General features: G+C 36.1%; 2 protein-coding genes across 2 annotated transcripts; both read left to right on the top strand.

Moving 5' to 3' along the window:
• The first annotated feature begins 2,958 nt into the window (after positions 1-2,958).
• Positions 2,959-5,098, top strand: LOC131154360 (pentatricopeptide repeat-containing protein At1g09820). The gene has a single exon (XM_058107074.1). It carries the CDS (start codon positions 3,016-3,018, stop codon positions 4,789-4,791), a length of 1,776 nt encoding a protein of 591 aa, XP_057963057.1. The 5' UTR covers positions 2,959-3,015; the 3' UTR covers positions 4,792-5,098.
• A 26,539-nt stretch (positions 5,099-31,637) lies between these two features.
• On the top strand, positions 31,638-39,287 carry LOC131153976 (kinesin-like protein KIN-14I). The gene is made up of 19 exons (XM_058106420.1): positions 31,638-31,782; positions 32,325-32,491; positions 32,629-32,772; positions 32,983-33,243; positions 33,408-33,479; positions 33,883-33,951; positions 34,125-34,202; positions 34,353-34,484; positions 34,569-34,650; positions 34,736-34,831; positions 34,940-35,116; positions 35,197-35,303; positions 35,431-35,599; positions 35,720-35,876; positions 36,047-36,300; positions 36,384-36,547; positions 36,765-36,956; positions 38,079-38,581; positions 38,893-39,287. Exons 1-19 carry the CDS (start codon positions 31,653-31,655, stop codon positions 39,020-39,022), a joined length of 3,084 nt encoding a protein of 1,027 aa, XP_057962403.1. The 5' UTR covers positions 31,638-31,652; the 3' UTR covers positions 39,023-39,287.
• Positions 39,288-72,089: the final 32,802 nt, after the last annotated feature.

Raw genomic sequence — 72,089 nt, 5'->3', positions numbered from 1 at the left:
TGGGTCAAAGTAGACAATACCTCACCAAAAGTTGAGCCCCAGACCGTTATATTTGGTATTAAAGTCACTCTTAGGATATTATCATTTAGGGGACAACACTTCGGTGAGGGTGTTAAAAGATTTGACAGGAGCATTAGATTTAGAGGTTGGACATGAGAGCATGTCATGGTTTGACATCAAATATGTAGTAGGGAGATCTTGGGCTTATAAGGATGGGTTGTGATCTGATTATGTGAGACATATTTTATAGAACAAAACCGTGAGGCTAATAAGCCAAATCGGATTACCTCATTAGAATTGAGCCCGATACCCCTATAGAATACATACTTTGTAATAAAAATGTGCCATATATGTAAAATATAATAGTATTTTAGTAAATTGTTATTATCACTTCACATCATTAAAAAGCAAATGGTTATTAACCTTGGGAAATAGGCTCCCAATGCTATGTTTCCTATGCCTCTATTTTTAAAACCAATTTGATTGTTGGAGGGGTATTCTTAAAGGTTAAAAATTGAGACTCATGTTAAAGGTATGAGTTTGAATCTTGGGAGGAGTGACGAGAAAAAATTATAAAGGACTAGTCTACACAAGACACATGGCAGCAAGTCTATAACTCATTTCAAGGTTGGTAGCTAATAAGAGTGGGACTCGCCTACCATGCATCTCATATTTAGGTAATTTGAGTAGGAACACATGGAGAGGCTGGTCCTATATAACCTATTAGTTGGAAAAGACCATGTGAAGGGCTGCCTGCAAAGCCCAAAATCACATAGACCTTTTCCCTTCTATCTTTTTACTTTTAATGTCCATGAGCTAGCAAGAGTTTTCCAGCCATATGCCCAATCTTCTCCCATTAGCTTCACTAATCAAGCTTGGTGGGAGTCCATATACATGGATCTAGAGAGGTGCTTCATCAAAATTCAATTACTTCAGCACCCAGTGGAGAAACCATTTGGATCATACGAGCAGATGGTCATAGCAGTCCATGGTCCATTTGCTAGCAATTTTGCCCATCTCACCTTTAAAATTTGACGGCACCAAGTTTACACCTAGGTTAGAGAAGGTGCCTCCATACCTATAATTAATCAAGGCTCTCTCCTTAGAATGCTTCAATTTTTTTTTTTTTTTTTGCTTTGATTCCTTGTTGGTTTAAGAGAAGTGTTTTGAGAATCATGTTTTACGGGCACCTTGCATTCTTGCAAAATTCAATCTCGAGATGCTTGTAATGTAGAATATTTCATGGTTCTCAATCAAATGACATCATTTCACGGGCAACATTTCATGGAATCTTTCAACATAATGGAGGCAACTTTAATTGATCGATGCATACCCACATAATGTTTGTTATACGGTGATGGTGAAAATTCTAGCAAATAAAATGAAACCCTTACGTGAATATAATAGATAGTTCCATTCTTATGTCAGACATATTCCATATTATAAGGGAGGTTTTCCATGTTATAAAGGAAAAAAAGGGGAAAGGAGGACTCATGCCTTTGAAGGTTGATATGGCTAAGGCCTATTACCAAGTGGAATGAAGTTTTGTGTTCAACATCCTTAGATGCTTTAGGTTCAATGAGATATTCGCAAAGGCTTTGTGGTATCTTTGGGAATTTTGGGAGAAGCTCGTGGCAGAGTTAGAATGAGTGAATGTTATGGTGATATATCAATATAGGGACGTCAATAGTGAGGCTGATTTTCTTGTTAAAGAAAAAGAAATGAGAAAAAATGTAATCTATAAAGAACAACACATTCTACCACGTTATCTGAAAGGTATCCTTCGGATGGATAGGTGGGGTCTTGTTTCCGTTCGTCGTTAGTTTATCTCTAAAATTTCGTTTGGTGTATTTCGTTTTATTTTTAGTTGTTTTTATATTTTTATCTCTTTTATTAGTTATGTTTAATTTTATTTATCCTAATTTGATTGGTTAGTTTTAACTTGTAACTATGGTATTCTTCCGCAAAAAGTGAGAGTTTATTAATAAATAAATGGAGGTACCGCCCTTTTTTACCAAAAAAAAAACTAGGACTAAGAAGTCTTTTCAAAACTATTGAGGTAGCCATTTCTTCATTTCACTTAAGTTTGGCAACTACTAAAGAGGCTTTTATAGCCAACTTGGCCGTCTTATTAGCAATCAACTTTAAATGGGGTTGGGGTATTTGAAGGTGATCTAAAATTCATTATTGGTGCTATCAACAAGGGAGCCACTTAAGGGAAGAGTAATGCTATAGGTCAGGAGCTTGGGACCATCAAGAGACTGGCAGCATTGAAAGGTAGGTGCATGAGATGCATAATCCCTCTTCTCCTCTTATGTTCTCACATGAATCTGTGATGGTCATAGAAGCATAATCCTAAGCATTTTCCCCTCGGGTATCAATGGCATTCTTGTTGTTCACAAAAAAAATGAACTATCAAAACAAATTAAATTATTTGATGATCAAAAATACTTTAAATGTTTACTTAATTGTTAGATTAGTAGCACGTTACGTACCAAATTTCTCTTATTTTTTTTTTTGGGATATGCCCAGTGTCTTGGGCTTACACGTTAGACTAATCTCATGCCTACGCTAGCAGTGCCCTTAGCCAATACGTAGGAGGTGAATCGCGGATGTGCACTGCAGGAGGCAGGTTTGAACCGCAGACTTCACCAAATCTTCTCTTATTACTTGCACTTGGAGCATTCTATTTTTTTAAATTAAAAAAAAAATTATTTTCATAGAGTAAAGTTTTAGAGGGTAAATTCATATTTTCCATTGTGACTTTTCTTGTAAACTTTTTTTCAAAAGTATTATTATATTTATATACAACAATTATCAGTATTATTTCTCACAAATTATTATATTTATATACAATAATCATCAGTATTATTTCTCACAAATTATTATATTCATATACAATAATTATCTCATTTTTACACCCTACAAATACAATTATCAAGAATTATTATTATTATTATTATTATTATTATTATTATTATTATTTGTTCATCCACTTTCAGCAGCACAAGGGAGATGCCTTCCCTGCGCTGTCGTCTTCAACCTCAGCGCCTCACGAGGTTCTTCTCTTCCTCAGATGCCTCACTTCCGTTCGACGAAGCCACTGTTTCCGACCTCATATCAAAGCAGCATTGGTCCAAGCTCAAACCACTTCTCAAGCCCTCAAGCCCCACTACGGTTCTCCAACTTCTATTCGACTCAGAGGCCGACCCAGATGTGATTCTCAGGTACTTCAAATGGTCCCAGATAGAGTATAGATCTTCGCACAATCTTGAGTCGTATTGTAGACTCTTGCACATGTTAGCTAACACAAAAAGGTATAGAAAAATCAGGGCTTGTTTGGATTCTTTTGTTAAGAATGAATCCCACTCGGTTTCTTCCATTTTTCATATGCTTTCGGTCTGTAGCGATCGATTTTGCGCGAATTCGATCATTGTTGATATCTTGGTATTGGCGTACGTTAAGAATTTGAAGATTGATTTGGCAATTGAAGCGTTTGATCGAGCGGGGGATTATGGGTTGAAGTTATCTGTGGTGTCTTGTAATCCATTGTTGAGTGCTTTGGTTAAGGAGAGAAGAACTGGGGTTTTGGAATTCATGTATAAGGAGATGATGAGGAGGAGGATTGAGTTGAATTTAATTACTTTTAATATTGTGATTAATGGGTTGTGTAAGGCTGGGAAGTTGCTCAGAGCAGGGGATATAGTTGAGGACATGAAGGCGTGGGGGTTTTGGCCATCTGTAATAACGTATAATACACTTATTGATGGGTATTGCAAGATGGGTGGGGCGGGAAAAATGTATAAGGCTGATGCTCTTGTAAAGGAAATGGTGTCGAAGAAAATTTTCCCCAATGAGACTACTTATAACATTTTGATTGATGCGTTTTGCAAGGACGAGAATGTTTCGGCTGCTATGAAAGTGTTTAAGGAGATGCAAGGGCAGGATATGAAGCCGAATGTGGTCACTTATAATTCTTTGATCAATGGTTTATGTGGTGATGGAAAGCTTGATGATGCTATTGGCTTGCGTGATGAAATGTTGGATTTGGGTTTGAAGCCAGACATTGTTACTTGTAATGCCCTTATTAATGGATTCTCCAAGAAGAATATGCTGAAGGAAGCTAGAGAGTTGTTGGATGATACTGCAAAACAAGGGTTGTCTCCTACTGCTATAACCTTTAATACTTTGATTGATGCCTATTGTAAGGCTGGGAGAATGGATGAAGCAATTGCTATACGTAGTCTCATGTTGGAACGAGGGATTTTCCCCTCTGTTTCAACCTATAATTGCCTAATTGCTGGTTTCTATAGAGAGGAGAACGTGAAGGAGGCTAGGAAGCTATTCAATGAAATTGAAACTGAGGGTTTGAAGGCCAATGTTGTAACATATAACATACTGATAGATGCTAAGTGCAGGGCAGGAGAGTCAAGAAAAGCAGTTGAACTTTTGGATGAAATGCTTGATATAGGTTTGAACCCGACTCATGTGACCTACAATACTTTGATTGATGGCTACTGTAGGGAAGGAAACCTCAGGGCGGCTTTGAATTTGAGGGCACGGATGGTAAAAGAAGGGAAACGAGCAAATGTTGTGACTTACAATATCTTGATTAAGGGTTTCTGTAAGAAGGGCAAGCTAGAAGAAGCAAATGGGCTTTTGAATGAGATGTTAGAGAAGGGTTTGATTCCAAATCGAACAACCTATGATATAGTTAGGGAGGAAATGATGGAGATGGGTTTTGTTCCAGATATTGATGGGCATCTGTATTATGGATCTTTTAGTGCTTAACACTGTGAATGGAAAAAATGAATTGTTGATTGACCAATATTTATATGTCATTGCGGGTTATGAACTTCATCGATTCCATATATGACAATGCATTCCATAGTATAGCAGTTTGAGACAGCTCCTGGAGTTTACCGTCCTCATCTGATTCAGGTGCATTTTTGAACTTGTAAATACAACATGTAAAATTTAACATGACATGAAATATGAATTATTTATGTTGTCTAGAAGAGAAATCAAACTGTATAATAGTTGGAGAGGAAGGACAAAGTATAACTATTGATTTTGAATCGTAAATGTTTCTTTTTCATATAAGGTGCATAAAAATGTCTGCTGATTTCAGAATAATGTATGAGTTCCCTTGTTTTTCGATTGAAGTGCAACTTTTAATTTACTTTTATTATTCTTCCGTTTTGATAGTTTCTCTTCAAAGAGGTGAAGAATTTTAGTACCAAGGTTTTAATTGACATGCAATTCTGGTAATTCATTTCATATTTCCCAAGTTTACGCTTTCTTGGTTATCTGTCCATTGATTTCAGTTATTATTGTAGAAAAAGAAAAAAAATGTTATTAGTAGAAATAGGGATATACATACAGAAAGATAAAAAATTCACCAAAATAAAATAAAAAAATTTTGGATGACAAAAAAATTTATTTAAGGCAAGAACAAGAACAATTGAATAGAAGGAGGATAAGGCGTTCTCCACAAGGACAAAAACAGAAGAAGTCAATAATGCAAAAGATTTACGTCAACACTGCCTTCCAATCCTTATGGATATTGGACGGTGAAGACCCTCAAAATCCCAAAAGAATGACCCCAAAAGGAAGCCAAAAGATTAGCTTTTTCCCACATCAAATTTGGAAGAATCTTCTGGTCTTTAAAAATTCTAGCTCTCTTCCAAGCCAAAGTTGTCCACTAGGTAGCAAAACTCACCAAAGCAGAAAAGCATGTTGTTCCACAAAAGCCTTGCCACCCACAATGCAATAATAATGACAATTAGTCTCGTTCTCGTCATGACACATCATGCATGCATGTGGCTTGAGAGCCTTGTGTGGCCTCCTAGTTTGAAGCAAGCCATTTGTGTTAATCCTATTGAGAACCGAAGTCCAAATGAAGCTTGAATCTTGGAAGGGACTTCAGCCTTCTTGACAACTTTATCCGAAGGAATGAGTTGGGGTTTAAAGATTTTGTATGATGAATGAAAAATGACTTTGAAGAAAAATACATCAAAGAGTCCCCAATCCAAAGCCTAGCTTCTGTCCTCCAGTTAGGATAGAATAGAATTCAGAAATCGATGTTTTATGGATGGAAGAACATACAGTTGAGGCACCAACAATTCCAACAAAGTCTCACCAACCCAAATATCATCCCAAAAATGAACCTTATCACCAATGTGTATAGTGATAGGAATGAGGGGAAAAAAATAACCCGAAACTTGTGAAACAAATTTCCAGGGGCTTGCATGAGTAACAATGCTACTTCTCCCTAGTATCCCATCTATTTCCTTCCCCTTGATTACCTTATGCCATAAAGAGTCAAGACTCTTTAAGGTTAATCTTCCCAACGATTTTGCCTATTAAGGAGAGTCTTAGAAACCATAGTATCGAGCCCTAGTCTCCCCCTCTGGTTTTGGTCTCCGATTTGCCTATTAAGGAGATATTCTTAGAAACAATAATATTGAGCCCTAGTCACCCTGTCTGGTTTTGGTCTCCTAACTGCCTCCCAACTAACAAGTGATCCCTTTTGTCCTCCCTATAACCAGACCACAAGAAATCTCTCACAAGCTTCTCCAACCGTCTAGCTACTTTCATGGGAATTTTAAAAAGAGATAAAAAATAAATGGGAATTTAGAAAGGGTAGCACTAGTGAGAGTAATCATACCTCCAAAAAAGAGACAAGCCTTCTTCATCCCCTACCCTTTTGATCACTGGGTACTAGAAAGCAACTGACAAAGGGTTAACCCCCTTAGTAAGGCCAAGATAAGAGATAGCCATGCCAGGATATTGCATCGCACTAGAGATCTAAAGCCCCTCCATCTCCCTATTGCTTAGATTGATGTTTGCTAAGATACTCTTAGATGAACTTATTTTCAACCTTAAAATCTTCGAAAAAATGCTTAGGTAAGGACCTTAGGAAATTTCTCACAACTATTTTTAAGAAAAAAACAGGACACCTCCACCTTCTCTCTATCAACTACCAGTCCCCTAATCACACCTAAATCTTGGGCATGCATCGCAAGCCTACTCAAACCATCACCATGAGCAAGAAAGGAGATAACAGATCCCCTTGTCTTAGACCCATGGAAACCCCAAACCAATCCCTAGGCTGGCTGTTGACAGTCACCGACATTGGTTGAACTAAGGTATCCTTTAATCCAGTTATGCCATAAAGCCCCCTTACCTTTTAACCAACACATCCAGAAACCCCAATTGACCATGTCATAAGTTTTGTCAAAGTTTAATTCAAGATAATGCCTTTTCTACCTCGGCTTTTCACATCCTCAACCACCTCATTAGCTACAAGACTATGTCTAAAATTTGTCTTTCTTTGACAAAGGCAGATTGGGCCAAAAAAACGGTTTCCCCCAACACCTCCTTGAGTCTCCTGCGAAGACTTTAGTGAGGATCTTGTAGATGCTAGTAACTACTAACTAGACTTATTGGCCTAAAACCCTTCACCTTCCTAGACCTCTCTTTTTTAGGAATGAGTGCGATGAAAAAGTAGAGTTAATGCTCTTACACGTTACTCCATTCCTATGGAATTCCCCAAAAAATCTCATCACATCGTCTTTCAACACTTCCTAGCTATCCTGAAAACAAATTCATGGTAAAATCATCCAGTCCTGGGGCTTTTTTCCTGTCCATAACAAACACAGCCCTTCTAATCTTCTCCATATTGAAAGGTCTTTCTAATCAATTAGTGCTCTCCTCCCCTAAGGGTTTCCAATCAAGCCCCTCCACCATCCCCCTTTTCTTGCAATCCGCTGTGTAAACCATTTTATAGAAGTTCATAATCCTCCTTATCCGTCACCACCCTTCCTGAATCTAACTCCAACTCATTAATCAGACTCTTCCTTCTTCTCCCATTAGCTACCATATGAAACAATCTAATTGCAGTCCCCTTCCATAGCCCACGAACCCTAGATTTCTGAAGCCAACTCCTTTCTTTTTCGTTAACTCATTACTGAGGTGAACTCTCTTCATCCCACCTTCCTCTCCCAACAAACCACACTTCTCCAATCTGTCCAAACCTATCAAATTATTTAAAATGCTATTTTTCTGCTCTTGATGCTTCCAAACTCCTCTTTGTTCAAAACCTTAATCCAATCTTTGACAAACTTCTACTTTTTCATCACCTTAAAACCTTCCCACCCTCCAACATGACACTCCTTCCACCAGTCCCAAGTTTTATCCCGAAAGGAAGGGCAGGTCAGCCACATATTGTCAAACCTAAAGGGAGTGGGACCCCATTGGATGGGATTGGAATCCAAAAGAATCAGAGTGTGATTAGAGGTGGGCCTGGCCAACACCTCTTGTACGATGCTTGAGAACAACTCTTTCCAATCATTTGTAAGGAGGAATCTATCTATACAGGACGAAGCTTGTCTTTCCTCTGTGGCCACTGAAGCAAAACAACCATTATTTAAGAGCACATCCCTAAGACCACACTCCCAAATAAAAGAATTGAATCTTCTCATACTATTCACCCCAGAAACCACCCAACTTCTTCCTTGAAGTATGGGTAATATTGAAATCATTCCCACCACCCGTTGCAGATTACAGAAGAGTCCATAAAAGCTAGCCAACTCTTCAAAAAAGCTATTACTCTGATAATAATGAGTGGGACCATACATAGAAGTAAACCACCAATTACCAACACCCATAACCTCTAGCAAGACCGACAGTGAAAGGTATCCTAATACAGAATCCTTTAACAGGGTGATCCTAGTATCCCAAGCCACTAATTGATCTCAAAAAGCCCCTGAAGAAGGGAAACCATCCACTCTTTGAACCTCAAGTCCCAAATGCTCCTAAAAATCTTAGTACCAATCTTCTCTAATTTATTCTCCTGCTAAAACAAAATACGGGGCTAATTCTATTAACCAAATCCCTAACAATCCCTCTCTTCCCAAACCCTCTAGGCCTTTTAACATTCCACTACATAATTTTCATTTGGAAACATCCTTTACCTCTGGAAACCTGCTACCTTTATCATAATTGACTGAGGAACTAGTCTACCCAATTTCTTGCTCAGTTTTTTGGTTTTTCTTCTATCCCCAACCTCCTCATTACAACTTCTAACCTCATCCTCAGAAGGACTTTCAGTTTAACACATGCAGAGACACACACAAATAGGTTCAAGTGTTCAATGTCAGATCTAGTATTACTGCACAAGGAACTCTTAAATAGGTTAAATGTCAACCCAAAGCACCATACATGTCTAACAAAGTCAACTTCCACATCTTATCAGAACTAAGATTGAATAGTCCCAATCCCACTTTTTCCCAAATTAATTCTTAACTCAAAAATCTGCTCAATATCTAAATAATAGTTAGGATGTTCAAAGAGAATCTTTATTATCATATATGAAGATAATAGTATCATCCACAAATTGTAAATGAGACACTATCACCCTCTCACTTCCCGCCCCATTTCCTTAAACAAAACCCCCTTTCACTGTCCTCCACTTTTAGAAACGCATATAAAATAGAATGTACTTGCTGACTCACTATGGTGCAAATGAGGATTAAAAGAAGTAAAAAAAATGCTTAGGAGTAGGAAGAGTGCCTTCAGTGATGGCAGCATTTATTAAGCAAGCCCCAAGAGGTTTGTTACCTAGACTGCGAACTTCATTTGGAAAAGATTCAGAGATCAAATTTGGGACAATTGAAGAAATTGCATCAAATTTAGCCCCCTCCTGGGCTAGGTTGCTCTAAAATCAGGGTTTTATCCAAAGTCTGATCTCCCTTCAGATCTTTAAAATCAAATCTTTGCTGATCTGATGAAAAAAGATTGACCCCAACTCATCCTCCTCCACTACCATACACTCCACTTGGCCAAGCTTTCATGATGGCTCCCCATGTCCAAAATAAGAGAAGGCATGCGCCTGATCCAACAGCAGCCATCCTCAGAATCATAAGAATGTAAAGATTCAGTCTCGCCAATTTCTTTGAGGATTGAAGCTCAAATTGGTACAAACTAGGACCTCCTTCCTTTCCTGTTCATCTCTTCTTCTCCCCCATCCTCATTGTTTTCTTTGCTTTCGTGTGTAGCTCTGAAAGGCGCTAAACCACCACTCTCTGTTTTGACGGAGTTTATTCGTATCTACTGTCTTCTTCGCTTTCTCTTGCTGCTGTCTTCAGTTTCTCCAATTCCTCAGCCCCCAAAAGAGATGAGTCTGCTCTGGTTCCTTCTCATGGATGATAATAGAATGAAAACAAAATTGAGAAGCCACACAACTGCCACTACAAATAGAGGAATAAATAAGTTATCGAGTTCTCTAGTACCGAAAATTCTAACCTTAGAAAATCTACAGAAAAGGGGGCTAACATTAACCAATAGATGTTTCTTTGTATGGCTGATGCAGAATCAGTCAACCATATCCTTCTCCACTGCCCCTGGACAAGAAATCTGTGGAATATGGTTCTGTCCTTGGTTATATGTCAGTGGTTACTGCAAATTCTGTGGGAGCGGAGACTTGGGCTTTCGAAGGCATTAGAGCCACTAAGGAGAAGCGGAAGGCTTTAATTTTCATCCCTCTTGCCATCTTTTGGTGTGCTTGGAAAGAAAGGAATACGAAAACCTTCAAAGATTCAGTTACTTTGCTTCAGATCTGCAAAGAGCAGTGGGTTACTGATGTTTCCAGCCGGCTTAGTCGCAAATTGTGAATGATCATAATGTAATTCTTGATAATTGTGATTCTCTTCAGTGTGGATGACTTTCTTTACCTCAGGTTGACTTCCCCTTGACGCCCAGGCCAGCTAATAAAAAAGTCTCTTTATCGATAAAAATAAAGGCTACACTTTTAAAATATAAATGGACCAATGGATTATCCTTGTCAAAATTGTCTAATCTCGCTAAATTCACACATTTAAAACAATTTATGGGATCAACTTAGGTTGGTTAGTTTGTTTTTATTTATTTATTTTTCCAGCTAGGGAATGCTAGTTCAGATTAAGTGGCCATGAGACCTATGATAGATTTACAGTTCGAGTCTTTTGATTTGGTGCTTGTTTTAAAAAAATTATAATAATTTCAGGCAAGGTAGGAAAACACAGGGCTCATAATTGTTGTGCCTGGGAGTAGGTATAGGTGTCCGCTAATCAACCAAAACTGATCAGATATCTTAGCAAGAAATGAAAAGATGCAGTTGTCCAAAAATACTAAGATGAGAAAAAAGGAAAGGAAAAAAACCAACATAGTTCTGGGGCTGATAGTATGTTAGGTCACACCTCTGTAGAACATTTATGTACTTATTAGAGCCTGAAGATTAACCATAGTATGGACTACACTAGAAATGCAGCTGAGTAATGAGAGGCATGTCCAGTGCCCATTTTCACACATTTGAAATTTCTGATGTTCCGCAATCCAAATTGTCATTTGTATAATTGGGAAGTCTATGAGTTGCAGGAAGTGGTACTATTTAGAATAAAAAACATTCTGCAGTCCTTGTATCAGACGAGCATTCTTCTGAAAGTATTTTTTTTTTCAAATAACTTTTTTGTACTTGGCAAAAACAGTGCTACCAAACTGTGATTGAAATTAGATTGGAACGGCCATTTGGATTGAACCATTAAGTACAAATAAAGGTTAAAAGAAAAATGAACGAGAAACTACTGATAACATATTTTCTTGATATTGTTCAGCATTTGGCTAACCCTCGAATGGCTGCCTTTTTATATCTTTCATTAATCTATTACGTTTTGAAGCGGATGGATGTTTTATTTTACGTGGCTTGAAAAGGTGGATTTTTTCTTCTGAGTTTTTTGGAATGAATGAAGTCGTTGATTATGAAGAATAGGCTCAGTTTGACCTTTTCGTCTATTTTATTTTATTTTTTGGTTATTTGATTATGTTATTTATTTATTTAGTTGCATTTGGTTTTATATAATTGGCTTGGTTGCAGCCATTGTTTGTTTCTACCATGTATGTTGTTAGTTAATGGTTCAACTACACATTCAAATATTGATTGCAACTATAAACCAAGCTTTAAGTCCCACTAGGTGGGTTCAACTATATGAATCATTTTCCGCCAATTTAGACGATCATGAGAAATTTCCTCCGACAAATTCAGGAGTATTAAACCCTTATTCACTAACTCATTCTAAGTTATCTTAGTTCTACCCCTACCCCTTCTATTACTCCTCATAGTAACTAGCTCACTCCTCCTCACCGACACGCCATTTGGCCTACGTTGCAAGTCCAAAACCATTTGAGTTGTCCCACCCTTATCTTCTACAGGAGCTATGCCTGACTTATCATAAATATGTTCATTCCTTAGGGTATCTTTTAATGTTATTGCACTCATCCACTTTACCATTCTCATCTTAGTAACTTTTACTTTTTGGATATGTTGTTTCTTAGTAGCTCAACAATCTAATCTATTAGCACAACTGATCTTACAACTCGAACTTCCCTTCTAATTTTAAGGGTATTCTATGATCACACAACACGCTCGCAACATTTCTCCTTTTACCTAACCTACTTTAACTCTATGCATTACATTTTCTTTAATTTCTCCTTTAGCTTGCAAAATAATTCCAAGGTATCGAAATCTACTAGTGTTATTGATTTCTTGACTATCAAGTTTAACCTTTTCTCCAATATTCCTTCTACTATGATTGAAGTTACATTTCATATATTTTGTCTTATTTCTACTTATTCTAAAATCTCTAGACTTTAAAGCTTCTCTCGATAATTCTAACTTAGAGTCTACTTCACCCTTAATTTCATCTATCAAGACAATATTATCTGCAAACAATATACGCCTTAGAACTCATCCCAAATACTCCCAGTAAGTTCATCCATTACTTGAGCAAAAAGATAAGAGTTCAAAGTAAATCCTTGATGTACACCTATTGTGGTTGGAAATTCCCTAGCCTCTCGGATTGCAATCCTAAATTTAGTCATTACTCTGCTCTAGCTTTGCTCATTTTGTTGACAAATTCAAAATCTATGCTCAAGCTTGGATTGTTTAACTTTTATTGAATTTGAGCGAACCATTATTAAGTCGAGTACTAAATAGCTCACGAGGAGCTCAACTCATTTGCAACCCTAGTTAAGATTGTATGTGGAAATTAAAAACATTAGGGCAAAAGAAGGAAAAGATAACACATTTACTTTTTTTGTATTTAATTATCAAGGAAAGTGAAAAATAGAATAAAATATAGAACAAATTGATGAACAAAAAGTGAAAAATAGAACAAATTGATGAACAAAATTTAGACATTATTAATATTTTTTAAAAATTTTAATTATATTAGAATAAAATTTTATTTTTAGTAAGATTTGACATTGAAAAAAATTACAGTGAAAAATAAATTTATTTTCTTTTTGTCTTTTTTCTCTCCAAACAAAATCTTGATTCAAACAGATTAAAGAAATGGGAGGGAAAAAAAAAAAAAAACTCCAAAAGATTTCAAATGGTTTTGATAAATAATTGCAAGATGCGTGAGAATTGAGAGCATTGCAACTGCAAACAATTCTTTCATTTGTATTTTATCGTGATAATTTGAATCTTTCATCGCCCAAAAAAATTCAGGCAATACGAAATTTCATGTAAAGGGAATTGACACATTCCAATGGCTTCAGGAAATTAAAAATGTTTTAAGGTAACGTTTGGAAGTTAGAAAATGTAAGGGATAGGAAAGGAAAATATCAAGGAATTTTTATTTTCAAGTTTGATTATCAAGGATAGTGAGAAAGAAAATAAAAATATACTAAATTTATGACCAAAAAATTGATTTTACACATTATTAGTATTTAATTTTTCCTAATTTTTAGTCATATAAAAATAAGCTTTCATTTTTTTAAAATATTCTATATAGAAAGAAAATATAAGGAAAAGTAAGTTTCATTCTTATTTTCCTTTTTCCAAACAAAATCCTTAATCCAAATGGAAAAAAATATTGATTTTTCTTGAAATTTGACAAAAAGACAATAACCTCCCCTGAGATTTCAAAAATTTCAGCGGCCTCTCCTAAGATTTCAATTCTTCTAGTGATCTCTCTAAATGTTTGTCAAAAAGATATAAACCTTATTAAACCTTATTTTTATTTTATAAAAAGACAATTTTTAAAGGAGGAGGGCCTATTAAGGTATATGACATTTTTGAAATCTCACAGAAGATTTATAACATTTTTGAAATCTCCTATGAGGTCTCTATCTTTTTACCGAACTTGGGAGAGGTGAGTATTTTTTGTCCTATTTTAAAAGACTAGACATGCCAAAATTTATTCATGTAACTTACTTGACAAATGCTGTCCAACTTTTAGCATTTTAAAATATTATTATACAAATTTAAAATTTTAAGAAAGCATTATTAAATCTTGATGATAATTATCCAAGATCGTTGAATAATTCATAATTGGGTAGAAAGTAAATACTAGGGGCATGAAAAAATTTAACTAAATTATAAAATATATAAAACAAAGTAATTTATGAATAAATAAATGAAATATATATATATATTTATTTATCTATCTATCTATCTATCTATATATTATATGTGTTCAATTACTAGCAAGTATATTTTAACATTGACATTTTGGTATCTTTTTAAGGCTTATGTCTTTAATTAAACTTGTATTAGTGTTTATCTAACTCCAGTAGCAAGCCCTTTGAGAGAGAGATCAGGCATGAGTTGCAAAGACCATTGTATTAACAAATAATAATTCACTTTAAGCCTCGCTCGAAACTCTACGGCAAGGAAAGGAAAGGAAAGTATAGTATCAAGGAATTTATGCTTTGGTTGTTCAGGAAAATAAGAAAAAGTGTTTGATTGTTCGGAAAAATAAGAAAGAAGATAAAAAATATACCAAATTTAAAAATAAAAATATGATTGTACACATAATTACTATTTAGTTTTTCTTAATTTTTAATTATAAAAAATATTTTTATTTTTATTTTTAGTAGAATTTAATATGATAGAAAAGTATAAAAAAAAAAAAAAGAGTTTCTTCCTTATTTTCTTTTTTACAATTAAAATTTTTGACCAATAGACACTTAGAAAAAATTGAAACTTTTCTCATCTAGATGGCCCTAATATTCTCCTGCACTCACATACGCACGCTAAAGCATTTGATTCATGAAATAGAATAGTGTGGGATAAAACAGATACAAAACACAATGAGATATATACAAAAATTAAGAAATAATTTCAGTTTAATTTCATTTTTATGACCAAATTTGCATTATATAAGTTTAGTTTCCCATGATTAACATACTAAAACTTAATTCAACTCTTTGAGTTAATATTTGTGTGTTTGCTTTCTTGATTAAATAATACGAGTAGACCAAATCATTATTCTTGCGAGCTATTCGGACTCTATTCATTCCCTAACTCGACTTGATTCAATTCTGCTTGAGTTCGAGCTACTCGAATATTTTAAGAAGTTGAGTTGGAGCTTAATAATAGTACTCGAGTCGAGTTTCAAGCCTAACCGAGTTATTTAATTTTATTATTTTTTATTATATATGTTATATAATTTTAAAGTTTAATATACATTATTGACCCGCAACCTAAAAGTTTAAACATTTAGGTAAAGTGGTAATCTAACATGATATCAGATCTAGTTACGAGGAGGCCCTAGGTTATCGTTTTGTTGCTCGAGTTTACTATATGGTATTTAAAATAAATTATTATGTTCCTTATCATGGGTGTTATTTATCGTGTATTTATCATTTTACATGCTATCGAGTTGTATGTGCGGGGGGTGTTAAAACTTGATATACATTGTTAGCCCACAATCAAAAAACTTAAGCTATAAAGTAGTAATCTAACATATAATATATATTTTATAAATATATTTTTGATATTATACGTACCTTATATATATATATATATATATATATATGTATATGCATTTAATATTTATTTATAACCAAGTCAAACATAATTGAGTCGAATTCGAGTTTTATGAATTTGTAGTCGAGTCAAGTTCAAACCTAACAATTATGAAATTAATCGAGTTTGAGTAGAGTTTTAAGCTTAAAATTCTTAAGTCGAATTGAGTTCAAGTATTTTATTGTGTCAACTTGACTCGACTCAAATACACCTTTAGTTTTATGGGTACTTTTGTATTTACGACTGTCGTTTATATCGATTATGATTGCCTTCAAACACGTAAAAATGAACTGACTCGGTTTTGGGCCTGGGGGATGATCTTGGTGACCTTATTAGTGTCAATACTTGCAGGCCTGTGACCTGATTTATTTATTTCTTTTGGCTTCGTAAACTCTTTCCTAGTTGGCAGGAGGCTTGCAACTCATAATGACTCTCTCTCTCTCTCTCTCTCTCTCTCTCTCTCTCTCTCTCTCTCTCTCTCTCTCTCTCTCTCAATTGTATTACACATATATAGTTTATTAGTCTTCAAGCTTAAAGACAGTAGTTGAGTTGTCCAATTCAATTGAATTAAGAAGTGTAAATTGACAACCATAAGTCTAGTTGGCTAGTCATGACTCAGCCTTCTCTTATTTTATCATATCATAGAAACCCTAGCTAACCAGACCAGGGGACCATCCTGTTTGATTATGCAGAAAATTGTACTTCTAAAGAATACTTGGCCCAAATATAATCTATTAAACAAAACATCGCCCCCAAAAGAGGGACATCCCCCCATTCAAAAGCTTGAGGATTAATTAATTCCCTTCTTAATTTAATTGGGTTTTCTTCATTACTTTCTTTTCCTTTCTTTTCTTTTCCCCCAATCTCAGTGCAAGATTTAATTAGTGAAAGGTGTTGAACAGACCAAGCAATTTGTCAATGCATTATGTTCACCAAAAAGGGTTCCTAAAGCTTTTAGTAGTACTTCCTTTTCATGGAAAGAAAGGAAAAAAAAAGAAAACACCCTAAGCTAATCCAAAGATCTAGGGTTCTTTGAACAATCAATGTCATCATACGCATGTAGCTGAAAAATGGGTTCATGACATGACTTAAACACATGGGTTGCATTGGAAAAGGGCATTCCAGATAGTGAAACTCAGAAAATTAAAAATTTGTGATTGAACATCATGATTGATTTTGATTGTTGTTTAATTTCATTATTCTAACTTCTATATATTTTAATATATCAAGGCTCTTAATTTGCAATGGGTAGCTAGGCTCTAAAAAATATCCAAAAGAATCCTATTGAATTATTTACATGAAGGCTCTTATTTTAAAATATCGTTTTTTGAGAGAGGTTGAACGGTCATCAATTATTGTAAAGCTCATTCGTATTTGCAAATGTGTTTGACTTATTTTCTTGTGAAGGTGGTGTAAATAAATTACAGCACTTCAGTCTTTACCTTCCGATTCTCATTTACTTACATCATTACTTATTGTTTTCTCTTATCTTACATGTTGAGAGTGTGTTCTTGTGGTTAACAGCTACGTAATTTGGCTGACTAGATAACTAAGATTGCTTTAACTAGTGCTGCACAACTCTTCACGAGGTGTGGAGTGTTTGGCCCACGACACTCGCACGAGGATGCCTGTTTCTTGTCTTGAAGTCTATTATGATTCCCATGCTCAGCCAAGTATTGATATGGAAATCTTGTGTATAGTCAATGCGAACTAAATAAGAATATTCTCATGAGACAAGCATGCATCCCATTTCCGAGAATGAGATTTTTAAAAATGTTATTTCATGAAAATATTTTTCATGTTTCAAACCGAATGCCATCAAAATTAAGAATATGGATAAACTATAATTTAGAATAGGAGTAAAGAATTAAGGGACAGAAGGAGGGGGAAAAAAAAAAACAAAGAAAGATAAAACAACTATCATTCCTATCCTTCTATTCCCACCTCCAAACACCAACTTCCCTTCTTCCTTAGGCCATATATTTTTTTAAAAATAAAAAAAATAAAAAACAGATTAAAATAATCCTCCCTTCTTCCTTAGGCCATATATTTTAAAAAAAATAAAAAAAGAAAAAAGAAGAAAAAAAAGATTAAAATAATACTTCCTTCTTCCTCAGGCCATATATATATATATATATATATATATATTTAAAAAAGGTGAAATGAGTTAAGTAAGCAGTTGTTAGGTTTGCTAAGTTCACGAGCCGTTAATTTACAAATTATTTTGTGTATAAGCTCAGTTCATTATATATAGATTCACTTAATTATACAATTCAATAAGTTCACATTTTCCAATCGCACCAAGTGTAACATAAGTAAGTTTGTGTCGTGATTAATTGCATGTTCCAATAAGTTCAATAATTTAGGAGGAACTAGCACGAGCTCATGTTTGAAAAACGCTTTGATTGTTTGAAAGGGAGTAAAATACTTAGAAATTTTAGAAATTAATCCATAATTACCAATTGACCCGAAAAGTAAGTTTGAGAAATTTTTTATTTGACTAGTTTCATGGCTCACTAATTAGGAATAGGGGTGTTTATGGCTCGGTTACCCAAACTAAACGTCTACGAGCCGAACCGAACCAAAGGTTTTGATTTGGCGTTTTTTTGTGAACCGAAACCAATCTGAACCATTCGGTTAACTGACAGTTCGATTTGGTTATTCAATTTGAACCGATTTCCAAACCATTATAATCTTTTTAAAGAAAAATGAGATATTTTACTTGGTTTTTGATTTAGTATGTGCATTTATACTTTATTTATATAAATTACCCCAAAAATATTTTTGTATACTATTTTTTGTAACGCTCGAATATAGTATATTATATAATAATATATAATAAAATTTATGCATATTTCAAATATATATATATATATATATATATATATATAAGTTCGATTTAGGTAACCATTGTTTCATGAACAGAAAATCGAAACCTAACTGAAAATCATAAAAAAAATAAATCAAAACCGAACAAAACAAATTGGTTAACCAAAATTTCAGTTCGATTCTAATTGAATTTTTAGATCGGATTAGTTTTCAAATATATTTGAACACCCCTGGTTAGAAAATCCATTTATAAGATCAACTTTAGGCTCATTTGAAGTTCACATTATTTACATGTTTATTTATAAAATCATTGTCTCCAAATCATCATTAATTACATATTTATCACATATTTTTTTACTCATCGTTTATTTTTATTTTTTTCTCATAACACAATACAATAAATAATCACAAATGAAAATTCTATACCTAGGGTTCCAAAAAATGAGTCGTTTGTTTATTTACATAATTTGATTTTAAAGTCTATTATAACAATGTACTTTTTTTTTTTTTTTATTACATATGAATTCCAGCCACCAACGAGCCCTTCAAACCCCTTGGTGCGACACTAAACTTACGAATCAGCATCCTCCGCTCCTAGGTCTCGCTGATCAGGGTAAAGTTCGGATACGCACACGACTTCTGTGCATCAGTTGGAGATTTGGCCAACCCGACCCCCGGGACACATTTCCATTACCATCCACGAACTAAATTATAACAATGTACTTTTGAAAAATATTAGACTTGACTTATTATAATACATGAACTAAATATAAGCAATGTTAAAAAATATGTTTATTTTAATTTATTTATTGTGGCTTTTATCACAACCGTTGGATTGTCTCTAAATCCAACGGATGTGTGGTGTCATATATATGTTTGCAAGTCATGGGAAAATATAGGGATTGTTTGTCATTTTGAGCAAAGAGAGTAAGAGAGGGGTTCTTTTTAGGAAGAACTTTTCTTCAACGAGTTGAGAGTGAAGGGGTGTACAGGAAATCTAGGATCTGGGAGAGACTGATTAGATCTTGTACTGCCATTGTTTTATAGTGAATTTCTCGTTTGATCGGAAGATTAAAATTGTTGCGCATCAACAAACAAAATTAATCTTAATTCATCAGTTAGGATCGTTTAATAAACAAATTAAATTAATTTCAAATAAGATGTATAAGTTCAACTAACTATTAAATAAATTAAGCTTAAACATATGATAGTTTGACTCAATTGCAGTCTTAAAAATCATAAATATTCTAAAAAAATCATTGTCAAAATGTTGATAAGAGCCCCTACAAAATTTCATACGTGATAACTAATGTGAATGAGAATTTTTGGCTAGTGGGAATATCTAAATTCATACGAATCCAAATCTAAAATTCAAATTCCAAGCAACTTTATGTAGATGTAATTTTTCAAACAAAAAATGACATCTATGAACAATATTTATATCCATAAAATAAATAAATAAATAACTCGTCCCAATGATTGCTTAGTTGATAAACTCAAGAGAACCTTTTTTAATTACACATTGAGGCTTTGAGGTTTGGTAATCATGACTTTTCAATTATGGTAGTGTTTGATTCATAGTTGGAATCGAAATTCACTAGAATCGCAAACAAAATGCTAGATTCCTCTCTAAAATTTGATTCGACACAAAATTGGAATCAAAATTATATTACAATGTTTGATATATATATATATATAGACTTAGGAATTGGAAATGAGTTTAGTTAGTATAAAAAATTTATTTAATTAATTTAAAATAAAATAATAATACTATAAATATAATTATTATATAATATTATTTTTTAAACTAAATAATAAATAATTTTTTATAATAAAATCATTTGGATAATTATGTACTTAATTATACTTTGAGTATTATTATTATTATTATTATTATTATTATTATTATTATTATTATTTTAACTATATTATTAATATAATATTTTATCTTATATTTTTTTAAGTATTAAACTTAATATGTAAATAAAAATATCATATATTATAACACTATATAATTAATTTTTTATTTAATATAAAATAATAATATAAAAAAACAACTAACATTATATTTTATTATACAATAATATTTTTTAATATTATAAAATGAGTAAAATTTACTATTATATATTTGTATTAATGATATTAATAATATTAATTAATAATATAATAAACAACTATCATAACGTTATATCTTATTACACCAAAGTATCATATTACTTTTTTTGTGTTATAATATTATTACATATAATGCAAATATTAATAGTAATGGTTAAAATATTTAATATTACAATATATAATATATTATTATATATTTATATTTTAATGATGTCATAATATTAATATTATTATTTTTAGATTTATGTAATATATATTATATTATATGTAGTATTATGTTAATATTATTTTTTTATATTTATATAATATATATTTTATTATATTATATATAGCATTACATTTTTTTTCTATGCTATATCATTATTAATTTATATTATTATATATTTATAATTGACGATAATAATAAATATTTTTATTTTATTTTAAGGACTATAAATCATAGTATCATAAATCAATAATCATACGATAACTATATCATAATATTTTAACATCTAATATTGTTCTATTAATTTTTATGTCATAAAATTATTATATATAATAAAAAAATTAATAATGTTGGTTTAATATTTATATTAAAGTATATAATAATATTTTAAATATTGATATCATAATATTAATATTAATTTTTTAAATTTATGTAATATATATTCTATTATATAAATTAGCATATTATAATAAATATTGTGTTTTCAAAATCAAGACTTGATTATAAAATAAAAGTCAAAAATTAAATGTAAGTAAAAATGGTAATCCTATTTTTGCATAGAATAGAAAATAAAAATAAGATTACATGAAAAAAGACGTTAGGAATGGGAATCAATCTTTTCGATTTCTAAAATTGATTTCTAATTACCAAATATTGTCTAAGATAAAATAATCTTACCGATCTATTATTCCAGTGAACTAATCGAATGCTTAAATAGGCTCATAAGACATCATTCTCCCACACTACAAAAATCAAATCACTTCATTGTGGGGTTCCTGTTTGGTTTTGTGGATGCAATGATTTAATTATTAAAAAAAATAGACGTGTCACTTTGATCTAATTAACTTTATTATTCATTAACAGTGTCCTGAATCAAACATTTACTTATTTCGGAATGGGTTTTTGATTAGATTGGTAACCGGTGGCATGCATGTTAGATGTCTGATCTTGATGAGACAGCACACCTTTGATGATCAGAATTATTAATATTTCAATTCCCTGAAAAACTTATTTTCATTCGGTTAATTTAAATATTCTTGACCATTTTTTTTTGTTAATTTTAATGTTTTGATCTGTGCATATTATTGTGTTTGGTTTTGTTTTTGTTTTCCTAAAACAAGAAAAAAGGAAGATGTGGTTGTGAATTGAAGTCGTATTTCACATCTAAATAAGAAACACAGGAACATGTGAAAGTAAAAACACGTTCTCTAATTTCCCGTACTGAGGCTATATACCAGAGAGAGAGAGAGAGAGAGAGAGAGAGAGAGATGATTTAAAGGGGTGATGGGAGACCATACGGGCTAATTTTCAAGGTCAGAGATATTGACGTGCAAGGATGCATGCATGGCCTTCTCTACCGCTACTGGCCTCCTCCTAAAGGAAAGGGGCTGGTCTGATCATGCCACCTGCCCTACTGTCCCATGCCCCCATACAGTAGAGGGTCGTTTCTCTTCTCTCTTGCATTCTTAGTTTTATGCATGCATGCATAATACTACTACTAGACTCTAGCATACCTGCGTACACTAGCTCTCGAGGAGAGAGAGAGAGAGAGAGAGAGAGAGAGAGAGAGAGAGGCGAAGGGCCTGGTTCAAGAAAATCAAGGGCTTGGTAGGAAATTCTTGATAATTCTACATTAATGTATTTGAATGCATGCATATATATATATATACTCACACACATATACATACATTTGCATGTATTTGTGTATGTGTATTTTGTTGATTAATTATAATAAAAATTATTTATATGTGGGTGCGTCCAGACTAGGTACAAACTAGTTAATTTGATCATTTGTGCCTATGTATTATTGTTTAATTTATAGCATTTTGCATTCATACAAATACATAAGTATATAAGAACCAAGAAGTGCCAGCTTTACATTTAGCCATGACTTTCATGATTTGTTTAGTATGCAAAATGGACGGGAGTGAAATTGATCTTTGTAATTTTACGAACTCACTTTATAATTTTCCATTCCATTTCACTCTCAATTTATTTCACTGTGACATAAAAAAATATTGGATCAAGAAACACAAATTCCGAGAAGCCTACTACTATACATATTACTCCACGTAATTTTAAATTTTTAATTAATTTATTCTAATTTAAGTTTTTATAAATGCTTTTTAGTTTACAAGAATATCCTTCTCAATGCAAGTTGTTCTCCTTTCTCATGCCCTTCTTAATTTAACTTATCATCCCGTGTTCATTTCTTTTCTTAACGTCTCTTCCCTTTTACCTAATAAAGAAGTATATTTTGAGATTGAGACTTATATTTTTACAATAAATGTTGGATGGTTAGACTTTTTCCATTGAAGTGTGCACGAGATTGGCCTTCAATTGACTTAATTTCCTTCAAAGTGGCACTTTGGAAGCTAAATTTTCATTGATTAATGCTTGTTCCACCTAGTTTTTCTTGGGTAGCTAGTTCTAAGAGGATATCCAAGGGAACACATAAGAGAGGAGGTCTCCTATCTAGAGGAATATGTCGAAGTTACTATAGTGGTCAGAGATAGAAAGTCTAATTTAGATATATCTTGAATAAGACCTATATGTGCAACTAATCTAATTTATTTCCAGCAGAGCTTGCATATGAATGCCCAACTTTGGGAAAACTCATAATTAGCTAGGACCAATTAGTAGAGAATGACGAGTAAGTAAATGTCATAATAAGCAACAATCAATACTATTCTTTTGAGTTAGGAGTATCGATTTTTTGATAGATACTCAAGGGTGGTGAGATTAAGCTCTCTAAGACACATGCTTCCCTAAAAATAGAGAGGAAGAAGTACTTTAAGTGACATAAACCATGGTGTTACATAACCAGATACTATATGCTTTTCATAAATCATATCCAAAAGGTTATCATCAAAGGACAAATTAAATTCTGCACAAAGAACAAGAGCCCAAAGTATATAGGTAGATAAATAATTCCTTTCCAAAGGCAATCTTCAATTTGGGAATGAGAGCTTTCATTCTTATAGAGGGCCTCAAATGGCTTGGCCAAGATATTAGAACCAAAATAAAGCTCCTCCAAGTCTCAAAAAAAAAAAAAAAAAGGTGATGCCTAGGCAACTATAAACCACCTTAAACTCAAAGCATACTTTTAACTCTTTCAATTTAATAGTTTAGTCATAGCATTTTCATGGACAATGTTCAAAAAGGTGGCCACTTTTTGTATATCACTTGCTGCAAGTCAATGTGAAAAGGATATGAATAGATTATACAAAGCAATATTGAAATGCATAACATAAGGCCATATCTCTACCCCCTCGTTTGTTATTTTTACACATATAAATGGTTCGATGCTTAAGATTGTATAAGGTTGCTTAAGTATTTGACAAGTTTGTGAATTCAAGTGATCTAGTAGTACATAACCATGCATAGTAGACGAGGAGATGAAGTCATGAATGCTTTGAGAAAGTAGAAATAGAACTGTACTTAGTTGCAACATATAGAATACCCCTCGACATTTGCCAAAAATATCTTTCTTGTTCAAGGGTGAACTAAGTCATAGGAAGGTCTCAATGGATGTGGGTAAGCACTTGGTGGTTAAGCGTCCCCCCCCCCCCCCCCCAACACACACTAACACACATCATTCTTTTGCAGCTAGACATGTTGTGACATTAAGGTATGTTATATATTATGATCATGATCAAAACATGCAAAAGACATATTTCACAACTAATTAATAATGGGGCAACGTTGTGTGTTCTTTGTTAGAGACTAAGGAGTCGCCTTATGCATGTCTTAAGCATGATAGGTTGCCGAAGTCAATTTTTAGAGACTAGTTAGGTGATAGACACACACACACACACACACACACACCTCCTTATCATAAGTTTGATAGTTAAAATATTTGCTAAGTCTAGCAAAGTGGGCACGATGTGGTTGAATTTCAATATGAATACATTAACACTCAACATTCTTAGAAGGTACTAGTAGCATTTGGGAGATTAGGGTTAGGGGAGAGGTTTATGTGCAAAAAGATGACATTTAAATACATAAATTTCCTTCTACAAATCACTAAAGGAAGCAATTGAATGTGGTACTAGTATAGGAGTGAAGGCATTTCAATGGATCCTTTTGGAAGTAGTCATTAACCATTTTTAAGACATCCAGATTAAGTTATTCTTAGACTTAGTAATCTGAGGTGTGAGTAGTCACCCTAGGGGCTTGTTTAGCCATAAATTCCTTGACAACTAGATCTTTCTTAGAAGCAGAAGACTTGATCATGATCTTGCCTTTGTCCATCAAAAGATGCTCTTTCTCCTTCATCTTCATCATGAGCATCATCATCATCATCATCATCTTCTTCTTCTTCTTCTTCTTCTTTTCACAATAAGTACCATAGAATGAAAAGAATAGTTAGTAAAGTATTGTACATCTTAAAAATGACTACAAATGGCGAGAGTGAGAATGGAAAATTATCTTAAAAAAACTAAAATATGTTGCGGGCATAGATATTAAGGAATCTAGAATTAAAATTTACAAAAGAACTAGGTTGAAGTTTTGATGAACTAATTATGGTTGTTTACCTTCATAAGGAATAAATGCCTACGTTATTTTGAAATTTAAAGGGCATTTTATTATCATTAAATAGTCTCTTGAGAGGCTACAATTTGTATCTCATAATATAATTAAAGAGATGAATTTAAGTGACACGTGTACTGGGGATACATTAACATCACATTACGCGATAATTGTTTGTTGTCGCTATCATGTACATCTATTTGTTTTCCTTACAAGTGAAACGACAAGATGCGAGAGACATCTATTGACATTTTAAAAGATTTACTCATATATATTTGACTAATGCTTAGTCGTGTTCTAAGGTGCAATTAGAATCCATCTCCATTTTACTTCCTTAGCCTATCATGAGCATTAAAATAAAACTTTGCTTGATAATTTATTATAAAGAGGGTGGGAGCAATCATACCAACTAATTATGTAAACAAGAAACCCTTAGCTTATAAACAAATATCGAATACTAATTGAAGAGAGGAGAGCATAATCATATTCAAATTCTGTGATTCATTTTTTCTTTAGGCCCATATGAAATTTGGAAAATATGGGAGAAAGTAAAGGAAAACATAAAAGAATTCAATTTCTCATATTTGATTATCAAGAAAATTTAAAAAAAAAATTAAAAATGTATCAAATCAATGAATACAAATATAGTTTAATACAACACTCACTTCTAATTTTTCTTAATTTTTAATTATATCAAAACAAACTCTAATTTTTAGTAGTATTTGACATAAAGAGAAAAATACAATGAAAAATGAGTTTCCTTCTCATTTTCCTTTCCTTTCCTTCTCCCCTCAAAGTTCATAATCCAAATAGACTGTTAATGAAACAAATAATAGATGATAGTTAAATTCTTGGACTTGTATTTATACTAATTTGAGAAAAAATTGCACATTTTCAAATTCGGAACTCCAAAATCGTACGCAATTCATGTTAAAAAAATAATGGATGACTCATTATTATCTCATTGAATAATCATAAAGCCAATGTTGTTACATTCACATGAAATTAAATTCTTAGACTTTCATTTGTGTGAATTTCAATTAAATTTTGTATTAAATTTTTTCTGACTTTTTACATTTTCAAATTCAAAACTCCAAATCTATGTCCTAGATCTTCTCCTCCCTTTCTCATTAAATATATATATATATATATATATATATATATATATATATATATATCTATTTCCCCACTTTGAAGAACCACGTACGTAATTAATTAGCATAATTATAAATTAATGCCCTCATTAAAAAAAAATAGTTTTCCAACTTTACATTAAACATTTGTTGTACTTCTCAATACCCCCACATCCCCTAACACCACCATCATTGCCCACCTGTGCTCCAAGATTTTTCCCAATTAATATAAATAAATAAATAAATTTAATATATATATATATATATATATATATATATATATATATCTATATCTATATGGGAATTGGATGTCTACTTTCTGCACTGATTTTCATTTTCTTCCCTATGAATCAGCATGCATGTTTGCTGGGGCCCTTTAGCTGAGCTGGTGGGCCCAACTTGTTGCACAGGTTGAGATAGGGCCGGCAGCCTTACACCCCGACCCAATCTACATGCCGGCATGGTGTTTTGGGCCTGCCTTTGGGCCCAGTGCCTCTGTCCGTGAGGCCCATTTCTCTTTTTTATTTTTTAATAGCCTTTCTCCTTTGCTTTTTCTAAATTTATTTCCTATCGCTAAAAATCTCATCTTCCGAGCCTGCCGGGCTCGGATCCGGACCACATGTTTGAATATTTTTTGACCGTTGGGTTTAGGGACCAAAAAGGCAACTTGAACTGAATTGCAAGTAACAGTTAGGAGTTGCACCAACATAGTTTTTTATTTTTTTCGTAGGGATGGCGGTGGGTAGGGTTTCCAATCAACCCAAATAAAATATATTAATCAAAACGTTGTAAGGTTTGGGATGGAGATAGAAAATTGTTTGGTTTTCGAATTTGATTTTTGAGTAATATTTTTTAATATTAGAGATTGATAATTTATTCATATATCGACTATTTTTCGAATTTTGGAACATTTTGAGAACAAACGTATATTTGCAAATTGTAAGAGGTAGAAAATTTTAGCACGAAAGGATCTTTGAGGGTCGAGAATAAGTTATATAAGAGTATTATGAGAAATATAACATATTTTTTCCCCTTTTTTTCCTAATAAATTTCCTTATTATTATTATTATTTAAAAAAATTTATTCTTATTATGGAATAAGTATGCATTGGAAGAGGATGTTTAATCAAAATTGTGACATGTGGTTTTATAATGACAAATTAATTTTCCGTAATCATCAAATAGTAGTACTTCATTTTTTCTCTCATAGAATGAGAAAATAAAGCAATTGCAAGTCGTCACTCTCTCATTCATTCTTCCATGAATTATGTCAAATTCAATCAAGAAACAAATAATATTAAAATCGAATATGATCAAGAGATTAATAATAATGCTATAATAATTTTCCACCAAAAGTACTGCATTAATTAATTTTAATTATGCTATAATAATACATTTAATATATTGGACAATCACTATGACCTAGCTAGCTAGATCGTCGATCCAAGCTACATCAAAAAAGCATATGCTTTTTTTTTTTCCTTTCTCCCTTAGCTGTACTCGATAAGCTCTTATTTGCAGTTTGCACATTCAAAGTATGCATTATGCTACATTCTAGCTCTAACTATACCCAAAATAAAAATGAAAATAAAAAGTCCCAAAATTAAATTAAAAAAATTCCCAGTACCGGACATCGAGTGCGCTTGCAATTCTTTGATTGGGACAGCAGCTTCTTCTTATCTCCCAAAAGTTCTGATAAACAAGAACTAATGCTTAAACAAGTGTCCAAGAGTAAAGATAAACCAAACTATATTATACATTCACATAGCTTGGGCTTCTCATTTTGTCCACAAACTGTTATGATCTCTCAGCAATCAGTGAGAGGAAGAAAAGAAAAAATAAAAGAGACTAAAGTTGCTATGTCTTTTCATTTCTAAAAGCAAATTTTCTTTTCCCTTCATTTTCAATTGCATTCTTCATTTGGAGCTTAGTGGCTGTCAATCTAACTTGGGTTTTCTCTCCCTCTGCATAGCATCACTACAAGGTCCCCAACTCCTCCCTTTTGGACCAACTTTTTCTGATTGTTTTCATAGAAAAAAAGGAAGAAACCCTTTTTGAAAAAAGGGAAGCTCTCAGAGATAATGTATGGGTTACCTGTTTTTGGGAACAACATGACATCATTTGAGTAAATAAATGAAAAGGAGCCTAACTCCATTTCTCCTACCTTAAAAATTACTAGGCTACAATGATAATTTTAGTTTAAACTTTTCAATGGGCAATTGTTCCTAACAACCGTGTTGATGGCTGAAAGTGACTAACCAGCACCTAATCACTTTCAACCTAGCTAGGCTTTGTCACAATTAAAAAGAGTGCTTGTGGGTCTCATAAACATCATACTTACCTGTTTAGTTATGTTACTGCAAATGGCATGCTCCAGTCCAATAATCGTAATGCCCTTTAGTTTTTTACTGCTATTTTTGCACTCAGAGATCCATTAGAACATCTATACTTTGAAATAATCATCCAAAGGCTATGCTTGGCCAGTTCACGGTACAATGGGGCATATGTATCATTCACAGACAATAGTTTCTGAATTATTTTGCTTACTGTCATCTGTTTTTTTCCTTTCCCCCTTGACATGATTCTGTACTCATGGTCGACCACAAGTTTAAACCCGTAGCTTTTGAAAAAATGGTATCTGTAATCTAATGTAGAAAGGAGGTAAAGAGGGATGTTCTTCTTGGGCCTGAAAAAGGGAAAGGAACTTGAAGTGCAGATACACTGTGCTGGAGAACTTCGATGAAAATGGAAAATGATTGCATCAATCATTCAGATGGAGTATTGTATCAATGAGATCATCAGCCTGATTTCTTCTTGTGCCACCATTAATCTTATCCACACAAACCCAAGTGGCAAAAATAAAACGGTTCAAAGTTTGCTTTCAAAAATCAATCATGTGAAATCTTCTTTTTCTATCTCTTGATTTTGGTTTTCTGGTGGGCATCCTTGTTTCAATCAAAGCGCCTGAAAGAAATGGATGTTGAAGTAGAAAAAAGTACTGCAGAAGCTTCATTAACAGCTTTAAATGGATTTGAGTTGGTGCATTTAGTGCAAAATGAAACAATGATCAATCAGATTCAGTTCAATTATCATCATCTACAGACATGTACACAAAATATCTTATTGCTCACAAGAAAAAAAAGTATTTAGATACGTGGGTTTGCTTGATCTTGTTTTGTACCTTATAAGTCATGTATATAAGTTAGGTAAGTTGGATACATACAGTGCAAACTCTTTCCTACCCGATAAGGGTTTTAATGTTTTACTGTCAATTTCTATTAATGAATGCCTTTAACCACCTATTTTACTTTTCTGAATCTGAAAGTAGAAGTAATGTCAAAACATTATCCTTGGGTTGAAAGTGATCTCAGTAACTTTAAGTTCAAGAATGCTTCCAAGTTTAACATTTTCATATCTTTTAAAAGAGGAAGGACATATTTATATATGATTGGCACACAAATGGAATAGCATTAAGTTAACAAGTTCATCAGAGATGTGTGATCAGGATTTGACAGGCAAAGAAAAAAAATTAATTGTAGCTTAAATTATGCGGAAATCATCGTTTTGTGAACTTGAATTTATAATCATATGCATTATGGAAGGCATAAGGGCACTGTCCTTGTTCCTAAGAGCATGGACTTGGTGTTAAAGATAATGGGCAACCTTTAATAGGCTCTAAGAAAATTTCTATTGGAGCCAAGATAGCTCTCTGAATTTGCTCTCAGTAATTTGAGTTGTTAAATTAGTGTTGTCCATCCAAATTCAATAATTGTTTCACGGGCCTAAGGTAATCCCCGTTTGATGATTTGGGTCATTAAACATAAAAACAATCTTTAAATTCAGAACAATATTTTTGAAAGAGGACCATATGAAGAATTTTGTTATCTATTTAACCGTATTCATGTGTTTGACACAAAGATAGGTCATATATTTTTTGTAAGCTTGTTTGGTATGTAGAATTTATGTTTTTAAGCTAAAATAATTGATTTTTTCCATCTAAAAATATGAAAGATCTCAATAATTGCCCTTCAAATCGCAAAAAAGCAATTTCGAATGGGTTCCCTTCTTCATCCAAATTTCGAAACACCACTTTCTTAATTTTTTCTCCAAGGTGGTGCTTGGTTCGCGTCTAAAGTTGAAATTGAAATTAGAATTAGAATGCACTTGGATAAACAATTCCCAAGTGACCCAAACAAGAAGAGAGAGAGAGAGAGAGGGAAGTCTAAGAGGTGACTCAGGGGAAAGGATAAATTAGGAATAAAGAAGTGGGATTAGAATAGAAACTGATATTATTAGGCTTTTGTTTGCGCGGCCGTGAAACACAAACCGTCGACTCCAAACCGGGAGGCTCGGAAGCAGCTTTGGTTCATTCCAAAGCCAAAAAGAAATTGAGAGAAAAACAGAGAGGGAAACGTGAGAGAGATAGAGAAACAGAGAGCTTAGAACATGGGGAGGGAGGAGAGAGTGTAGAAAACAAAGAGAAAGAAAAAGCGAAAAAGAAAATCAAAAGCAATTCTTAATCTCAATCTCTCTTTCTCTCTCTGTGCCTCTCCTCTGTCTATAACTTCCCATCCCGCATTCTCTCTGCCATCTCTGCAGATCTCTGCCCCTTCCAAAACCCAAGCCCCTTGTAGCTGCATTCTTTCCCTCATTGTCATCTGTCGTGAATTCATCTGGTTGGTTGGCTCGTAATGCTGATGAATATAATGGGTTCTTGAAAAAACAGATAAAAGTGTTCGAATTGAAGTTTTTAATCGAGAAAACTAAATATTTTTATTGGAGCCTCTGTAGCTGCATTCTGGGTATTGTTCACGTTCTTGTGAATTTGATTGGGGTTCTTTGATTTTCATCCTGTTGCTCGGTTCTGAGAATTCTTTTTTTTAATGGGTTTTTGAAGAACTGATTGGAGAGGTTTCGTTAAGGCTTTCGCAAAAATATTCGAATCGCTAATTTCTGAGTTGAAGCTTGATTTTTCTGGTTTAATTATGGCGGCAACGGAGGGAACGGATGGGCTCTTGCCGTTCTCTGTGGTGTCTGTCGTGGAAGATGTTCTGAAGCAGCATGGAACTCGATTGAGCGACTTTGATTTGGCGTCAAGGAAGGCAGAGGAAGCATGTATGTTCATTCTTTTCTAGTTCCAGATAATGATTTCTTCTGATTTTTTTAATTTTTTTTTTGCTTTTTTTGTTTTGTTTTGTTTTGTTTTGTTTTGTTTTTTGTTTTATGTGGTTTGAGGTTTTGATACATTCGATTCTTTCGCCAAGAAAATAAATTTTGAAATCTGAATTTGAAGTTTGAATTTTACTTAAATCTCGTATCATTTGGTCCCTTGACTTTAATTGAAGGGTTTCTTTTTGAATTAGTATTTGGTAGTTTGTTAAACATCATTATTACTTTGATGAAAAATAATTCCATATAATCAATTAATTTCCTTCAATTTTTTCTGGGTTTTCTTTGGATTTTTTAATGACTTTGAAGAAATTCTTTGAAATAGGATCTTGGATCTATTCTGGTTCTAAGAACATTGAAAAGTTTTTAATAGCTTTTAAGGTGGGTGAAATTTTGAATGCCAATAAATGCTAATCTTACTGAGGTTGTACGTGATTTTTAAATTTTCCTACCGTGAATTAAGCAGAAGAATTTGTATTGTTTTGCAGCCTTAAGAAGGTATGAAGCAGCTGGATGGCTGCGAAAAGCAGTTGGTGTGGTTGGGGGAAAAGATTTGCCGGCCGAACCCTCCGAAGAAGAATTCCGGCTTGGCTTACGGAGTGGAATCATCCTTTGCAATGTTCTCAACAAGATTCAACCCGGGGCCGTGCCAAAGGTATTTTCCAGCTGTGTTCTTATTTGGGCTCAGTTTCAGTATTTTATCCGATGTTTGTTCAAACTAGAATTATATGCATAGACCATAGTAACGTGTTTACTTTCCTTAGATGTTGCTTATTGCCCACTTGATTGTAGGTTGTCGAAGGCCCGTGTGATTCTGCTATTGTTCCTGATGGGGCAGCTTTATCTGCCTTCCAGTATTTTGAAAATGTTAGAAACTTCCTTGTATCTGTGGAGGAATTGGGGCTTCCAACATTCGATGCCTCCGATTTGGAGCAGGTTGGTTGCAATTTGAATGTGTTGTCTATATTAAATGGAAACTATAAAGAGCTACATTTTAATCTCATGAACTTTCATCCTAGTTTTTTTTCTTTCATGTGACTAACTTTGATTTGGAAGTAGATGAACAAAGTTTGGCCCAAACAAATGCATCGCATTGTCAGAGTTCTCCTTCTGTTGTAACATTTTTCTGTGTTTTGAATACTCTAGGGAGGGAAGTCTGCGCGGATTGTGAACTGTGTTCTGGCACTAAAATCGTATGGTGACTGGAAGCAAGGAGGTGGGAATGGTTTGTGGAAATTTGGCGGAAATGTGAAACCTGCTACCTCAGCAAAACACTTCATGCGGAAAAATTCAGAACCATTCATGAATTCCTTTTCGAGGACTTCATCGATTGGTGAAAGATCTCTAGATGGTTTATCTAGTGACCAAGACTTGTGTGGTGATCTGGGCCATGACTTCAGTGAAATGGTTAGTAGCCTTCACAGTCAAATATTTAAGTATTAGTTACACTTTGATACAGGAGTAAAAAGATTGATGTGTGAAAGTTTTGCTTAAATGGTTTAATATGATGTTATCCGTCACATGAATTAGAAGTGAAATGTGAAAGTTTTCCGTTGCATCTTAATTTGCAGGGTAACTCTCGTTCTTTAAATATGCTCGTTCGTGCAGTCCTTTTGGATAAGAAGCAAGAAGAGATTCCAATTGTAAGGGTCCTTGCTCTTGACACTTAATGTGAATTATAGTATCTTTGTGAATCATACTAGTCAAGATGGTGGCCCTAGTCAGTTTTGTAAATGAACGTAACCTGAAAGAGTAAACAACAACATCCCTCAACTCCATCCAGAGATTAGATATCTAAGGTGACAATTAGCAATCAAGTGATGTTAACCATCTGACCTGTGGGCATGTTTTCCTTATACCAGGAGGTCCAGGATAGCATGGTGAACCTAAAGAATGTGTATACATCATTATAGTGAATTTTGCTATAATGGTTAAAAATTGCTTTTTGTCCATACATCTGATTGGGCCTGGGCATTTATAAATGACAGTTAACTTATTAGAATTTACACATTTTGGGAGAAATGATTTTGTCTTCACTTAAGACAGATTGTGGAATCTATGCTAAGCAAGGTTATGGAGGAGTTTGAGCATCGGTTGACAAGCCAAAACGATCTGGTAGTTGCCCTTCTTCTTCTTCTTCTTCTTTTGATATGTTTGACATAGAAAATGAATTGATCATTCAATTACTTTTGTAGCTGAACAACCAGCCAATAAGCATGGGTTGTTTATTTATTTATTTTTATCAAGTTTCTTGCCCATTTTTATGTAACTTTCTGATTATGTGACAGATGAAAAAAAATCTGAAAGATATAAATGTTTTTATCCCTAACAAGGTTCTCTCAAGATCTGCTTCTGAGGAAGCGAAGGTATGGTACTATGTCGCATTATAGAATGTTCAAATGCAAGCTGGGTATTCATGAGTCAGAGATTTTTTTTAGAATTCATGATTATATCATTGAATATTGCTTTCATTCTTGAACTTAATTGATGGCAATTTCCTTTTTTTGATGATTAAGGTTGAGGACAAAACTTCACCTAAGACAGCCAAAGAGGACTGCTGCAATCAAAGCGGCGTTCACGATGAGGGATCAGAAACCCAGCTTTTGAAACAGATAACATTGCTTGAACAACAACAAAGAGATATTAGGGTATTTGTTATTGTTTTAGCTATACAAATCTTTTGACTTGCCATTTGATTGTAATTTTCAAAAATGATGTTTATATTTTTGTAGGAACTGAAACATACTCTTCATAATACCAAAGCAGGTTTCCAGTTCATGCAAATGAAGTATGTAGAGGAATTCAATAATTTAGGTATAAAGCTAGATCTAAATGCTGCACGTCCTTACAGAGGTTTTTGACAGATTAAATGCTTATCTCATCCCGAACTTCTGTATAGGTAAGCACCTGTATGGCCTAGCTCATGCAGCTTCAGGATACCAAAGAGTTCTTGAGGAAAACCGCAAGTTATACAATCAAGTGCAGGACCTCAAAGGTACACGGGCTGTGGCTTGAAGCCTAATAATTTCAAATAACTTATTCCCCATAACATTGTTAAGTTTCTAAACAAATTGAATGATTATCTTGTTTTATGTTTAATTAGGAAGTATCAGGGTTTATTGTCGAGTGCGACCCTTCTTACATGGGCAATCAACTCGTTATAACACTGTGGATCACATGGGAGATGGAAATATTACTATTGTCACCCCTTCGAAATATGGGAAGGAAGGGCGGAGGTCATTTAGTTTTAACAAAGTCTTTGGTCCATCTGCAACTCAAGGTTTCTAAGGTCCCCATTTAGGTTTTTGTAAATACTCCCCACCCTTAGCATTTTTTAAGTCCTTTCTTTTTTCCGTACAGAGGAGGTATTTGCAGACACCCAGCCTCTAATTAGATCAGTCCTTGATGGCTACAATGTTTGTATATTTGCATATGGCCAAACTGGATCAGGAAAAACTTATACTATGGTAAATTCATTGTGGATTTTTGTTTTAATTGTTATGATGATAATTACATTCATTATGGCATTTAATTGATTGGCAGTCTTTTGGTCAATCGTATATTTTTGTTTATTTTCATTTTTTGCGTATTCAGAGTGGACCCAAAGAACTTAAAGAGGAAAACCTCGGTGTGAACTACAGGGCACTCAGTGATCTTTTTCATCTATCCGAACAGAGAAAAGACACCATTTGCTATGATATTTCTGTCCAGATGATTGAGATTTACAATGAACAAGTGAGGGACCTCCTTGTGACAGACGGTATTAACAAAAGATATCCTTTCTGACATCTGTTTATGGCTCATTTCTTCATAACATTATGTTCTGTTTAATGCAAATATCCAACTCTTATGACCGTGTGTCCTTGACTCCCAAACACATTAGAAATCCGTAACAGTTCTCAAAATGGAATAAATGTACCAGATGCAAGTCTTGTTCCTGTTTCCTCAACATCAGATGTTATTTATTTAATGAGCCTTGGGCAAAGGAACCGTGCTGTGAGTTCTACAGCCCTTAATGACCGGAGTAGCCGTTCTCATAGGTATGGTTTTATGAGAACTGTATAAGTTACATTATGAGAAACCTTTCAATTCAGAAAGGAACTATGACCTGTGACATGTTTTGCTACTCCATTCAAGCCTGTATTCAATGGTGACTTACTGTGCATTTTCTGAGTAAAGCAGAATTGTTCTTTGTGATGTATGTTTGCAGCTGCCTTACAGTTCATGTCCAGGGAAGAGACCTGACTTCCGGAGCCATACTTCGTGGTAGTATGCATCTGGTTGACTTGGCTGGAAGTGAAAGGGTAGATAAATCTGAGGTGACTGGGGACAGGTTAAAGGAGGCGCAACATATAAACAAGTCTCTTTCTGCTTTAGGAGATGTGATTGCTTCTCTTGCTCAGAAGAATCCACATGTTCCATATAGGAACAGCAAACTCACACAACTTTTGCAAGATTCACTTGGTAACATAACTTCCTTTTAACCTTTGAACTATCTCTCTTTCCTTCTCATTTATAACTATTCTTTTGGTCCTTGGATCTGCCAGGAGGGCAAGCCAAGACTCTAATGTTTGTTCACATGAACCCGGAGGCTGATGCTTTAGGAGAGACTCTTAGCACGCTCAAATTTGCTGAACGGGTTTCTACTGTGGAGCTTGGTGCTGCTCGCGTAAACAAAGACAGTGCAGATGTCAAAGAGCTAAAAGAGCAGGTTATATTGCACTCTTCTTTCCCAACCCCACACCCCCTTCCCCACCACACACTAAAAGATTATTTTGTGCAATCTTTATTCCTATAGATCAAGGCGGTCATAATGAAAATTTTCCCTATTTTTATGGAAGTTTGTTTTATGTTCCTTGTCTTTATTTATTTACTTTTGTATTTTTGTGTTGCAAATTCTGAATTTGTTGCGTATTGTCTACCCTCAGATTGCTAGCCTCAAGGCTGCCTTGGCAAGGAAGGAGGGAGAACCAGAGCAACTCCTAAGTTCAAGATCTAGCAGCCCAGAAAGAGTCAGAACGAAGCCTGGTGGGAGTTCTCCTTCACAAAATAGTTGGCATGGTGTAGGAGATATATCAGGCAACTGCAGGCTAGCAATGGACGATGTCGGTAATGTAGAGGTATGCATACCTATATTTTTCCCAGTTCATCTGTTTTATGCCAACCTAAATTATTTCATTGGCAAAACATAAATGCATGACCCAACTTGCTCAACCGGCAAGCCATAATTTTATCCAGTATTGTGCATTTTTTTTTTTTATCAATAAATGATAAATATATTGATCAAATGGATATGTACAGTAGACACCGGGCACACGGAGGAAGGGGGGGGGGGGGGAATCAATAGGAGATCTAATCTCCAATTCAAAACAACACAAAAGTTCCTGGGCACACCCTGGGGCTCAAGGCCAATCCAAATTTTGAAACGAGGAAAAGACCAAGTAACAAAACCAATCAAAAGCTGGGATAAGAACAGTCTGCCCCAAACAACCTCAAGGAAAGGCAGTTCTCAAGGAGGCCTTAAGCACCCTCAAGCACCCTCTCCATGAACAAGGGGGGCTTTGCCTTTGTCCTTGTACTTCCGTAATTTTTCTTTATCCTCAGTTGAATCTTTTCCTTTATCTTTTGCAGGAGTTTTAATAGATACAACAGAAGAATTTCCTTTACCTGGCAGTATAGTGCATTTCTTTTTTGTACCTCTGGTTACCAACTAATGTACTATAGTGTGACAATTAGATTGAAGGATTTACAAGCAATAAAATTTTAAAGAAAATAGACAAATTGGTCAGCTTTACTATCTCCTTCCTTCTTGGTGTTATTGCAGGCTTGTTCTGGGCATTTTGGACAGCACAGTGAAATGAGATTATACTGTTCCATTTAGTAATCCATAACATACGAAAGTGGAGATCAATCACTTTGAAACTTTTTGCTATCAAAAGGGGAAGAAAAATAATGAAACATAACAAGAACAATATTTATTCTAATAAACCAAGTAATCTCCTTAGAAAGACGAGTATTGTAAATTTAAAATGCCAATCTTTTTCCTAAAATCCAAAATTTAATCCTCTGCATTATGAATTGTATTGTTGTCAAATGTTGTGAATAGTCGAAGTTGACAATTTAATTGCTAGTAGGAAAAAGGATGTACTTTTTTTTCCTTCATGTCCAAAACCAACTTCCTCAAAACAATTGGCTCAAACTTTTCATGAATATTGAATTTCATTTGTTGTTTGGGCTTGCAGGTGCAGAACAACTCTGCATCAAATCCAAAAAGGCAAAGCCTTGATCTCCAAGACTTATTGATGGGTTCACCTCCCTGGCCTCCAGCTGGCAATCCTGGGCTGAATTTCCAAAAGGAGGACGATAGAGAGACAGGATCTGGTGATTGGGTTGATAAGGTCATGGTGAACAAGCATGACAGTTTAGATAGTCTAGGACATTGGGAAGAAGAGAACAGACAGTTACCCGAGATGTTTTATCAGAAGTATCTCCCTGATCCTTCAAAGATATATCCGGAACAACCTTATAACAAATTTTCAGCAACCAAGAAGGATAGCCGAGAATGCGATGCCCAGAGGGTTCGGTATGAAACAGATTCTGATGATTTCGAGGCTGCTACAAGTGATTCTTCAGAGACAGATTTGCTTTGGCAATTAAATGTTTCTAAAGTGACCAATATTCCCAATGGGCTGGGTTTGAAAACCAAAAGTCCTCCTCCAAAACCTGCCAAGAGCCTGGAAACAAGGTACTATCTGAACTCTTATTTCTTTTGGTGATGTAATGGTTCAGAGAGATTCTGCTTACATGAGCACAAACTTCGAACAATTAACTTATTCCTCCATAGATCTTTGCCTTTTTGCATTTTCATACCAAGGGGATTATGATGATTAGTTGATTACTAGCTTGTGCTTATATGAACATAAATTTCCTGAATCATCATCATTCATCACCATTAGATTTTCCTTTTAATGGCATACTTGCAGTTGCTTTTGAGCTATCCATTTGGACATGTTCTGATAAAAAGTTTGGAATTTTTCTTTTTTAAATTTTATCTAGGAGTTTAATTCCAACACTGGGTCCTTCCCCATCTCGGAAACTATCCAATGGGCTTGGCCCTCCTTTGCACAGAACAGGCAGGCAGGCAGTCTCAATAGATGCTAAGCGAAAAGCTTTGAAAGGGAAGTGAAAATGGTGCAATCAAGTGGTGAGTGGGTGATCTTGTGATTTTCATTTTTTTTTTTTTTGTTTATGGAAAGTGTAGGTAGAGAGATAGAGAGAGCTTTTTTCACATGTTGAAGTGGCAATAACTACTATTGCCTATATTCTTTGGGTGGTGACTAAAGCATATGGTACCTACCCGGGGCAAGTTTCAGTATGTTTATATGAGTGTTGATTTTGCAATTCTTTGTTTTGTTCAGTGCTATATAAAAGAAAATAGGGGAAAAAAGAAAAGACTGGGGAAAATGAGGGACAAAAAGAGAGGTTATTTATACCTTCTGTTTGTGTGTTCCTTCTGCTGGTTTGTTTCTTACTGTCCTCCCAACCCAAATTCAACTTTGGGTATGTAAATGAAAAGATCAAATATCAGTAAAAATGCAAAAGAAATGGTTCTTTGCAGTTGCAATATGGAGTTGTCAATTGAATCTCTTCCCCCCCCCCCCTCTCTCTCTCTCTCTCTATGACCCACACACCCAAAAACATGTTGCAATGTGAAAATTAATCCAAATATATTGATGCAATGTTAAGGACAATTATATGTTTTAATTTGTCTGTGGGCTTAAAATGCTTCTTTGAATCAATGTAGTGGCATCATGATGATGTTGCATTGGAGTTGCGCTAGTCATTATAGTGGGATACTCAAACTCGATTTGATCCAAAAATTAAGTTGATATAATAACAAAAGCTCTATTAAAGTGGTTTAGGTGCATTAACAGTTATGAAACTCAAATTCAATTTATCAAACTATTTAAGTAACTTGAGTTTGAGTCAAACTTGAATAGAGTTCAGCAAAGTTGAGCTTGATTTTACTAGCAAACCAGCTTGATTCATTTGCCCCCTTCGATGAATGCTTGCATATAATAATGGAACTAAAATTAAATTGAATTAGAGGTATCCTATTTGTCTTAACCCTACATGCCCTTACTCTTTTTTGTTGATTATTGTTTTTTGCACTTACCTTTGGTCTGACACAATTAATTGTTTCTCACTTTTTTGTTCATATCGAGCTTCCAATGACAAAACCAATTAAGAGCGAGCTAAAGTAACAAACTTCTAAATGTTTGGAGTAAATTGCAAATGTTATGGAAGTGCTATTTTTTTTTAATCAATATTAGGCATGTATTAAATTAATGAACAATATTTTGATGAAATAATAGTCCATTTATTCAGTTCTGGTAGACAATAATTGTGTATATATGATGAAAAATGAAGAAGAAATATTAGCAAATATAAAAAAAAAATAGACAAAGGAGCAATGCTACGACTCTTGATCCCTTTTAGTTGACCCTTAACCCCTTCTAATTGTTCTCTTCCTTGATGGCTTGATCAATTTTAGAAACAATACTAACAGAAGACAACGGTTGACCATTAATGACAAACTCTTCATAATCTCTTCAATTGTTCTGTTAGGACTGGAGGAGCCTACGGGTGGGCTTGATACACATGGGTGAACACCAACGTGACCCAAAAGCTTAAATCTATTGGATCTTAGACCCAACCATGTATATAAGCACCCATCATCTACTCTAATTTTTCAATGTGGGATAAACTCACAAGTGAAATTCTCAACAATCTTCCCCTCACTTGTAAGTTCCAACCGCTCCCCCTTGAATGGAAACCATCTCCCTTATAGGAGTAAGCCCAATTCCCCAACAGTTGCTCAAGTGGGCCTTACCATTGGCGCCTTACGTGCCTCAGATTGCAATCCACGTGCCTCTGAACCATTCCTACCTCCCACATCTTGACCCTATTCGGATCCATCCCAGACCTAGATGATCCTTATTGGCCTCGGTCACACACTTGGTCCTCCAATTGTTAGCACGTAAGGAGAATTAGCTTCACGTTTCGACTTTTGCGATGTTGCTAACCCAGAGTTACAAACTGTCGACTCTGATACCACTTGTTAGGACCGGAGGAGCCTATGGGTGGGCTTGATAACCATGGGTGAACACCAACTTGACTCAAAAGCTTAAGCCTATTGGATCTTGGGCCCAACCATGTATATAAGCACCAATCATCCACTCTAATTTTCCAATGTGGGACAAGCTCACAAATGGAATTCTCAACATGTTCCTATCTTATGCCCCAAAAAATAAATATCTAACTATTCGAACGTCGAAGAAGATTACATCACTTCGGAATCAAGCCAAATCAAGCTCAAGTCACTTGCAAACTAACTTGATTCACAACACCCTTAGATAAAATGTCTTTTGGAGTTAGATTCTTTGCCTTGTCTAGCTAAAGGCATGATACAACTTGACAAAATTGGTATTCCTAATTTAAGAGTCTAATGTGTTGTTTTTTCATCGATTCGTTTTGTTTCGTTTCATTTCTTTCTATTTGACATTTGTTTTATTGTAACCACGGTTTTCCTCCGCCATAAGTGAGGGATTTTCTAATAAAGAAAGAAGGTGCAGCTCTAAGCATCAATTATATTGATGATTACAACAATAATGATGATGATGATAATGATCATGCATTAACAAAATAGTGTATAATTTATATTTGGAGAAATTAGTTATTGAGATTTGGGTATAAAAAAATTAGCCCTATGTGGTTTTTATAACAATAAGATATACATCCATAATGTTGTTACTCTATTAGTGATGGTTATGGTTATGATGATGAGGATGGTGGTGATAGGGTTGGAAGCAGCCTCCCAATATTTCTTTTCCAACCTTTGTCAAAATTTGATTGGGAAGGAGATCAATTAATAACATGTGTGTGTGTGTCAATTTATGTGATTTTTAACTAAAGTAATATTTTTATTTATTATGTGTTACTTAGAATAAAATATTAACTGCATTAAAAGTTTCATAAGTTATTTTCTTAAGTCATCTTAAACAACAGCAACAACAACAACAAGTTGTAAGTCCCGCTAGGTGAGGTTAGCTACATGAATTCTTTTCCATCAATTCACACGATTAAGTGCATTTTCCTATATTAGATTACGGCTACTAAACACTTCTTTACTCCCTCATTCCAAGTTATTTTAGATATACCCCTACCATTTTTCATGCCAGAAATAATAACTAACTCACTCCTCCTCACAAGCGCTCTACTAGGCTTGCATTTTAAATGTCCAAACAATCTACGCCGCCCCTCTTTTAACTTGCTTTCAGTCGGTGCTATACGTAAATTATTGCAAATATGCTCATTTTTTACTTTATATTTAAATGTTATACCACCCATCCACCTTAACATTCGCATTTCAGTAACTTTTACTTTTTGTACATGTTTTTTCTCCATTGCCCAACATTATGAACCATAAAGCATAGCCGGCCTTATAGCCATTTTATAAAACTTTTCTTTTAATTTTAAAGGTATTCTACGATCATACAACATACCTAACGCACTCCTCCATTTTACCCACCCTATTTTGATTCTAAACACTACGTCTTTTTCAATTTACCTTTTTGCTTGCATAATAGATTCAAGATATTTAAATTTATTAGTGCTATTAATCTCTTGATTATCAAGTTTAATCTTCTCTTCACTACTACTCCTTACATTACTGAAGTTAAATTTCATATATTTTTTTAACGAAAATCCCAAATTTATTGACAGCCCTCACTTATGGCGGAGGAGGACCGTAGTTACAAACAAGCCATAAGAGATTTACAATTAAACTAGCAAAACCATCCTAGACAACAAGACCAAAACAAACCTAACAGAACACGACCCAAAATCCAACTAAAACAAAATAAACACGACCATATGAATTAAAACAAAACAAACACAAACAAAAACAAAATACCTACAAACTGATGACAATTACCTACAAAACAAAAAATTGAGGAAAACATAGGAGAACCAAATGATGTCAATTAAAAACGAATGTTTGGAATACTCATCTTATCCATACAAATTAGACCTCTCATTTTACTCGGCAGTACATCACCTACAAGTACGAGTCAGGGAATGCAATTTGGTTATTGGTGAGGTTTTGGCTCTCTAAAATTACAGAAGGCGTGAAAGGTTCTCAGCCTTCTTTTATTGATAAGAATTTATTGAAAGAGTTCCAAGTGAAAACAATAACTCCGAAGGTTAAAACTCTTCGAAAAGTAGAATGGGAAAAGTATCCTGTAGATTGGTTGAAACTAAATATTAATGGCTCTTGTAGAGGAAATACGAGTTCTTGTGGTGGTGGTGGTGGTATCATCCACGACTCTTCGGGTTATATTAAGGTTGTTTTCTCTGAAAAATTTGAGTCTACTACTATTAATAGAGTGGAGTTGTAGACTCTTACGAGTGATGTTTGGCTCTGTAAAGAGTTAGGATATCAGAATATCTGTATTGAAAGCAACTCGAAATTGGTGGTGGGATAGATTGGATCTGAAATTTGCTCTTCCTAGTACTTACGGGACTTTTGGGAATTGTTAAGAGGAAGAACTACAAGACCTTCAATTCTCTATAAAGCACCAATTTAGAGAAGGCAATTATAAGATGGATTACCAGCCTCCGCAGAATCTGTGCCCTAGCTTTCCTCATGAGCAAAGGTACGTATTTCTTCTCTGATTTTTCTTCTTCTTTCCTTCTCTGTTCGCATTTTGGGGATATCACAAATTCCTCAAAGTGTTTTCAAGCCCAAAACATTTTTCAATCTAAAAGAAAAAAAAATTTTCAAACCATATAACAAATCCCAAAATTCAAACCCAAAATTTTCAAATCATATTTTTATAATGTACACTTGGTTTTTCATCCTTGCCCTTCATGAGCGGCCCTCCGGTGACCCTTGTCGCCGGTAGGAATGAGAGGACTATCAAGTCTAGACCTCAAGTGGATCGATCGGATTCTATACGGGATGGGAAAATGGTTGAGAAGGAAATAACACCTTTGGTGGGAGACGTACTTTTGCGCAGACACTTCAAAGACCTATACCTTCTTCTCTAGTTAAGATATTATCATTCTCGTCCTTTATATATTTAAATCTTTACATTTTCTTTCTTTGACTCTGGCAAGTTTATAAATATATATTTTTTGCCTTCTTTTATATTTAGTCTAAGATATAAAGTATCATAAGCTTTATGTTTAGCTTCACTATTACTTTTTTTTTTTTTTCATTTTTTTCTCGCCTCTTTATATTTTGCCTTATTTCTACTTATCCTAAACCCTTTAGACTAATGTGGCTCTTTAAAGTCCTAATTTAGACTCCACTCCTCTGTTATTTTCATCAATCAACAAAATATCATTTGCAAAATAACATACACTAAGGGATCTCATTTTGAACATCCCTTGTAAGTTCATCAATCACTAAAATAAAAATATAAGAACTCAAAGTAGAACCTTGATGTATACCTACTATAATTGAAAATTTCTAGATTTCCCTCCTACAATCTTAATGCTAGTCACTACTCTATCATACATATCCCTAGCTAATAATGACCTCATTTTAGCTATTGCAAACCCTATTCTTATCTAAGACCCACCAAAGAACTTCCTTAGGTACTCTATCATAAGCTTTCTCTAGGTCAATAAAAACCATATGCAAGTCCCTTTTCTTTTCCCTAAACTTTCCATTAAACTTTTTAAAAGATAAATAATTTCTGTTGTTGATCTGTTAGGCATAAAACCAAATTGATTTTATGAAATCATCGTTTTTAGTCTTATTCTATGTTCAATTAGCATTTCTCATAATTTCATTGTATTGCTCATAATCTTAATTCCACAATAGTTCTTACATTTTAAAATTACCTTTGTTTTTGTATAAAGGTACTTAGATACTTTTTCTCCATTTTTCTGACATTTTACTAGTTTTTATAATAATGTTGAATAGATTAGTTAACCAAATATTTCCTTTATCGCCTAAACATTTCCAAAATTCAATTGGTATTTTATTTGGTCCTATAGATTTCCCGCTTTTCATCTTTTTTAAGGTCATCTTAACTTGAAAAACTCTAATTTTGCAAACAAATCTGTAATAATCCTAAAAAAAAATTAATTAATTAATTAATTAAAAAATAATTAAAAAATATTATTATTAAAAAAATAAATTAAAATTAAAATTTTTTAAAAAAAATAATAATTTAATTAATTAAATAATTAATATTAATTAAAGTATATAATATAATAATAATAATAATATAATATTATAAAAAATATATTATATATATATATATATATATATATATATCCTGAAGGATTCTGAATAAATCCTTCAGGCGTAAGCAAAGTTACAGAACCCCCCCACCTTCTCGTCTCCTCGTCTCCTCACTCCCACTCTCCTTCACCACGTCTATGATATTTGGCTGATCAAAAATCCGAAAATACAGTTGGACTTTGCTCGCCGCCACCAACATTTCTACTGGAGCGGATATGTCGTAGGAGCGGCGTAGACATATCTCCTAGGGTAAGGTCAAATTTCAAACTTATCTCAATTTCTCTTAAATTATAAGCCCCATTAACAAACGGAAATTGTCAGGAGACTCGTAGGGAGGTTCTCTACAATCTAGTCAGAGTGAGTTTTTGAATTGGTCCTCTGGGGTACCAATCCTAAATCGGGGGTATGTTTGATAATTTAGGATTTTATTAGGGTATTTAGGGTATTCAGAATGTAGGGAGATTTTAGGGAAAGTTGCTCTAGGAATTATGACGGATAATATGGTGAAATTTGAATTTCAGGATTTTAAGGGTTTTTGAACACTTGGGGCGTAGGCCGAAGTGTTATCGGGTTTTTTCCAGGAATTAGGTAAGGGGATTAAGTTAAGTTAGGAATTTTATTTAATTTGAACCGATTAAATTAATATATATATATATATATATTTATTTATTCATTTGGGAATTTAAATGCTATTTTAAAAACCAACCGTTCGAAATGGGTTTTAGAAATGTAGGATATATGGTATGATATTTTTGAATAAACTGAACGGTGGAAAGCTTGTTTATTTATATGGATATCTTAAAATGTGGAAAATTGTGTGGCAGATGATTTAATTTGTATGGATTATTGTATATTTGGATTTGAGATTTTGAAATACTGGAATTGTTGTGAAAAATACTAGAAATGTTTGTGAAAATATTGGAATTGTTTATGAAATGCAGGAGTTTGAACTAACGGCCAGTGGCCAGGTATTGTTTAATTGGTTAAGGGCTAAGATTATTATTTGACGGCTGAGGGCCGAGATTTATTTGATGGCTATATGCCGAACTGTATTTTTGGTCGGGGGCTGGGTTTTTGGAATAACAAGAAATATATGTGAAATGATGTTTTAAATGATATTTTCTATTATTTAAATTGCATGATATGTTTTAGGAACCCTGGGGACCAGTGTAGTGTGAGCACGGTACCGTTGCTAGAGATTTGTTATGTGGCTGTGTGTGCCCACACCTGTACTGAGAGGTGTAGGGTGGCCTTGTCCGATTTGCTTACATGAGGAGAATGCATCCTTGGGTAAGGGTAATCGGACCAGCAGTTGGAGCTGCGTGTACCCACGGAGTATGTTAGCGGAGAGTATGGATGACTACTGTCTGGGTGGATCCCCCAAGACATTAGTCCAACCTTCGGGCCGCACAACCCGTGCCATGGGGATGTAAATGGCGTGTTTGTCACAGGGAGTGTCTTATATGCATATCTGTTAATTTATGTGAATACGGTTAATTAATAAGATAACTTCGAGAGTTTACTGAGAAAGATGAGTGCCCTGATAGCAGTAATGGTACTAGAGTAGAGGGAAGCTACTTGTATGGGCGGGTAATCTTCCCTATCCTCGGCTAATTGTGTGTGTGGGTGTAAAATAAAAATGTTTTCATAAAAGTGTTTATCTGCTTAGAGAACTGGTTATTTTCTGTACACTAAATGCATGCTGACCACACACTGACATTAACTTAGTCTTTCCCTTACTGAGCTGTGCCTCACCCCTACTTTACAAACTATCTTTTCAAGAAATCCTAGAGATCGGGTCTAGCGGGCTAGAGGAGCCGAGCTAGAGGTGTAAATTTATGTAGGTAGCGTGTAGATAGAGATTTTATTTTTGTTTGGTTTTATGGGATGTAATTATGTGAAAATGGGTATATTTGTGTATAAAGTTAGTTAAAACTCTGGTAATGTAATTTGAGGATTTTATATTTTATTTTCGCTGCGTATATGTGTTTTATATTTGATGAACAAGGTATTAGGTACACAAATGTCACTAAAGTAGCACTACAGGCCCACGTGGCGGGTCGGGGTTGTTACAGGTGGCATGAGAGCCTAGGTTTGATAGGTTCTGAAGACTTCGAGGATTGATAATTACCAGAGTATAGGTTGAAATAAGATAGGGATAGGAGTGGGTAGGTTAAGATGGGTTCTAGTCTGGAAGCTTGGAGGCAGAAATCTATTGACGGACTTCTGTGATTTTCTGATCAGTCGCGAGTTTCAAAAAACGATGGTAAATCCATTGATGGTTTCGTTTCTAGGTTGAGGGACTTGAACTTAGGAAAATTTAGGTTGAAATATTAGAATGAGTGGGTATGTGGGTGAAGTTAATGTTAGGATGGTGATTTTTACCTCAATGGTTTGTGATAGAATTGGAATATGAATATTATTAAATTAGAACTTGTATATTATATTAATTCCATTATTTCATAGTTGCATTAATTATGTTAAATGCGAAATTTCTAAGTCGAGCTATATCCTATTTACAAGATGGATTCCAGGGGAAAAGATGTTGTGATTGGAGGAGACACCTCTAGCGAGGATGATGTTGATGCTTCAGCAGTGCTGTGAAATATAGCGTGGCAGGCTAGAAAGGAAAACATGAGGGACTCTAGAGAGCAGGATCAGCCAGTGGCTGATAGAGGTTACACATTTTAGCAGTTCACCCAGGCGAACCCACCGGCGTTTGCAGGTGGACTGAACCCGACCGTAGTTGAAGATTGGATTCAGGAAATAGAGGAGCTGTTGGGGGTGTTGGAGTGTACTGAGGAGTAAAAGGTGAAGTATGCCACTTACAAACTAGTGGAAGAAGCAAAGAGATGGTGGCGATCGGCAAAACTGGTGGAGGAGCAGCGCCCAGAGCCGGTGACTATCACTTGGAGCCGGTTCAGGGAGGTCTTCTTCAATAAGTATTTCCCTACCTTCACCCGCGCAGCTAAGGTAGAGGAATTCCTGCAGCTGACTCAGGGGTCCATGACTATGCAGCAGTATGTGGCCAAGTTTGTGGAGTTGTCCCGTTTTGTTCCACACATGGTTCCGAATGAGCTGCTGAAGACACGGATGTTTGAGAGGGGACTAAGACAGAGCATATGCGCACAGGTGGTGGCATTGTTGACTTGGAGCTTTTCTGAGTTGGTGGATCGGGCCATGGCAGTTGAGGCCAGCATTCAGGAGGGGGAGAGAGTGGTGAACCAGAAGAAGAGGCCCTTGCCTTAGGGGTTTCAGGCCAGTACTAGCCAAGGCTCATGGAAGCGGCCTGGCAGTTTCTCGGGCCAGCGACAGAAGATGGGGTATCGAGGTCATCAGGGGGTCCCCAGCGTCCTATCTATTCCAGATGCCATCAGAGGCATTGGGGCGAGTGCAGGGGAGGACCAGTTGTCTACTACTAATGTGGAGAGGCAGGACATCAGATGTGGGATTGCCATGCGGTGTTGAACTACGCACCGCCATAGCCGCAGTATCAAGGACGTCCATAGGCACCTCGAGGTGGTCACCAGCAAGGTGCGGCTTAGGCACGAGTATACTCACTTACGCCGGGTGATGCAGAGAACACTGGCGATGTGGTGACAGGTACTATTTCCATATTGTCAGATAGTGCCACTGTATTATTTGATTCAGGTGCAACCCACTTGTTTGTGTCTCGAGGATTTGTTAAACTATGTAGGTTAGAGGCTCAATTGTTAGAGACTGAATTAGGAGTGGGCACACCGACAGGGTCAATGTTAATATGTAGTAGGGTGATCAGGGATTATCTAGTAGAGATTCAGGGGAGAGTGTTGCCTGCTAGTTTGATAGCCTTTGATATGCATGGTTTTGACATTATTCTGGGCATAGACTGGCTAGCATCCAGCTACGTGAGCATTGACTGTCGTAGAAAGGAGGTGGTATTCAGACCTCCTGGGGAGCAGGAGTTTGTATTTGTTGGCTCATGTGTTCATTCGGCACCACGGATCCTTTCGGCTATCCAGGCGAAGAGGTTACTTTTGGGGGGATGCCGGGGTTACCTAGCAATGGTGAAGGAAGCGCCAAAGGAGAAACTCAGGTTGGAAGATATCCTAGTGATAAGGGAGTTCTCTGATGTTTTTCCAAAGGATTTACTGGGGTTTCCTCTTGATTGGGAGGTGGAATTTGCAATTGATTTGATCCCAAGGACGGCACCAATCTCCAAAGCCCCATACAGAATGGCTCCAGCTGAATTAAAGGAGTTAAAGGAGCAACTACAAGAGCTTTTAGACAGGGGGTTTATCAGACCGAGTGTATCGCCCTGGGGTGCACCGGTGTTGTTTGTGAAAAAAAAGGATGGGTCAATGAGGATGTGCATTGACTACCGAGAGATTAATAAGGTAACGGTGAAGAACAAATATCCATTACCCCGAATTGATGACTTGTTTGATCAGCTTCAGGGTACGCAGATTTTCTCTAAAACAGATCTGCGATCTGGATATCATCAGGTGAAGGTTAGATCAGATGATGTATCGAAGACTGCTTTTCGGACTTGGTACGGTCATTACGAGTTCTTGGTTATGCCGTTCGGGTTGACGAATGCTCCATCGGTATTTATGGATTTGATGAACAAGGAATTCCACGAGTATTTAGACCAGTTTCTTATTGTGTTCATAGATGATATTTTGGTCTATTCGAGGAGCCTTGTGGAGCATAAAGCTCATCTAAGACTAGTACTTCAGGTGCTCAGGGAAAAGAAGTTATTTTTTAAACTTAAGAAATTTGAATTCTGGCTAGAGCAGGTTGCATTTCTAGTTTATGTGGTATCCAAGGAAGGGGTTTTAGTGGACACGAGCAAAGTGGAGGCTGTAGTTGACTGGGTAAGACCGAAGAACGTGCAGGAAGTCAGAAGTTTTCTAGGTCTTTCCGGATATTACCGCCGATTTGTTGAGGGGTTTTCCAGCTTATCAAGGTCTTTGACTCGACTCACGAGAAAGAATGTGAAGTTTGACTAGACCCACGAATGTGAGCAGAGCTTATAGGAATTGAAGTAACGTCTAGTCACTGCCCCAGTGTTGGCCCTTCCATCAGGTGAAGGTGGATTTTTGATTTACAGTGACGCATCACAGAAGGGACTTGGTTATGTTCTAATGCAGCAGGGGAAAGTTATTGTATATGCGTCTCGTCAGTTGAAAGAGTACGGAAAGAACTACCCTACACACGACTTGGAGCTGGCAACAGTTGTGTTTGCATTGAAGATTTGGTGACACTATCTTTATGGTGTAAGGTGCGAGATTTTTACTGACCATAAAAGTATCAAGTACTTCTTCACCCAGAAGGAGTTGAATATGAGGCAGCGCAGATGGCTCGAGTTGATAAAGGATTACGACTGCACCATTAGCTATCACCCAAGAAAGGTGAACGTGGTAGCTGATGCATTGAGCAGAAAATCTGGGGGTGCGCTAGCCTTAGCAGTTATGGCTTCTCATCATATCGTGATGGACCTGGAGATGTTGGGTGTAGAATTGGTAGAAGGGAATCATCAGGCACTCATTTATAGTCTGGTGGTTCAACCGACTTTATGGGAAAGAATCAGAACAGCTCAGTTGAAAGATGCAGAGTTGATGGAGATTGCAGAGAAGATACAGGTTAAGCAGCACACAGACTTTAATGTTGCTGAGGATGGAATTCTCAGATTTCACACTCGATTATGTATACCAGATGACGTAGAGATAAAGAGGACGATTCTAGAGGAAGTTCACCGTTCACTTTATACTGTTCACCCGGGTAGCAGAAAGATGTATAGAAATTTGCGTGAAACATTCTGGTGGAGTAACATGAAGAGGGAAATTGCTAAATTTGTGGGTTAGTGCTTGACATGTCAGCAGGTGAAGGCAGAACACCAGAGGCCAGCAGGACCACTTCAACTATGACGACCTGCTCATTTTTCCACATTTTTTTTTATAATATCAATAGCACATTTCCCATATTCTAGTTCAGCAGGTCACAATCCACGTGGACCCATGGGTACCAGGGATATATCAAAACATACAGTAGAAGCCCTAACAGCAGAAAACATACAAAAATGTACATCTCAATACCATATAATACAATATACTAGAGTTGCTATAGTCCACAATATTTTCATATATACATCTCAAAAATAAGACCTAGGAACATTTCCCCAAAAATCTAACTGTCCCTACAAAACTTACCCTTCAAAAAGGGCAGATACATAGCACTAGCACAGAGGGGCTTTTCCCGCTCTCCTATCTAGGGCTCTTGAAAAGTTTATAAGATTTAGGGGTGAGACACCTTTCAGTAAGGGAAATAAACTAATACCAATGTGTGGTAACATGAGTATTCTGTGTTCTACATATACCATACATAACATATTTTATCACTGTTTTGTCAAATCTGGGAAAACATATATACATGTCAAACTATGGCAGAATATATTGCATTTCATAAGCATATCTCATCTCATCTCATAATAATAATAACATAAAAACAATCCTAGTAGGTTAGCTGACTGTTGTCATGTATTACCCCAACATGACTGGGTTATGTCACCCGAAGGCGGGACCTGACAATGGTTGGCCGACCACTGTCAAGTCAAACAGTAGTCTTAGGTCCGATGGGTCTGCCAGACTTGGTCCGTACACCGGGGGCGATAACAACACACTTCTTTAATAACCACATCAACCATCCAATCTCACACCACTCCGTACAGCGGTGTTAACACAAATATCATGATCACGAAGACCATGGACACATAGCAACGGTACTGTGCAAGTGCTAGCCTAGACCAAGCCAACCACGTTTTGATATCATATAACATATACTAAAACTGTGATACATAGATATTTCATATCATTTATTCTCACATCAATCATATCATTTTGCATATATTCGTGTATCATGAAAATCATCGGCCCATACACCGATATTACACATTTTATCATAGCTCGACTCGTACGCCGGCAAAAACATAGCACAGACCGTACGCTGGCAAATCACAGTCACATAGCATGGCTCGTACGCTGGCAAACATAGCATAGCCCGTACGCTGGCAAATCACAGTCACATAGCACGGCCCATACGCCAGAAAACATATAAAAACCTCGGTCCGTACGCCGATTTTCCATCATAAAAATCAATATCATAATCACATTCCCAGAAACAGTATTTCATATCATTTTATACTCATGCCACACAACAGATTTTCCACATATTCAACATACGATCATTTTCACAGTATTTTTCAAATATAAATCATATATATAAATATATTTATTTTTCCTGAAACCAGATGTTATATATATACATGCATTTTCTCAAAACAAAATTAGCTTAGTTTATCCCCTTACCTGCTTCCTGAAAAGCCCCTAAGAAAATTTTACCCCGCACCCGCAGGGTTCCCAACTCGACACCCTGAAAATGCAAACCCCCAGTATTAAACTTCAATATTTCTACATGCATAACACTTCTTATAACTACCGTTAAGTCAAATTCAGCTTAAAAGCCTTACCTCAACTTAGGGATGATTTCCAACGTTCCCAATTCAATTCCCCTGGAAATGAAAACTCCCAGTATTAAAGTTTAGTATTTCTAAACGTATAACACTTTTCTCAATTGTCACAAATCCAAATATTGAGTAAAAAGCCTTACCCTGGATTTGGGATGAAATCTAACTTCGTTTCCCTGATGATCCGCTCTGGCAGACTTGTAGAAAATCTCGCCAAGAGCGTCGTGGTGACTTCGAATTATCGGTCCGACGTAAATCTGGCCCGAAATCGACGAAAGAAAGAGGGAGAACCGAAGGGGAGAGAGAGAGAAAGGAGAGAGTTAGCTTCTTAAAGAAGCTTAAAATCTGGATTTATCGATTTATAGACAGGGAATTTTGTCGATGAGACACGTTATCTCGTCGACGAGTCCTTCATTAAATTCGTCGACGAGACCCTGTATTCATCGACGAAATTCAGGCTGCCCCAGAACCTCTCTTGGTATTTTCTCGTCGACGAAGCCCTTTGCTCGTCGACGAATTTTCTTATGCACTCATCGACGAGGCCTTGTATTCATCGATGAGTTCTGGCCATTTCCTTGAAATTATGGTTATCCCCCAAAATGTGATGTCGTCAACGAACGCGGAGCGTTTGTCGACGAAGTCTACGGTCTCCTTTTGTTTTCAGTTTCCATTTCCCTTCCTTTTATTATTTAAATCTCATTTTTATTCGGGTCGTTACATCAACCACTGGACATCCCTACATGGAAGTCGGAGCATATCTCGATGGACTTTGTATCGGGATTGCCTTCAGCGTTGCATGGGCAGAATGCCATATGGGTAGTGGTTGACAGATTGATGAAGATTGCCCGTTTCATTTTGGTTAGAACCAATTATTCGATGGATAAGCTGGCAGAACTCTATGTTCAGGAGATAGTCAGAGTACATGGCGTGGCCGTGTCCATCGTTTCAGATCGGGATTTGCGGTTCACTTCCCATTTCTGGAAGAGTTTGCAGGGAGCGTTGGGTTCTCAACTCACTTTCAGCACTGCATTTCACCCTCATACGGATGGACAGTCCGAACGAACCATTCAGATTCTCGAGGATATGCTACGGGCATGTGTATTAGATTTTGGGGGCAGTTGGATCCGATATTTGACGTTGGTTGAGTTTGCATACAATAACAGTCACCAGGCCAGCATTGGAATGACACCATATGAGACTTTGTATGGTCGCCGGTGCAAATCTCCGTTGTACTGGGATGAAGTAGGCGAGCGGCAGATTTTGGGACTAGAATTTATTCAGCAAGACTCTGCAAAGGTCAAACTTATCAGGGAAAGGATCAGGGCAGCCTAGAGTCGGCAGAAGAGTTATGTGGATACTCGCCGACAAGAGCTAGAATTCGAAGTAGGTGATATGATATTCTTAAGGATTGCTCCGATGAAGGGAGTGATGAGGTAAGGGAAAAAGGGCAAGTTGAGCCCTAGATACATTGGACCGTTCGAGATCCTGGGGAGGATTTGTTTGGTGGCGCACAGGATAGCACTACCCCCAGCGCTGTCCAAGATACACAACGTGTTTCACGTGTCCATGTTGAGGAGGCACGTTCCAGACCCCTCGCATGTGATCAGTTATGAATTGTTTGAGATCGGGGATACTCTAGCATACGAGGAGGTATTGGTTCAGATTTTGGATCGGAAAATACAGGAACTGCGTACTAAGGATATTCCATTAGTGAAGGTGTTGCGGCGAAATCATGCAGTTGAGGAGGCTTCATAAGAGTTAGAAACGGAAATACGCCAGAAGTACCCGCAGCTGTTTAGCGAGGACTAGTGCTAGACGGGTAAGGGTATGGTTGTATAAAGAGGAATTAGAGTAGGTTGTGTGGTTAATTTTATATAGTTTTAATTATGAATAGTCTTTGGAAAAAATTTGTTATGGTTATTGTAATTTCTCAAAGGCAGTACTGTAACCACGGTATTCCTCCGCCATAAGTGAGGGTAGTTAATAAACGTGGGACGGGGCCGCTATATGGGTGGCTACCGACTCTTCTATAGACAAGGATTGTGAATTAAGGAGATAATTGGTAATAGTTAACAAATTTCGAGGACGAAAATTTTGTAAGGAGGGGAGAATGTTACAATCCTAAAATAATAATAATAATAATAAATTAATTAACTAATTAATTAAAAATAATAATTTAAAAAATATTATTATTAAAAAATTAAATTAAAATTAAAATTTTTTAAAAATAATAATAATCTAACTAATTAAATAATTAAATTATATAATATAATAATATAATATTATAAAAAATATATTATATATATATATATCCTGAAGGATTCTGAATGAATACTTCAGGCGTAAGCAAAGTTACAGAGCCCCCCCCCCCCCTTCTCATCTCCTCACTTCCACTCTTCTCCACCATGTTTCTGATATTTAGCTGATCAAAAATCTGAAAATACCGTTGGACTCAGCTCGCTGCCACCGACATTTCTACTGGAGCGGATATGTCGTAAGAGTGGCGCTCATAGGGAGCGCCATTAACAAACGAAAATTGTCAGGAGACTCATAGGGAGATTCTCTACAATCTAGTCGGAGCGAGTTTTTGAATTGGACCTCTGGGGTATCAATCCTAAATCAGGGGTAAGTTTGATAATTTAAGATTTTATTAGGCTATTTAGGGTATTCATAACATAGGGAGATTTTAGGGAAAGTTGCTCTAGGAATTATGACGAATAATATGGTGAAATTTGAATTTCAGGATTTTAGGGGTTTTTGAACACTTGGGAGTTGGCCGGAGTGTTATCGGGTTTTTTCCAGGAATCAGGTAAGGGGATTAAGTTAAGTCAGGAATTTATTTAATTTGAACCGATTAAATTAATAAATTTATTTATTTATTCATTTGGGAATTTAAATGCTATTTTGAAAACCAATCGTTCGAAATGGGTTTTAGAAATGTAGGATATATGGTATGATATTTTTGAATAAAATAAACGGTGGAAAGCTTGTTTATTTATATGGATATGTTAAAATGTGGAAAATTGTGTGGTAGATGATTTAATTTGTATGGATTATTGTATATTTGGATTTGAGATTTTGAAATACTGGAATTGTTGTGAAAAATACTGAAAATGCTTGTAAAAATATTGGAATTGTTTATGAAATGCAGGGGTTTGAACTAACGGCCAGTGGCCGGGTATTTTTTAATTGGCCAAGGGCCAGGATTATTATTTGACAGTCGAGGGCCGAGATTTATTTGATGGCTATATGCTGAACTGTATTTTTGGTCGGGGCTGGGTTTTTGGAATAACAAGAAATATATGTGAAATAATGTTTTAAATGATATTTTCTATTATTTAAATTGCATGATATGCTTTAGGAACCTTGGGGACCAGTGTAGTGTGAGCACAGTACCGTTGCTAGAGATTTGCTATGTGGTCGTGTGCGCCCACACCTGTGCTGAAAAGTGTAGGGTGGTCTTGTCTGATTTGCCTATGTGAGGAGAATGCACCCTTGGGTAAGGGCAATCAAACTAGCAGTTGGAGTTGCGTGTACTCGCGGAGTATGTTAGCGGAAAGTATGGATGACTACTGTCTAGGTGGATCCCCCATGACATTAGTCCAGCTTTCAAGCCGCACAACCCGTGCCATGGGGATGTAAATGGTGTGTTTGTCACAGGGAGTGTCTTATATGTATATATGTTAATTTATGTGAATACGGTTAATTAATAAGATAACTTCGAGGGGTTACTGAGAAAGGTGAGTGCCCTGGTAGCAGTAATGGTACTAGAGCAAAGGGAAGCTACTTGTATGGGCAGAAAATCTTCCCTATCCTTGGCTAATTGTGTGCGTGGGTGTAAAATAAAAATGTTTTCATAAAAGTGTTTATCTGTTTAGAGAACTAGTTATTTTCTATACACTAAATGCATGCTGGCCACACACTGATATTAACTTAGTCTTTCCCTTACTGAGTTGTGCCTCACCCCTACTTTACAAACTATCTTTTCAGGAAATCCTAAAGATCGGGTCTAGTGGGCTAGAGGAGCCGGGCTAGAGGTGTAAATTTATATAGGTAGTGTGTAGATAGAGATTTTATTTTTGTTTGGTTTTATGGGATGTAATTATGTGAAAATGAGTATATTTGTGTATAAAGTTAGTTAAAACTCTGGTAATGTAATTTGAGTATTTTATATTTTATTTTCGCTGTGTATATGTGTTTTATATTTGATGAACAAGGTATCAGGTACACAGATGTTACTAAAGTAGCACTCCGGGCCCACGTGGCGGGTCGGGGTTGTTACAAAATCTCTTATTTTTAATATTCTCCTCATTTGTCACTTCCAAATTCAATCTTTCATTTTTGTTCTCATTAAACAAATTATTAAAGTATTTCGCCACCTCTCTTTTACGTCTTCTTCTCTAGTTAAGGCATTATCATTCTCATCCTTTATATATTTAAATCTTTACATTTTCCTTCTTTAACTCTAGCAAGTTTATAAATATATATTTTTTTCCTTCTTTTATATTTAGCCTAAGATATAAAGTATCATAAGCTTTACGTTTAGCTTCACTAATACTTTTTTTTCATTTTTTTCTTTCCTCTTTATATTTTTCAAGATTTTCTATATTTATACAACTTTTTCATATTTTATACAAAATTCTCTTAACAGATTTTTGGACTTCTTGATCCCACCATTGACTTTCTTTACTACTCGAGCATTTTTGTGACGACCTGCTTAATTTTCACATTTTTTTTCATAATATAATAAAATCAATATTACAAAACTCAGCAGATCATAACTCACCTAGACCCGTGGGTACCAGGGATACATCAGAACACATAACGGAAGCTTATGCAGCAGGAAACATGTAATCTCAATATCATAAATACAAAATCATCCATCACAATACCATAGTTACTACAACCATTGTATTTATATACACACAGTACACAACCCAAAAGATATCTAGGGTCATCCCACAAAATACATCCAATCCTATCAAAACACTTACCCTTCTGGAAGGGTAGATCAACAGTACTAGATCAGCGGGGCTTTACCCGCTCTCCTATCAGGGGTTCCTAAAATGTTTATAAAATTTTGGGGTGAGACACCTCTCAGTAATAGAAATAAACTAACACAAGTGTGTGACAACATGAGTATTTCTGTTTTCTATATAAAACCATACAAAAACATATCAGTATAACTATCTGTATCATATTTGGGAAACATATATTTTCAAATCATTGCAGAACATACATGATTTTCATAAATATAATTCATCTCGTATAACATAATAAGAAAAAAATCCTGGTAGGTTAGCTAACGGTTGTCATGTATCACCCCCACATGACTGGGTTGTGAGGCCCGAAGGCAAACCTGACAATGGTTGGTCGACCACTACCAAGTCAAAAGTACAGTTTGTAAATCTGATGGGTCTGCCAAACCTGGTCCGTACACTAGGGGCGCTTACACACTTTTTAAAAACCACATCGACCATCCAATCTCACACCACTCCATACAACAGCGTTAACACAAATATCATGATCATGATGACCATGGACACATAGCAACGGTACCGTGCAAGTGCTAACCTAGACCAAACCAACCAGGTTCTGATATCATATAACATATACTAAAACTATATGATACATGGATATTTCATATCATTAATTATCAAATCAATCATCTCATTTTGCATATATACGTATATCATGAAAATCATTGGCCCGCACGCCGGTATTTCACATTTTACCATAGCTCGGCCCATATGCCGGCAAATCATATCCATAGCACAGCCCGTACACTGGCAAATCATTTCCATAGTTCGGCCCGTACGCCGGCAAATCATATGCATAGCTCGGCCCATACGCCGGCAAACATATAAAAATCTCGGCCCATACGCCAATTTTTCATTATAAAAATCCATATCTTTATCAATTCCCAGAAAATATTATTTCATAATAGTTTTCTACTCATGCCACACGAAACAAGTTTTTCATATATCTAACATACCATCATTTTCAGCAGTATTTTCCAAATATAAATCATATATAAATATATTTATTTCCCTGAAATCAGATGTTGTAATAATATACATATATTCATAGAATAACTAGTTTAGTTTATTCCCTTACTTGAGTCCTAAAAAGCCCCTAAGAGAAACACTCCTTCACCTACAGGGTTCCCCGCTCAACACCCTGAAAACGACATTCCCCAGAACTAAAGTTTAGTATTTTTACGCATACTACACTTTCTACAACTGTCAAATAACCAAATACTGAGTAGAAAGCCTTACCCTGGATTTGGGATGGTTTCCAACTCAGCCCCACCGATGATCCGTTCCGGCAAACTTGTAGAAAACTTTCCCAAGAGTGTCGTGGTGGCTTTAGATCTTCGAACTGGCACAAATCTGGCCCAAAATCTTAGAGAGAATGAGAAGAAACCAAAGAATGAGAGAGAGGGAGATTCTGCGCAAAAAATTTCAGCCAAAAATGGATTTTAGGCCTATTTAAACTGTGGCCTTCGTCGATGAGCCACGTCATTTCGTCAACGAGGCTAAGAAGAAGACTCATCGACGAACCTCAACCCTCGTTGACGAACCTCAACCCTCGTCGACGAATTTCAGACTTTCAAAAATTCTCTCTCGATATCTTCTCATCAACGAGACGGAACTTCGTTGACGAGATCCTGAAGGACCCTCATCGACGAAACCCCTGTGTTTGTCGACGAGGCTTGGAAAATTTCTTGGGATTATCCCATCCCAAAATCTAACGTTGTTAACTGTCTCCTTCCGTTCCTTTTTCCATTTTCCTTTCTTTTTATTATTTAAATACCATTATTCTTCGGGTCGTTACATTCTCCCCTCCTTATAAAACTTCGTCCTCGAAATTTACTGCTCACGTAACTCATCATCCCTTAACAGGAAAATGGGCTACTTATTTTATTGCTTACCCTCACTTATGACGGAGGAATACCGTGATTACATTCCGAGTCCTTGGAGATTACATATACAAAAGAAAAATTCTCCCAAAACTAAAATGCTACACTAATCAAACCATTACATGTACCTGCAAAAGAAATATTACCTAACTACTTAAGCTTCTTAAAATAGTTGTGGGTACTTCTGCTTCATCTGCTCTTCAGGCTCCCAAGAAGCCTCTTCTATCGTATGATTCCTCCACAAAGCTTTTACCTGAGGAATCCCCTTGTTACGTAACTTACGTACTTTCTTATCCAAAATCTGTACTGACACCTCCTCACAAACTGGTGAATCATTGAATTCTAATTCACCATAACTGATAATATAAGAAAGATCTGGGACGTATTTCCTCAACATAACAACATGGAATACGTCATGGATCCTAGACAACACAGGTGGCAAAGTTAGTCTGTAGGCTACCGGTCCCACTTTATCTAGAATCTCAAATGGACCGATAAACCTAGGACTAAGTTTACCCTTATTCCCAAATCTCATAACCCCTTTTAACGGAGCTATTTTCAAAAATACATGATTACCCACATCAAATTCTAGATTCCTGTGACGATTATCAACATAACTTTTCTGTCAGCTCTGAGCTGCACTCATTTTGTCTCTGATAAGCTGAACTTTATCACACGCTTGCTATACTAGCTCTAGCCCCACAACCCGCCGCTTACCCATCTCATCCCAAAACAAAGGAGGACGACATCTCCTACCATATAAAGCCTCAAATGGTGTCATGCCAATGCTGATCTGATAACTGTTATTATACAAAAATTCTACCAATGGCATGAACTGAGTCTAACTACTCCCAAAATCCAATACACACACTCAGAGCATATCCTCAAATGTCTGTATCGTCCTCTCAATCTGCCCATCTGACTGAGGATAGAATGTCGTGCTAAACGATAACTGAGACCCTAGTGCTTCTGGCAAGCTCCTCCAAAAATGTGATGTAAAATGCGGGTCTCGATCTAACACAATCAATACAGGCACCCCATGAGAATGAACTATCTCCTGAATGTAGATCTCCGCTAAATGGTTAAGAGAGTAGCTGATCTTGATAGGTAAAAAGTGGGCGGTCTTAGTCAAACGGTTAACAATCACCCAGATTGCATTCTAACCGTGTAACGCCATCGGCAGTCCTAACACGAAGTCCATAGATATATGATCCCACTTCCACTCTGAGATAAATAACGACTACAACTGACCTGCTGGCCTCTGGTGCTCAGCTTTTACCTATTGGCATGTCAAACACTGCGTTACATACTCGGCAATCTCTCTCTTCATACCACTCCACTAGTATGACTCTCGTAGATCCCTGTACATCTTCGTATTGTCAATATGAACCATATACAAAGATCCATGAGCCTTCTCTAGAATAGTCTTCCTGATCTTAGTATTGGTAGAAACGCATAATTTGGAACGGAACCGCAAAGCTCCGTCGTCTACAATACTGAATTCCTCCCCCTGACCATTTTGCACTTTATCCATCACCTCTGCTAATTCTGGGTCTTCCTTCTGAGCGACTTTAATTCGTTCTTGTAGAGTAGGCTATACTACTAGGCTGGCAATACACACTAGAGAATCACTCTCTACCAACTCTATGCCGAGTCTCTCCAGATCCATCATAATCGGATACTGGATCTCCATAGTAGCCAATACTGGTTCCCTGGACTTCCTGCTCAACGCATCAGCTACCACATTTTCTTTCCCTAGGTGATAACTGATGGTACAATCAAAATCCTTAATTAGATCCAACCACCTTCTCTGCCTCATATTCAGCTCCTTTTGAGTAAAAAAGTAATTCAAACTTTTATGGTCAGAGAAGATCTCACACCACTCGCCATACATATAATGCCTCCAAATCTTCAAGGCGTGTACTATTGCAGCCAATTCAAGATCATGTGTAGGGTACTTCTTTTCATATTCTTTCAACTGCCTGGACGCATACACCACCACCCTGACATGCTGCATCAATACACAACCAAATCCCTTCAAGGACGCATCATTGTAAATGACATACCCCTCACCTCCTGACGGGATGACCAATACTGGTGCTGTGACTAATATTTGCTTCAGTTCTTGAAAACTCTCCTCACAGATGGCGTTCCATTCAAATCTAGTATTCTTCCTAGTCAGTCGTGTTATAGGCCCTGATAAAGCTGAGAATCCCTCAATGAAACGACGGTAATAACCGACTAACCCCAAGAAACTCCTAATCTCCTTGACATTCCTCGGTCTAACCCAATTCACTACGGCCTCAACCTTACTAGGATCCACAGAATTACCGTCTCTAGACACAACATGCCCCAAAAACACGACCTTCTCAAGCCAGAATTCACATTTACTGAACTTGGCGTACAACTTCTTTTCTCGAAGCGTCTACAAAACCTGCCTCAAGTGCGTCTCATGCTCCTCATAGCTCCTCGAATAGACCAATACATCATCAATAAAAACAACAACAAACTGGTCTAAATATGGATGAAAAATCTTAATTCATCAAATCCATAAATATAGTAGGAGCATTCGTCAGACTAAATGGCATAACAAGAAACTCGTAATGCCTGTACCTCGTCCTGAAGGCCATCTTCGAGACGTCTTTTACTTTCACTTTCACTTTCACTTTCACTTTCACTTTCACTTTCACTTGATGATAGCCGAATTTGAGGTCATTCTTTGAATACACCCGTGTATCCTAGAGCTAGTCAAACAAATCATCGATACGGGGTAGAGGATACTTGTTCTTGACTGTCACTTTATTAATCTTCCTATAATCTATACATATCCTTATAGTCTCGTCTTTCTTCTTCACAAATGAAACTGGAGCTCCCCACGGTAATACATTGGGCCGTATGAAGCCCTTATCAAGCAGATCTTGCAACTGATTCTTCAATTCTGCCAACTCTACTGGCGCCATTCGGGAAGGTACTTTAGAAATCGGCACTATACCTAGAAGTAGATCAATAGGGAAATCTACCTCACAATCAGGTGGCAAGCCTGGTAATTCATCTAGGAAAACATCTGCAAATTCTTTTACTACAGGCGTGCTAGCAAGTTTCAATTCATTCTCTGACATCTCTTTCATAACTGCCACAAACCCCTGACAACCACTCAACAGTAGTCTCTTGGCCTAGATAGCTGAAACTAGCTGAGGCGGGAATTGCACCTACGATCCTATAAACCTGAATTCCGCTTTCCCCGGAGGTCTGAATATCACTTCTCGTCCTCGGCAATCTATGCTGGCAAAATTAGATGCTAGCCAATCCATGCCAAATATAACATCAAACTCATGCATATCTAGCACTATCATATCAGCAGGCAGAATTTCCCCTTGAATATCAACTGAACAACCCCAGAGTACTTTACTACATCTTACTACAGATCCAATGGGTGTAGACATTAACAATTCAACATCTAATGGTTGTGTTTCAATCCCACATAATTTAACACATGCCGAAGACACGAACGAGTGTGTGGCACTTGAATCAAACAATGCAATAACTTTAAAAGAAAGCATAACAACCATACCTGTGACCACGTCACCTGTCGTCTCAGCCTCACCCAGCGTCAGAGTAAATACCCTGACTGGAGCCATATTCCTCTACTGGCCCCCATGTGGTGCCTGATAACCTCCCTAGTATGGTCTGGGAGCTGGAACTGCATCGGTGGTGTAGGGCAGTCTCGCACCATATGTCCCGGTCTACCGCAGCAATAGCAAACCACACCCAGCAGCTCGACACTCTCCCCAGTGCCTCCTACCACAAGTCTGACAGACTAGAGAACCCTACACTACCTGAACCTTACGTCCACCAGTCTCCTGCCTTCGCCCTCTGCCATGATTACGTCTTCTCCACTAATTCTGTCTAGGACCCTACTGGTAGCCTATAGATGCAGATCTCTTCCTCTTTCCCTACTCCTCTGCATCAAGATGCTATCTAATCTCTACCAAGGCTGCCCTGTCGACTAACTCAGCAAAGTCCTGAATCCGCAGCACCACCACCTGCCTAAATATACTCCGCCTCAAGCCTCTTTTAAACTGCCTCGCCTTCTTCACTTCATCAGGGACAATGTACGAGGTGAAACGAGAGAGCTCGATGAAACGCGCCGCATACTGCTGGACGGATAGCTGTCCCTGCTTCAGACTCAGGAACTCTCTACCTTAGCCTCCCTGATAGTAGTTGGAAAATATCTATCAAAGAACAATTCTTTAAACCAGTCTCATGTCACGGCTATCAGAGTCGTCCTCTGCTGCTCTAGCAGTCTCACCGCAGTTCACCGCCTCTCGGCCTCTTCTGTCAGTCTATAGGTAGCGAAGAGGACCTTCTGTTCTTTTGTACGCTGTAGCACTGCCAAAACTTTCTTAATCTCCTGCATCCAGTTCTCAGCGACTTTAGGATCGACTCCACTTGAGAATGTCAGAGGATTCATCTTCATAAACTTTTATATGGTGCACCCATGGCCTGCAGATGGACCACCCTGCTTCCTCAAGCTCCTAGCGATCTCGGTCATAACCTACTGAGCCACGCTACGTAATACTGCGTCAAAATTGGTCCCAGCTGCACCTGATGGTCCTGTTCCATCACTGCCACTTGTATGGGCACTACTTCCTCCTAGATCCATCCTAAAAACAATAAACGCAACTTAGAAATTCTATCCTTATAACTTACCCACCTAACCTCACCACTTATGTTAACATTTCCAATTTATTTCTAATCCCCAATTCTACCTTCTAGGAACACAACCCGACATTAGCTTACTATGGTTTTCCTAAAATCATCACCCCAGGAAAAACACGGAAACTACCATGGAAGTCCTGCCTCTAGACTATAGAACAAAACCTCAAATCATTTCCTATATTCTGGTATTGTTAACGCTGCATTCTAAAGTCTACAGAACCTAGCAACCTAGGCTCTGATACCAAACTGTGACGACCTGCTTAACGTCCTCATTTTTTTTCATAATATAATAAAATCAATATAACAAAACTCAGTCAATCATAATCCACTTGGACCCGTGGGTACCAGGGATACATCAGAATACATAACGGAAGTCTATGCAGTAGGAAACATGTAATCTCAATATCATAAATACAAAATCATCCATCACAATACCAGAGTTACTACAACCACTGTATTTATACACACACAGTACACAACCCAAAAGATATCTAGGGCCATCCCACAAAATACATCCGACCCTATCAAAAAGCTTACCCTTCTAGAAGGGCAGATCAACAGTACTAGATCAGCGGGGCTTTACCCGCTCTCCTATTAGGGGTTCCTGAAATGTTTATAAAATTTTGGGGTGAAACACCTCTCAGTAAGGGAAATAAACTAACACAAGTGTGTGGCAACATGAGTATTTTCGTATTCTATATAAAATCATACATAAACATATTAGTATAACTGTCCGTATCATATCTGGGAAACATATATTTTCAAATCATTGCAGAATATACATGATTTTCATAAATATAATTCATCTCGTATAACATAATAAGAAAACAATCCTGATAGGTTAGTTAGCTATTGTCATGTATTACCCCCACATAACTGGGTTGTGTGCCCCGAAGGAGGACCTGACAATGGTTAGCCGACCATTGCCAAGTCAAAAGTATAGTCTATAAGTCTGATGGGTCTGCCAGACCTGATCCGTACACCAGGGGCGCTCACACACTTCTTAAAAACCACATCGACCATCCAATCTCACACCACTTCATACAACGGCGTTAACACAAATATCATGATCATGATGACCATGGACACATAGCAACGGTACCGTGCAAGTGTTAGCCTAGACCAAACCAACCAGATTCTGATATCATATAACATATACTGAAACTGTGATACATGGATATTTCATATCATTAATTATCAAATCAATCATCTCATTTTGCATATATACGTATATCATGAAAATCATTGGTTCGCACGCCGGTATTTCACATTTTACCATAGCTCGACCCGTACGCCAGCCAATCATATCCATAGCACAGCCTGTACGCTGACAAATCATTTCCATAGCTCAGCCCGTATGCTGGCAAATCATTTCCATAATTTGGCCCATACATCGGCAAATCATATAAATAGCTCGGGCCGTACGTCGGCAAACATATAAAAATCTCGGCCCGTACACTGATTTTTCATTATAAAAATTCATATCATTATCAATTCCCAGAAAATAGTATTTCATAATAATTTTCTACTCATGCCGCACGAAACAAGTTTTTCATATACCTAACATAGCATCATTTTCAACAGTATTTTCCAAATATAAATCATATATAAAAATATTTATTTCCCTAAAATCAGATGCTGTAATAATATACATATATTCATAAAATAACTAATTTAGTTTATCCCCTTACCTGAGTCCTAAAAAGCCCCTAAGAGAAATACTCCTTCACCCGTAGGGTTCCCCTCTTAACACCCTGAAAACAACATTCCCCAAAATTAAAGTTCAGTATTTTAATGCATACTACACTTTCTACAACTATCAAATAACCAATACTGAGTAGAAAGTCTTACCCTGATTTTGGAATGGTTTCCAACTCAACCCCACCGACGATCCGCTCTGGTAGACTTGTAGAGAACTTTCCTAGGAGCATCGTGGTCGCTTCATATCGTCGAATCGGAAAAAATCTGACCCAAAATCTTAGAGAGAAGGAGGAGAAACCGAAGGATGAGAGAGAGGGAGATTTTGCGCAAAAAAATTTGGCCAAAAATGGATTTTAGGCCTATTTAAACTGTGGCCTTCGTTGACGAGCCAAGTCATTTCGTCAACGAGGCCAAGAAGAAGACTCGTCGACAAACCTTAACCCTCGTCGATGAATTTCAGACTTCCAAAAATTCTCTCTCGGCATCTTCTCATCGACGAGACGGAACTTCATCAACGAGATCCTGAAGGACCCTCATCGATGAAACCCCTGTGTTCGTCGATGAGGCTTGGAAAATTTTTTGGAATTATTCCATCCCAAAATGCAACGTCGTCGACTGCCTCCTTCCGTTCCTGTTTCCATTTTCCTTTCTTTTTATTATTTAAATACAATTATTCTTTGGACTCGCCTAAAAACTCTTTTGCTATCTGTATGACAAAATTAGTCATTTTATTCCAAACAGTATTTGCATCTATCTTATTCCCTACAGTTCAATCGCACTCGTTAATCATTTTATCTTTGAATTTTACTATATTATCTCCTTTCAAGCTCTACTATTTAATCCTTTTGTATTGATTTATGTTAATCTTTCTCTTCCATTTTTTAATTTGTATATCCATTGCTAAGATTCTATGTTGTGTAGTCAAACTTTCACCTTAGATAACTTTACAATCTTTCAAGATAAACGATCCCCATTTCTACTTAAGAAGAAATCTATTTGACTCGTATTATTTCCACTCTTGAAAGTTATTTAGTGTTCTTCTCTTTTTATAAAGCAAGTATTCAATATAACCAAATCATAAGACATGAAAAAATCTAAGATTGTACCACCGACCTCATTTTTATTTCCATATCCATGACCTCCATGTATCCTCTCGTCATAAGCTATATTATCCTTTTCAATGTGTCCATTCAAATCAGCTCTTATGAACATTTTTTCAAACATTGACATCCCTTGTAAAATACTATCCATATCTTTCCAAAATTATCTTTTAAGATTTCTTACTAAGCCTATTTGGCGAGCATACACACTAATGACATTCACTATTTCCAAACCTAGAATTATCTTCATTTTAATGATCATATCCCCTATTCTTTTAACATCTACTACATTATCTTTTAGATTTTTGTATACAATAATTCCCACCCCATTTTTCTGTTTCTCTTTTCCATTATAACAAAGTTTAAATCCTACTTTTTCAATTTTCATAGCTTTCTCTCCTACCCATTTCATTTCTTGAAGGCAGATTAAGTTAATTTTTCTTTTAAGATTATTTCCACTATTTCCATACTTTTGCCCATAAGATTTTTTATATTCCAAGTTGCTAATCTAATTTTAATTTCTTGTGCTAACTTATTAGCCTTCTCTCTTCTATACTGATTCGGTCTATTCCTTTGACCTAGGTGAATTTGGTAAGAATTTATGATAATAAGATCTGATAAAGTTTTACGTTGGCTATTAGTTTGAATTCCATCTGATTGGACATACTTTTCTAATAGAGATGGATATATACTCCTTTCCAAAGATGATTCAAATCAAGCAGAAGAACCTACCGCAAGGACAACTCCTTATATGGGTAAAATGGTTTTCACAGTATAAATTTGAAATTAAACACATCAAAGGAAAGCACAACATCCTCATTGACTTCCTCTCAAGACCAAAAAATCCCCAAACTCATCCCCAAGTTCTCTCCCTTATGACATCCTTATCTTCCTCATCCCTTTCACAGTTGGGGCAGACTCTTCCGAGTGAAATCCATGATAACATCCTTTGTCACACCATTGATAAGGGAAATTAGATTAAAAAAAAAAAGTCGTACTTTTTGGGAAAAAATTGTATATTCCAAGATTTGCAAATGAAAAACACAAAAATGTATATATTAAGCCTGCAAATCATAAATACAAAATCACCACTGCTAACCAATTATTGGAAAAATAACAATAATAGTATTAAAAAATAAATAACAAGAGACGAGGAGATCTCACTAGTGGTTAAAACTAAAAGGTAATGACAACTGATTGAAAATACTACAATAAGTACCTTTCACATTGGAAATTTGATGTTGCAAAGAAAAATCAATCAAAGAATATTAAAGCAACAAGGAATTGCAAGAATTATTCAATCTAAATTCAAGATTCACATTCAAGAATTATAATACAAAAGATTAATTCTTGAGAAGAAAGTGATTCAATAAAAGAGAAACACTAGAATTGAGTCATCATATCACAATTTAACTTAGGAATATCTCATTAATTTATTTATTTACATATTTCTTACATTGTATAATATTAATAATACATAAGAGATAGGACTTACGTGCTTAGGATTATTATGTCATTTTCAATGAAATGAAGACTAGTGTAAACGCACATATGTGGTTATCTCCCACACCTGAGTTTTTTTTTTAATTGGCGTCATGGTTTAACCTCGGATAATTTAATTTGTAATTGAACGTCTAACTCTTGACCTCCCAAGGTCTTCGTTTTGTGCATTGCTAACCCTAACGATTGACCCTCTCCTTTCTCTAGCCGGCTTTCCTCTGACTCGGGACCCCCTTCTGTTGACCCTTGACCCTCTCCTTTCTTTGGTTTGTTTTCCTTCTTCTCTTGACGCCCTTTTGTTGATCCTTGACCCTCTCCTTTCTCTGGTTTGTTTTCCTTTGACTCTTGATCCCTTTCTGTTGACCCTTGACCCTTCTTCTTCTCTTCCTTGTTTGGAGAAAACAAAATAAACAGAGCACTAGCAACTGAACCTACTATTAATGGCAAAGTCTTCCTGATCTCTTCACCTACTCCCTTCCCACTTCCCGAAAACAGACACTTGGTGACTCGGCTGTCTGAGAAGGCTATCGATAAGAACACCATTGCCGACGCCGTTGCGTACGCCCAGTCGGCGATCTTGAGTTTGGAGAGTTTCTTGTCGTTCACTGTTGGTTGATCCTTTTCTTGCTTCTCATCACCATGGCTCAGTAACCCTAATCGGGTGGCAATATAAATGCCGAAGGAGAAGACGACGCAGACAATTAGGAGGGAGCCGAGCATCCCAGTCTTCAACGAAGAGCATTTCTGGTCACCGACGCGGAAGATGGATGGGAGAGTTGTCTCGAAGAAGACGAGAATGCCGACGGGAAGAAACTTTTCATTCAGAGTGGTGGCTCGGGAGTTCACTCCGTTTAGAGCCGTTGATATCCATGGTGGGATAACCATTTGATAATTTGAGAGAGAGAGAGAGAGAGAGAGAGAGAGAGAGAGAGAGAGAGAGAGATTTATCCTTCCATCTTCCCGCGTTTACAACTCTATTTACCCTCTTCCCTCCTCTTTCTTCACAACTCTATTCTTTTCTTTCGTAAATAAAAAGCTGGAAAGCATATACAAACATGTGGGAATAGTATATTTCTATATGTTAACATACATATTGCATGCATATGTAGATACCCATGCGCCCCACGAGCCAAAGTAGTATCCCACACTTCTCAATCTATACACGTAAATTATTTACCTGGCTATTTCTTGTTATGGAAATTTATGACCCATGCATGCATTTAGAGTTTTTCACGATAATTGTTGGTTGATATTTGCATCAATTAACCAAACTATTGGGTTTTGTGGAGTCTAATTGCGTTTGATCTGGATGATGACCCGACTCGAATTAATGCTGCATAGTTTTTTTTTTAATGAGAGTTTTTTATCCTAAGACTTAGTGCATGGAGTAAAATTTTTGGGCCCATTTTGTAGTCCATTGGGAACCCTGTGCGTAGCATATAAAACTATTGTTTTTTTTTTTGTGATTAGGTTTGGCCGTCATTTTGAGAGTAAGAGAGAAAACATTGTATTGCCGCACTCTCTATTTTTTTTTCTTCTTGATCATAGTGAAATCCCCGCAACTCCATGGACGTAGGAAAAATTGCCGAACCACATAAATATTATCTTGTACATGTGATTATTTTTTTTCTTTGGTGTGGATTGTTTCTCTATTTTTTTTGTTTTTTGTTTCTCACAAGATCTGGGAATTTCGTGTTAATTCCCTACAACTGGTATCAGAGCTTAGGGTTAGGTTCAAGTGGGAGCAATGGCAGAAGAAGCAGGAAAGGTATTTGGAATAGAAAAGTTCGATGACACAAACTTTGGATTTTGGATGATACAAATCGAGGATTATCTCTATGGGAAGAAGTTGCATCTGCTGCTTCTAGGAGAAAAACCTGCTACTATGAAGGACGAGGAATGGACTCTCCTTGATAGACAGGTACTGGGAGTTATCAGATTAACTATGTCTAGGTCTGTTACACACAACGTTGTAAAGGAGAAAACTACAGCAGATATGATGAGAGCTTTGTCTGGTATGTATGAAAATTCGTCAGCAAATAACAAGGTACATCTGATAAAGAAATTGTTTAATTTCAAGATGACAGAGAATGCATCAGTAGCGCAACATATGAACGACTTTAACACTATCACAAATCAATTATCGTTTGTAGAAATTGATTTTGATTATGAGATTTGTGCACTAATCATGTTGGCTTTGTTGCCAAATAGTTGGGAGGCAATGAGGATGACAGTAAGAAACTCTACAGGAAAATAAAAACTGAAGTACAATGACATACAAGATTTAATTCTGACAGAGGAGATTCGTAGAAGAGATGAGGTGAAACCTCGGGCTCTAATTCTGCAGTAAACCTTGAGACAAGAGGCAGAGGTAATGACCGAAATTTAAATCGGGGCAGATCAAAATCCATAAATTCTAATAGGAACAAAAGTAAATCTAGATCTAGACAACAAGTACAATGCTAGAACTATAGGAAAACATGTCACTTTAGGAGGCAATGCAAAAGTCTCAAGAAGAAGAATGAAGATGATTCTACTAATGTTGTAACAGAGGAGGTATATGATGCATTACTTCTTGCAGTAGATAGTCCACTTGATGATTGGTTTTTGGACTCAAGAGCTTCGTTTCATACCACTTCACACCATGAAATCATACAGAACTATGTTGCAGGTGATTTTGGTAAGGTGTATTTGGCTGATAGTACAGCTTTGGATGTTGTGGGTATGAGAAACGTTCGAATGTCGTTGCCCAATAGGTTTATTTGGTTACTGGAGAAGGTACGACATATTCTTGACCTAAGAAGGAATTTAATTTCTATCAGACCACTTAATGTTGAAGGGCATGCATTGTTGTTTTCTGGTGGCACTTGGAAGGTTACAAAGGGAGTTAGAGTATTGGCTTGTGCAAATAAGTCTGGTACTTTATACATGACCTCAAGTCCAAGAGAAATAATTGCAAATGCTGAAGCAAGTTCTGATACAAGCTTATAACTCTGCAGACTTGGTCATATGAGTGAGAGAGGGATGAAAATGTTGTTGTCAAAAGGGAAACTACCAAAATTGAAGTTCATTGATTTTAACTTGTGTCAAAGTTGCATCTTAGGAAAGCAAAAAAGGGTGAGTTTCTTAAAAATTGGTAGGACGCCGAAGACTGAAAAATTGGAGTTAGTGCACACTAATTTGTGGGGGCCTTCTCCGGTTGCATCCCTTGGAGGATCAAGGTATTACATCACTTTCATTGATGACTCAATCAAAAAGGTATGAGTTTATTTTCTGAAAAATAAATCCAATGTATTTCAGCCCTTTAAGAAGTGGAAGATTATGGTTGAGACTGAGACAGGTTTGATGTTTGAGGTTAGACAATGGAGGAGAGTACATAAATGAAGGGTTTAGTGAGTATTGTGCGACACATGGAATCAGGATGAAGAATACTATTCTTGGGACACCACAACAAATGGTGTTGCTGAGCGTATGAACAGAACTCTAAAT

Source organism: Malania oleifera, chromosome 4 (genome assembly GCF_029873635.1).
Source record: "Malania oleifera isolate guangnan ecotype guangnan chromosome 4, ASM2987363v1, whole genome shotgun sequence".
Taxonomy (NCBI): domain Eukaryota; kingdom Viridiplantae; phylum Streptophyta; class Magnoliopsida; order Santalales; family Ximeniaceae; genus Malania; species Malania oleifera.
The sequence above is the reverse complement of the archived record's forward strand: the minus strand, read 5'-3'. Positions and strand labels throughout refer to the sequence as shown.

Excerpts from the sequence above, each read along its gene's own strand:
- LOC131154360 (XM_058107074.1), top strand. The coding sequence starts at position 3,016 with ATGCCTTCCCTGCGCTGTCGTCTTCAACCTCAGCGCCTCACGAGGTTC.
- LOC131153976 (XM_058106420.1), top strand. The coding sequence starts at position 31,653 with ATGGCGGCAACGGAGGGAACGGATGGGCTCTTGCCGTTCTCTGTGGTG. Across the intron at positions 33,480-33,882 it reads AGCAAGAAGAGATTCCAATT|ATTGTGGAATCTATGCTAAG; the intron begins GTAAGGGTCCTT and ends CACTTAAGACAG. Across the intron at positions 34,832-34,939 it reads TCAAGTGCAGGACCTCAAAG|GAAGTATCAGGGTTTATTGT; the intron begins GTACACGGGCTG and ends ATGTTTAATTAG.